Genomic DNA, 53,400 nt, shown 5'->3' on the forward strand with positions numbered 1-53,400 from the left:
ATGTCTTCTCTGTTTTTCTGTCTTTGAGTATCCCATCTGCTTACCATAGATGAGGGACTTTTCCGTGTGTCATCACCAAAGTTGCAAACCAAATGACAGTGCCTGTCAGTAGCTTATCCCAACTGCCAAACTGTGGACTATACTTGCTATACTAACTGGAGAAAAAATACTGACAAAAAAAAAAAAAAAAAAAAAAAAAAGGCCTGGATTCAGTGACCTAAGCCAAAAATAGTTACAGGCTTAAAAAAAAATCAATTGTTTATGATTCCCTTCTGGCAGCAAAGAACTCTAAAATAGCTGTTCTTCTCCTGAACTTTCTCTGTAAGATTAATTGTCTCATGATTCTGTAGCATCAGTTCCTGATATTCATGTGCTAGAGATACAATTCTTATGTACCTTTCCTAAGAAGTTTTTCTTGTGGCTGTTGATGGCTGGAAACTGTATGTTTTGTAATATAAAAAGAAAATGAGATGGATTTTGACTTCTGGACTTGATGGAGTAATTGGGACCAGCCTAGCTCTCCAACTTTAAGCACCTAGAAAACTGGACAAAATTTATGGAACAACATTTATTTTTTAAACAGTGGATAAGAGACATTCCTGAACTCTGATCCCTGAGAAAGGAAACAAATAAGGTGAATCCTAAAATCACTTTGGTTTTCTGCCAGAGGAACAGGGATGGGGATCCCAGGATGAGCAAAATGATTCTCCTGATTTCAGGAGACAGAGATCACAGTGTGGAGAAGAGATGGGGTAGCTGGAGTTTGCAGGACAGAGTACAGGAGAGGAGAGAGCTGTGCAGAGAAAAAGCTCCAGAAATCTGCTTATGAGTCCTTTCGGTGTGATGCTGAATACAAATCCAGAAATTTATAGGGTAGAAACCAATGAGACTGGGGAAAGATAGTTGGGGAGTTGTTAGCTGAAAATTCCCATAGCTCACACATTTCTGGGAGATGTTAAAATTCTGACCGCTAGATTGGAGGGTGCTCATTCAACACCTATGACATTTCCATAGAGACTCCAGAAAGGTCATACATTAGAAGTGTGGCAAAACTAGCCATAATGTAAAGGCTACTCTAGACTTTTCATAACAAAGCTGAAAAAGAAGTTTTGAAAAGATCAACCTTATTGGCAAGCAGATTAACCACCTGGCAGAAAAATGTCCAGTGCTATTTAAAAGCTGAAACAAAATCTAGCAATCAAGAATGTAAAATTAACAATGGCCAACATCCAATAAAAGACACTAAAGCAGTAAAGAACCTTAAAACATCTATTATGAATACTCTTAAAGATATAATGGAAACCATGACAATAATATTCAACTATAAAAAAGAACCAAATGGAGCTTTTGGAGCAGAATAATACAATGCTTAATATACTTATTGGATGAGATTAATAGCAGATTAGATACTGCAAAATAAAAAGAATCAGTGAACTTTAAGATATATGAATAGGGTCTACCCAAACTGAAAGTCAAAAAGAATAAAGGCTGAAAAAAAATCAACAGAGCCTCAGTAACCTGTGTAAAATATTAATTCATTTGGAGTCCCAGAAAAAGGGATAGAGGGCAAGAAAATACTTGAAGAAATAGTAGCTGAAAAATGTTCATATTTGAACAGTCCCAAGAAGTTCAAGGAACCCCAACCCAAGCAGTTTAGACACAAAGAAAACCACATAGAGGCACATCATAATCAAATTACTAAAATTAAATGATTAAAAGAAATTTCTTAGGAGCAGTTGGGGTGTGTTTGTGAGGAGATATATTCTGTACAGGGGAACAAAGATAAGAAAAACTGGTCTTTTACACACACACACACACACACACAAGTAATGTAGAAGACAATGGAATGATTTCTCTACAGTGCTAAAAGAAAAATTCCACCTTAAGTTCTATACCAGTGAAACTATTCTTCCAAAATAGGGGAAAACGTTTTTTGTTTTTTTTTGTTTTTTTCCCAATCTAAAGCTGAGAAAATTTGTTGCCACAGACCTGTACTATAAAATATAAAAAACACTGAAGAAGGGCTTCCCTGGTGGCGCAGTGGTTGAGAGTCCGCCTGCCAATGCAGGGGACACGGGTTCATGCCCCGGTCCGGGAAGATCCCACATGCCACGGAGCGGCTGGGCCCGTGAGCCACGGCCTCTGGGCCTGCGCATCCAGAGCCTGTGCTCCGCAACGGGAGAGGCCACAGCAGTGAGAGGCCCGTGTACCGCCAAAAAAAAAAACAACAAAAAAACCCAAAACATTGAAGAAAAATGTCACAGATGAAAATTTGTATGTAGATGAAAGGAGTGAAGGGTGCCAGAAGTAGTAAATAAGAGGGTAGAGATCAAAATTGTTTTTTCTAATTGAAATCTTTTTAAAAGATAATTGACTTTTAAAGACAAAAAATATATTGTCATGTTTATGAACTATGTAAAGGTAAAATATATAAAAACAAGGGTGGCAGGGTGGTATGGAAGTATATTGTTGAAAGTTCTTATAAGTAAAACAGTATAATATTATTTGAAGGAAGATTGTGATAAATTAAAGATGTATAAACCCTAGCATGACCACTGAAACAACTACAAACATGTATAGCCAATAACCCAGTAGTGGAAACAAGATGGAAAACTAAAATATACTCAGTAAGTCTAGAAGAATGATGGAAAAGAGAGAGAGAGAAAACCTCAGAAAATAAATTACAAAGGAAATGAGAATGTAACATGAATGGAATGAAAATGAGAACATAGCATTGAAATTTGTGAAATGTAGCTATAATAGTGTTCAGAGGGAAATTTTTAGCTTTACTTGCTTATGTTTGAAAAAAAACAAGGTCTAAATCAATAATCTAGACTTCCAATTTAAGAAGTTAGAAAAGGAAGAACATGTTAAATCCAAGTAAGTAGAGGGATGGAAACAATAAAGATAAAAATAGAAAACAATAAAATATTAAATGGGAAAACAATAGAAAAAAATCACTGGTACCAAAAGCTAGTTTAAAAAAATAGCAAAATTGACAGACATCTAGCTAGCCTCATCAGGAAAGAGAAGACACAAGTTACCAATTACCAGATACTGTAAACATTAAAGGAATAACTAGGTAATATTATGAACAACTTTGAGGCCATAAAAATTAATAAGTGAATGTATTTTGTTGTATGTAAATTGTATCTTAGTAAAGGTGATTGAAAAAAAGAAAATGAGTAATTTTAGTTGCTATGATTGAGTTTCCATCTAGTCACAGCTTATGTCATTTAATCTCACAATAAAATGGTGATATAACTTAGTGGTTTGGAGTATATACTCTACACTGAGACTACTGTCTTTGAATTATGGTTTGGCCAATTAGTAAGTATATGACTAGGTAAGTGATTTAACTACTAGAATGTAAACTGCACATGGACTGGGAATTTCTTTTTTGTTCACTTACATGATTTCTTGGCACGTGGTAGGCAACCAGTAAATATTTGTTCTTAAACCCTAGTTGACAGATGAAATTGGCAAACAAGAGATTTACTGACTTTCAAAGATTACCAGGAAGGGAGAAACTCAGAATTTGACCTAGGTCTGCCAGATTCAAAAATTAGTGTCTTTCTCCTGCTGCTATGTCAGACAAATAAGAAACCTTAAAAAGAGTAAGAGAGCCTGATAGGTAACTATGCATGTGTCTTGGAACTTCCTTATAAAAAAAAGGAAATTATACTTCTTTTGATTACCAAATTAATCCTTGGAACTGTTGCCTCTCTCAGTTTAAATAGAACTGGTATTGCAGAATGGAAAGAAAGCAGGGGTCATTTTTCTCTTTTTAATACTTTCATTTGATGCTGCTGCTTAAATTGTACAGTTGAGATCTCAAATGCAAGTACTCAGTGTGCCAGGATTTTTGTAAGGCAAAACCTTACAAAAACAAGTTAAAAGTTTTGATTCTTGAAGAGCATGCCATTTTGCTTTACGTTAGACTCCTCTAATATAGGCCATCAGAGCAGTATGAGATTAAATCCTATTCAAATTAATTTTAAAATGTGAAGCTCATGCCCAGTATTTGGTAGGCATTGGGATAGGTAACGAAACTGAAGATATCAGACTAACTTTTATGTGCCAGATATCTTGCTCATTTTTATTTGATCTTCACAACTTTAAGTGCAAATCCCATTCTAACCAAATGGTGTAGAGTGTAATTGTGTACAGTTACAGTAAATAATACATCTGGGATTTTATTTTAAGATTGTCAGCCACAATCATAATGTGTTTGGTGTGTTTATGTTATTTTTTCTTCCTTCTAATCAAGTAACTCAAATGAAGTGTGACTTAACCAAGAATAAATATAAAAATATAAGTATCCTCAACTGTCTTTCTCCAGCTTAGTTTCCTCGTATTGCAATTTTTTTTTAAGTTTTATTGTAGAAAACTTCAAACATACAAAAGTGAGAGGCTAGTACAACAAACTTTTAAGTAGCCATCACTCAGCCCCCAAAAACATCAACTGTGGTCAACATTGCTTCAGCTACTATATTTCTGCCTACTCCTTCACACTCCCCGGTAATAATAGCATTTCATCAGTAAGTCTTTCAGTATGTATTTCTAAAAGACAGGGAAATAATTTTTTTAAAAATCAAAATTACAATGCTATTATTGAAACTAGATAAAAATTAATATAGGTATATTGATAAAATAAACAGTTAATGTATGTGGAATACATTTCACATGATATATAAAAATTCATTGGAGTAGATGATAGACATAAATATTAAAGTTAGAACTATAAAATGCTTAGAAGAAACTATTGGAGAAAATATTTGTGATCATGGTCTAGACAGTGATTTCTCAGGGCACAAAAAACACAAACCATGAAAGAAAAAAAAAGATAACATGGCCTTCATCAAAATGAAAAAATTGGGCTTCCCTGGTGGCGTAGTGGTTGAGAGTCTGCCTGCCGATGCAGGGAACACGGGTTCGTGCCCTGGTCCGGGAAGATCCCACATGCCGCGGAGCAGCTGGGCCCGTGAGCCATGGCCGCGGAGCCTGTGCTCCACAACGGGAGAGGCCATAACAGTGAGAGGCCCGCGTACTGCAAAAAAAAAAAAAAAAGAAAAAATTGCTTTTCATTTAAAATGTTTATTTTTTTCCAGCTTTTTTGAGATATAATTGACATAAAACATTGTATAAGTTTAGCGTGTGCAATTTGGTGTATGTATATATTACAGAATGGTTACTACAGTAAAAGTTAACAGATCTATCACCTCACATAGTTATGATCCTGTGTGTGTGTTGAGAACTTTTAAGACCTACTCTTTTAAGCAACAAGGATTTACTGTAGAACAAAGGGAATTATACCCATTATCTTGTAATAACCTATAACGGAATATAATCTGCAAAAGTACTGAATCACTATGCTGTTCTCCTGAAACTAACACTATATTGTAAATCCACTATACTTCCATTAAAAAAAAGGAAAAGGAAGAAAAAATTTTAAAACAAAAAAAACTACTCATTTAGCAACTTCTAAATATACATTACAGTATTGTTAACTATAATTACCATGCTGTGCATTACATCCCCAGAACTTATTCATCTTTTTTCACAATTTTATTGAGATATAATTGACATATAACATTGTATAAGTTTAAGGTGTACAATATAATGATTTGATGTATGTATATATTACGGAATGAGTAGTACAATATGTTTAGTTAACATTCATCACCTCACATAGTTACATTTTTTTTCTTGTGATGAGAAAAGATCTATTCTCTCAGCAACTTTCAAATATATAATACAACATTGTTATCTACAGTCACCATGCTGTACCTTACATCCTTAGAATTTATAGATCTTATAACTGGAAATTTGTGCTTTTTCACTGCCCCTGCCCCCACAATCACCAATCTGTCCTATCTGTTCTCTGTTTCTATGACTTCAGTTTTCTTTTTTTTTAGATTGCACATATAAGTGAGACACAGTATTTGTCTTTGTCTGACTTGTTTCACTTAGCATAATGCCCTCAAGGGCCATCTCATTTTGTTCGTGCATTGTTTTCCTAATTTCCTTTAGGATATATTCTTGTACTTCACTAAACTTCTGTAAGAGGATTATTCTGAATTCTTTGTGTATTCATACTCTCCATTTCTTTAGGTTCAGTTATTGGAACTTTATTAGTTTCCTTTGGTTTTATCATGTTTACCTGATTCTTCATGATCCTGGATTCCTTGCGTTGGTATCTATGTGTTTCCATCTTCTCTTCTAGACTTTACAGGTTCACTTTGGCAGGGAAAGAGCTTCACCAGTCAGCTCAGTTTGGGGTACTGGACACGTCAGCTGGTAGAGCCCATGGTTTGCTATCAGGGTCTCTATGTGGGTGAGGTGCTCTGAGGTGTGTGTGTGGAGGGTGCCCCTGGCTGGGCTGTAGAGTCAGTTGGGTCTGCTGGCTAGGCTGTGCATTCAAGCAGATTCCTGGGTGGTGTCCGTGTTTGGGCAGGGCTGCAGGCTGGGCTCCAAGTCTGCTCAGGGTACTGTTCAGGCTCCCTGGTTATGGAAGACCAGAGGCTATACTTGTTGGGGAGGGCTGCTGGCTTAGCTCTTTGCCAGAGTGAGGCTGTAGGATGGGCTCTGTGGTTGCCGGTGTTCTTGGCCATGCTTGCTGGATGGATGGGACTGGAGCCTATGCTCAACAGTTGGGCAGGGCTGCAAACTTGCTTTCCTATCCTTGCGACACAGTAGAATGGGCTCCACTCCTTGTACAGTCTGTTGACTGGGCACCAAATCAGGTAGAACTGCCTGTTAACCTAAAAAAAGAGGTAAGCTGAGGCAAGCTCATATTACCAGAAATTGAATTTATTTGGGAATAGCAGAGGAATTGCAGTTCGGGAAACATACTGTAGCAAGCTACAGGTGAGTCTGTTGAAGGTTTGGGGCAGGCTGTGTTAATGCAGAAGGGGTGTAAAGAGTCGGGGGAGTCCAGTTAGGGTTCAAGCAGCAAATTCATTGGCTTGAGTGACGATGGGGAGAGATTCTCAGTGGATGTTCATTGGTTAGGATATAAGTTCTAGTTTTCCATAAGTCAGACATTTAGGGGAAACCACTGCTTCATTTCTTAAGTTTCATTTTCCTGTGGGCACATGCGTGAGATTCTCCATTTCATATCTCCATTCCATTTTAGATTGAAATCCCTTTGCATGTTGGATGAGCTCCCTGACCAGACGGGGCCACCAAGTTGACTCTGAAGATGGGCAGAGCTACTGGCTGAGATTTCTACTCTGGTGCCACTGCAAGCAGGAATGTGGTCCACCAAGATCTGATTGATGTAAGTCCTGCCCTCCTTCCCTATCTTTATCTGATCCCCACAGCTGAACCCTGCAGATTACCCCAGTAATTCCTGGGAGGTGAGACCCGAATGGCCCTCCTGGGAAGTGTCCTGCAGTGCTGGGGGAGCTGGGTGTCTAACTTGGTCTCTCATTTTCCCCTGGAGAAACAGTAAGCTGACGGGGGCCCTCTCAGTTTGGTACTGTGCCAGCCTGAGGAGCAGTGATGCGGTCAGAGTGTAGCCTCTCTTCTCACCTTTTTAGTGCTGTCCTTCTTGGTCTCTGTGGTCCAGGCGGTTGCTTCAGCCTCACCCCTGGGTTCTGGGATTTTCACAATGCTGTTTTTGTCTACGCATAATTGCTAGTTCTTCTTGTGGGAGGAACCGAAGTCAGGATCAATCGATAGCACCATCTTGATGATGTCACCAAAACTTGTTTTGAAAAGACACTGTCAAATAAAGGGAAAAATAATCCACAGGCCGAGGGAAAATATTTTTGAAACTGATAGCTGATAAAGAAATTGTATCCAGAATAGAGAAAAAACTTTTACAACCCAGTAATAAGATAACTCAGTTAAAAAAAAATGGGCTAAGGTATGAATAGACGTTTAATCAAGGAACATATACTAGTGGTAAATATGCACATGAAAAGAGGCTCAACATCATTAGTCATCAGGGAAATCCAGTGAAGTGCCACTGCCCACTTAGTGGAATGACTAAAATTAAAAAGTCTATAATAGCAAGAGTTCGTGAGGATGAGAAACAACTGTAACATTCATGCATTGCTGTGGGAATGCAAACTGGTGCAGCCATTTTAGAAAACATTTTGGCAGTTTCTTATAAATTTAAATATACACTTAACATCCTGTCTGGCAGTACTACTTCTACATATTTATCCAAGAGTAAAAACAACCCCCCCCAAAAATAACCCATATTTACACAATGATTTGTACCCAAATGTTAAGAGGAACATAATCTATAATGGCCATAAGTAGAAACACTCCAAATGTCCAAAAATTGGTGAATGGATAAGCAAATTATGATATCCATCCAATAACAATAATAATGTGGGGCAGGACACCATGTACCAGTAATCACTGCCAGGGTAGGACTACAGCTACTTGGAGGACAGCAAAGATCATCACAATGCCAGCTCTCAGGAACAGAAGTCCAAACACTTTTCCCCACTATAACTTGGTATCAGAGTTGCCGAGGAAAACACAGCACAGTCAAACACTGGATGGAACAGTGCTGTAACACTCACATAGAGAAGAGACAGCAAGATCAGCTCCAATGTGTGTCCATCTCTAATGGCTAGCAGATGCTCCTGGCAGCTGACCAGGGAAATTGGCCTATGTGCACCCCTCTTGTACTGCAGCAGCAGGACACTGACCTCTCCCGTGTGGAGTCTGAAATACTGAAACCTGGGGCCATGCTTGAGAGCCATTGACATACATGCTTAAGCAGAACAAAGGAACACTCATTCAGCATGAGACAGGGAAAGCAGTCAGCCTGGCACAGGCTGTGTGGGCTCCTTATCTCTTGGTAAGGAAGTTTTTCAGGCCTAAGGCCCATTTTTGTTTGACCGAGCAGAGGTTGAAAGACTGCATGTGTGAGACTGACTTTCCTAACAAATAAAAAGGAACAGATGAATATCAAAGCTCAGTAAAATAAGCCAAGACCCAAAGACTCTATTCTGCATAATTTCCTTTATAGGGGATTGGGGAAGGAGATTGACTGTGAAGGAGCATGAGGGGACATTTTGAGGTGGTGAAAACATTCTATATCTGTATGTGATAGTTTTATAAGATTATGTATTTTTCAAAATTCATCGAATATACGCTTACACTATGGATACAGCAATCAGTAATATAGGTAAGGGTCTTGCCCTCATGAAGCTTATATCCTCTCTGTACTTACCTATGCATCACCTCAAACTAATAGAGAATTTTATTAATTTATGCTGATCATTGGCCAAAAACTACTTGTTAGGAGGCTTCTTTTAGACTGTAGGACCCGTGTCCATAGCAGCTGTTCCAAATCCCATGGTAGTGCCCGTGGTGGCTACCATAAGTGTATTAGTTTGCTGCGGCTGCCATAACAAAATACTATAGGCTGGGCTGAAACAACAGAAATTGATTTTCTCACAGTTCTGGAGGTTAGAACTCTAAGATCAAGGTGTTGTCAGGTTTGGTTTCTTCTGAGGCCTCTCTTCTCAGCTTGCAGATGGCCGCCTTCTCACTGTGTTTTCACATGATCTTTCCTCTGTGTGCATATACCTGTGGTGCCTCTGTGTGTGTCCACATTTTCTCATAAGGACACCAGTCAAGTTGAAGAAGTCCCATCCATATGACCTCATTTTAACCTAATTACGCCGTTAAAGGTCTTATCTCCAAATACAGTCTCATTCTTGGGGGTTACGGGTTCCATGTAAAGATCTTGGAAGAACACAATGTAGCCCATAACACATGGTGTCATGCTTTTCCAGGTACCCCTGCCATGCATCTGCTGAGCATCCAAAGCACTACTTGTTAAGTTTTTGAGAAATGAATCACAAAATGATTCTGGGAAAAAATCTCATGTACTTTACATCATTTAGAATGTTGCAAGGACAATAAACAGGGATTACAAAGAAGCGCCAGCCTCCAAAGCACCAGGCACCAAAACCCAACTTGAGGAGTCCCCTTTTATAGGTCTCATGGGCTCCCTCCTGGGGATTCCACATATTTTCCTTTGAGCTTTCTTCAAGCAGGGGATATACACAGCAGGTAAGCTCTGGGGGTATATCCTGATTTTCACCTGTTATTCCTTTTTCTATAAGTAACTTTTAGTATCTTAAAAGCATGGCTTTTGAATAGCACTAAAAGGAATGTGGGCCCCCCTATATCTTGAGTGTCTAGCTCAATATCCATCCAATTATGGTTCCTGGAGGTATCTTCTCTTCGAATTGGCTGTAAGCTTCTTAAGGGCAGTGGTTACTCCTGTTATGTTTCTTGGTACCTGTTGTAGTAGTACCAAGCTTAGTACCATGACTGTAGTAGAGACTAAATAACTATCTGTTTAATAGATATTTTACAGATGAAGTTGAGAGACTCTCAAAGGCATGAAATATGTTTCTCAGTATCCCCCTTACTATATGTTCCTCAGTGAGAGTTTGAGGTGGAAGAGAAGGAGAAGCACCAGAGGCAGTTGAGGGTAGATATGAAGGCAGACAGAGGTTCCAGCTGCTTCTAGATGACCTTGAGAATTATCACATTGGTCCTGCATACTGTGTGTGGGCTTCTCATTGAGGTGGCTTCTCTTGTTGCAGAGCATAGGCTCTAGGTGCATGGGCTTCAGTAGTTGTGACACCTGGGCTCAGTAGTTGTGGCTCGCGGGCTCTAGAGTGCAGGCTCAGTAGTTGTGGCACACGGGCTTAGTTGCTCTGTGGCATGTGGGATCTTCCCAGACCAGGGCTCGAACCCTTGTCCCCTGAATTGACAGGCGGATTCCAGACCAGGGCTCAAACCCTTGCCCCCTGCATTGATAGGCAGATTCTTAACCACTGCACCACCAGTGAAGTCCCCAAAGTGAACTCTTGAGACTCACCTGTTGACTGTGAGCAGACTGGGTGAGTTTGTGTGAGGAGCTTCCCAGAGGCTCACCAGATTGTTAGCAGCTTTTGGTTCATCTCTTGAAAACCATCCACGTTAGTACTTCAGGCTGGGGTAGTTGGTGGCAACTTTCCTGACTTCTGCACCCAAGTCTTCCAACTTTGGTAAAGCTCTAATTCTCGTGCAGCCCTGTCCTATCTGGAATATGAGGAGGGGCTTCGGCTTTCCCCTTTGAAGTCCGGTTGGTACACAAGATCACTCAACTGAGCAGAATTATAAACTGTTCCAGTCAGAGAACGACAGAATTAGGAGAAAACTTAGAGATCTCTAAGTACATTTCTTATTTTACAAATGAGGAAACAGGGCTCAAGTAATTTAGTGACATGTAAGAGAGAAGTAGAATTGTATTAAGAATCTGATTTCAATCCAATGCTTTTCTATTTTTATCATACTATATTTGCCTTTAGAAATTCATAAAAATAAAGAGGGATTTTTAAAATTTAGGCAATTAAGCATTTATTTATTTTATGAATGTGAGATATTCTCTCTTTATAGATATCTCTATCTTTGTCTATCTACCTATCTATCTACCTACCTACCTACCTATCGGGAGAGAAATCAGCAAGAGCACCAGAAAGCATTTGCTGGAATCCAAGGTTGAAGGATGTCTGTGAAGAGAAGATTGTTCAAGTTTCTTAGGACAATTTAGAGAAGAAGCAGCTAAATGGAGAAACAGGGCAGCCTGGAAATGAAAGGGCCATATTAAATAATCTGCCAAAGCTCAGGATAGAGCAAAATAATAATGAAAAAGAACATGGAATAAAGTTGAACTAACTCAGATACCTTATGATGATGAAAGTGAGGAAATTACCAGCATGTCCTATGTTGGGGGACTGATTAAGTAAGTAACAGTACATGTTATGATAGGATTTTGTACATCTATTAAAATGAGCTTAATAATGATTTTTAAATAATATTAGAAAATATTATTGACATAGTGATGACTGGAACACAAAAAGGGTTCAGAATTATCAATAAACTGTCACCTTGACTCTATTTGATATGTGCAAAGGACAAAGGAAATTTGCCAAAATTATACTAGTCTCTGCTTGGGGAGTGGGATTGTAGGAAAACATTTTTTTGCATTTATTTTCTCTTGCCTAAACTTTCCAAATTTTCTACAATGACCATATTATGTTTATCATCAGAGTTAAAATTAGAGGGGAAGAAACTCATGGTTTCAAGAAGTAAAAAGTTAATAGAATAGTTAATCAAGGACAAGGTGAAGTTTTTTTCCTGAAGAAAATATCAGCTACATCTTTTTCTCTTCGTGAACTGTTATCATAGTAGAATATTTGCAGTAAAGCCTTAATGCCTGAATGACTGGGTAACTGGCAGTTTTTAAGAGGTTCTGTCGTGCAGTCAGAGAAGTGCATAGATTCTTTCGTTTGGTTTGACGTGTAGCAAATGAGGATGGAGGGCTATTTTCTTAAATGATTCTGGAATGGCTCCTAAGTTTTCTTTCTTTCTTTTTTTTTTAATCAAATTTTGAATTTTTTACATATACCATGGGAAATCTTTCAGGTTCTTAGAATGTTCACAAAAAACCATGCTGAGTAAAACAATCTCTTTGTTAGGAAAAAACATGCTGCTTACCTTCACAAATTCCCTTTTAACTCCCCAAATATTCATGACCACCAGTGAAGCATCTCTTTACAGAATTCCCAAACATCTTTTTGTAGGTCAATAAATCTCTAGGGTTGATATTTGATTTTGATTCATTTTGTAGAAATGTTCAAAAGGATGGAGCCACTGCCTCCCATTTCTCTTATTATGTGGCTTGTTGACATTTGAATTTTCAAAATATCAAGGGTTTCTCCAATGTGACTCATTTGAATCAGTTACTTTTTTCCCCCTCTGAATGATGGGCTGCTGATTCAGAACTATATGATAAAATTAGAAGTACGAATATTTCATTCAGTCTACTTTTAAAAATCTGTTCTTTCATTTTTGGTATCAATTGACAAACTAATTTGATTATTCAATTTGGTACAGAACTTTTATTTATATTTTAATTTCATTCTTATGAACAAATAGCCTGAAGCACATTGAGAAAATCTGTATTGGAAATGGCACCATTCTGGGACTCTGGCTATCTAGGTCATAGTATTATCTCTATCACTCACTTCCTAGGTAGGCTGGGCTCTAAGCTGTTGGCTCTTGGTTTTAGTACTTGTAATATGAGAGGTGTTGGACTATATATCAGTCAGGATAGGCTAAGTTATGTTGCAGTAATAAAGAACACCCATATTACAAGGCTTGAAACAATCAGAATTTATATCTTGCTTCTCCTATTGGTAACCATCATGAGTCATCTGGGATCTCTGCTTCCAAGTCATCATCATCCTCAGGCTGACAGAGTGGCCATTACCTGAAACATTGATGAGGCCATGGCAGAAGAAAAAGAGAAGATGGCAGAGCATGCATTGGCTTTTAAAGCCTTTGCCCAGAAATGACACATGTCACTTTCTTACATGTTATATTGGCCAAAGCTAGTCTTATGGCCAAGCCTGACTTCAAAGAAGGGAAATTCGATATTGGTAAAACAATGCAGTCTATTGGTAATCTATAAAGGTCCTTTAGTTTCTAGTAGCCTGTTTCTAAAGTGCATTGAGGGACTTCCCTGGCGGTACAGTGGTTAGGACTTCACCTTCCAGTGTGTGGGGTGGGGGGATGGGTTCAATCTCTGGTCGGAGAGCTAAGATCCCACATGCCTTGCAATCAAAAAGCCAAAACATAGGGCTTCCCTGGTGGCGCAGTGGTTGAGAGTCCGCCTGCCGATGCAGGGGACACGGGTTCGTGCCCCGGTCCAGGGGGATCCCACATGGTGAGGAGCGGCTGGGCCCGTGAGCCATGGCCGCTGAGCCTGCACGTCTGGAGCCTGTGCTCTGCAACGGGAGAGGCCACAACAGTGAGAGGCCCACGTACTGCAAAAAACGCCAAAACATAAAACAGAAACAGTATTGTAACAAATTCAATAAAGACTTTAAAAATGGTCCACATCAAAAAAAAAATCTTAAAAAAAAAAGTACATTGAGAGTGGTTATGACAAACATTTGCCTTGAGAACAAATATGTGCTTTGCAGCAAAGATGGATGATATTTTGAGGGAAATTTTTATTGAGATAATTGTAGATTCACATGTAAGTATGAGAAATAATACAGAGAGATCTGTGTACACGTTACCAGTTTCCCCTAATATTAACATTTTGCAAAACTGTACTATGCTGTCACAACCAGGATACTGACATTGCCACAATCCATCTATTTTATTCAGATTTTCTGGTTTCACTTGAACTCATGTTTGTGAATGTGTATTTAGTTCTCTGCAGTTTTATCAGATGCATAGGTTCAGGTATCCTCCACCACAGTCAGAATACTGATCAGTTTCAACATCACAAGAAACCTTCATGTTGACTTTTTATAACCACACCCATCTCTTCCTACCATTAATACCGTCACTACTTGTGTTCTCCATTTCAAAAATTTTGTGATTTCAAAAATGCTATATAGGGTTTCCCTGGTGGCGCAGTTGTTGAGAGTCTGCCTGCCGATGCAAGGGACGTGGGTTCGTGCCCCGGTCCGGGAAGATTCCACATGCCGCGGAGCGGCTGGGCCCGTGAGCCATGGCCGCTGAGCCTGTGTGTCCGGAGCCTGTGCTCTGCAATGGGAGAGACCATAACAGTGAGAGGCCTGCGTACCAAAAAAAAAAAAAAAAAAAAAGCTATATAAATGGAATTATACAGTATGTAACCTTTGGGGATTGGCTTTTTTCATTTAACATTTCCTGGAGATTCATCCACATTGTATGTATCGATAGTTCCCTTTTATTGCTGTGTAGTGTTCACAGTATGTCTCTATCTCAGTTTAACAACTGTCTGTTGAAGGATATCTGGGCTATTTCCAGTTTTTGGCTAATATGAATAAAGCTCCTTTGAGTATTTGTGTATAGGTTTTGTGGGAAAATAAGTTTTCATTTCTCTGAGATAAATACTCGAGTGAAGTTTCTGTGTAAAATGATAATTTCATGTTTAGTTTCATAAGAAACTGCCGAACTGTTTTCTAGGATAGCTATACCGTTTTACATTCCCACCAGCAATATATAAAAGATACACCAAATGCTTGCCCGCATCTGGTATTGTCATTATTCTTTATTTATCAGCCATTCTGATAAATGTGTAGTGATTATCTCATTGTGGTTTTATTAACATTTCTTTGATAGCTGATGATTTTAAAAATCTTTCCAAGTCCTTATTTACCATTTGCATATCTACATTTGTGAAGTGTCTAAGTCTTTTGCCTATTCTTTTTTAAAAAATATTTATTTATTTATTATTTATTTATTTATTTTGGTGTGTCAGGTCTTAATTGCAGCATGCAGGATCTTCATTGCTGCATGTGGACTTCTTAGTTGCAGCATGTGGACGTCTTAGTTGAGGCATGTGAACTCTTAGTTGTGGCATGCATGTGGGATCTAGTTCCCTGACCAGGGATTGAACCTGGGTTTCCTGCATTGGGAGCACAGAGTCCTGTCCACTGGACAACCAGAGAAGTCCATTTTGCTCATTCTTTATTGGATTTTTTCTGACTACTGAGTTTTGAAAGTTCTTTGAATATTCTAGATACAAGTTTTTTGTCAGATATATGATTCACAAATATGTTTTCCCAATCTATTGCTTGTCTTTTAATTCTCATTACAGTCTTCTGCAGAACAAAAATTTTAATTTTGATGACACCCAGTTTATCATTTTTTCCCTTTTGTGGATTATGCTCTTGGTGTCATTTAAGAAACCTTTGCCTGTCCCTACATCTTGAAGATTATCTCCTCTTTTCTAAGGAGTCTGACTCAAGGACAAAATCCTATGTGTGGTCTTTCAGGCCCAACCATAGACGGTTACAGGGTTGTGACTGGAAGCCTGCATGAGGGCGGGGAAGTTGCCCACCCCACACCAGCTGGCACACAGCCAGTGCACTGTAGTTTTCTTGAAGGAGGTGCTGTCAAGGCCCCCACTAGTAAGCCATGTTTGTGTGCATATCTGCATTCCTAGCCCAGTCACCTCGAGTCAGAGACCTCTTTATTGGGAAGCTTGGCTGAGACACTTCCCAAGCACCTCTGCTGAGACCTCTTTATTGAGGTCCTTGGCTGAATTACATTTCTCCACTTTGCCTCAGTGCCTTTCCGCTCCTAGCCTTTCCCCTCTCTCTTTCCCCAGTCCATGAACCCATAAAGAGGCAGGAACCTTTTGTTGAGGGCTCCTGAGCAGTGACACAATGTTCTCAGGCTGTGCTGGATCCACCTGACCCTCACCTTAGGCCATTTTGGGGGGGAAATATATAACACTAGGGAGCCAGCACCTCTTGATTACACTGTCACATTAAGTGAATAAAAGTTTGATTTCTACTTTTGGTTTGGCTCATTGTCCTAATTGAGCACCTCAATGCCTGATTGCTTGACATTTTTTTTTTTTAAAGATCACACTATTAGTATTTACATCTAATTGCGTGATTCTTGAGTTGTTTTGTATAAGGTGTGACATTTAGGTGGAGTTTCTTTTGTGTGTGTGTGTGTGTGTATGTGTGTGTGTGTGTGTGCGCACCTATGAATATCCAGTTGCCCCAGCACCACATTTTATAAAGTCTGTTCTTCCTCCATTGAATTGCTTTTGTACCTATGTGAAAAATCAGTTGAGCATATTTGTTATTTGTGTGGGTCTATTTCTGGTTTTTCTATTTTGTTTAGTTGATCTGTGTGTATATCCTTCTGCCAATACCACACTCTCTTGATAACTTGTAGCTATATACTTGTAGCCTTAATATCAGGTAAAGTGATTCCTTTCACTTTGTTCTTTGTCAAGAGTATTTTAACTATACTAGTACCTGTGTTCTTTTTGCATATTAGAATAAGCTTGTCTCTGTTTACCAAAAAAACCTTACTAGAGTTTTGATATGAATTGTATTAAACATACAGATCACTTTGGTGGAGAACTGATAGCTTTATGTTGAATCTTCCAATTCATGAATATAGTATGTCTCTCCATTTATTTAGGTCTTCTTTGATTTCTTTCATAAGCATTTTGTAATTTTCTGCAAACAGATCCTATACATGTTTTGTTAACTCTGTACCTAGAGATACCATTTTCTTCAGAGTGACTGTAAATTGTATTGTTTTAAAATTTTGTATTCCATACGTTCATTGTTAGTGTTTAAAAATGCAATTGGGGCTTCCCTGGTGGTGCAGTGGTTGAGAGTCCACCTGCCGATGCAGGGGACACGGGTTCGTGCCCCGGCCCGGGAAGATCCCACATGCCACGGAGCGGCTAGGCCCATGAGCCATGGTCGCTGAGCCTGCACGTCCAGAGCCTGCGCTCCGCAACGGGAGAGGCCACAACAGTGAGAGGCCTGCGTACTGCAAAAAAAAAAAACAAAAAAACAAACAATTGATTTTTTGTGTGTTGATCTTGTATCATTCAACCTTGATAATTTTAGAAGGTTTTTTTAATCGATTTCTTGAGATTTTCTATGTAGACAATCATGTCATCTGTCAAAAGAGAATGTTTATGTTTTATTCCTTCCTTTCCACTCTGCATGCCATTTATTTCTTTTTCTTACTGCACTGGCTGAAACTTCTAGTATTATGTTGAAAAAGAGTGGTGAGAATGAACCTTCTTGCCTTATTCCTGATTTTGGGGAGAAAGATACAAATTTTACCATTAAGTCTGACATTAGTGTAGGTTTTTGAAGATGCTCTTTATCAAATTAAGATAATTGCCCTCTATTCCTAAATTGCTGAGTCTTGTTTTTCCTGTGAATGGTTGTTGGATTTTGTCAAATGATTTTTTTTGTATCCGTATGTGTTAATGTGATTTTTCTTATTTAGTCTGTTGATGCAGTAGATTACATTGATTTTGTTTTTTTTTAAATTAATTAATTAATTTATTTTTGGCTACCTTGGGTCTTTGTTGCTGCGTGAGGGCTTTCTCTAGTTGCGGCGAGTGGAGGCTACTCTTTGTTGTGGTGCGCAGGCTTCTTATTGCGGTGGCTTCTCTTGTTGTGGAGCATGGGCTCTGGGCGTGTGGGCTTCAATAGTTGTGGCACGTGGGCTCAGTAGTTGTGGCTCACGGGCTCTAGAGTACAGGCTCAGTAGTTGTGGCACACGGGCTTAGTTGCTCCGCAGCATGTGGGATCTTCCCGGATCAGGGATCGAAACTGTGTACCTTGCATTGGCAGGTGGATTAACCACTGTGCCACCAGGGACAATTCAAAAACATTGATTTTGAATGTTGAGCCAACCTTACATAGCAATAAATCCTACTTGGTTGTGGTGTATAAATATTGCTGTATATTGTTTGGAATTGATTTACTGATATTTATTGAAGATTTTTGCTTCTAAGTTGATGAGAACCATTGGTCTATAGTTTTCTTTTTCCTTTTTTTTTCTTTTTTGTTGTCTTTCTTTTTTATTTAAACTATCTTGGTTTGGTATACTGGCCTAATAAAGTGAGTTTGTAAGTGTTCCCTACTCTTCTATTTTCTGGAATAGGTTGTGTAAAATTGATGTTAATTCTTTAAATGTTTGGTAGAATTCTCCAGTGAAATCATCTGGGCCTGGAGATTTTTTTGTTGGGAGCTTTTAAATTACAAATTTAATTTTTTTAATGATAATAGAGCTATTCATAATAGATAATTCATCTTGATTGAGTTTTGGTAGTTTGTGGGTTTCAAGGAATTGATCAATATCTTTTAATTTGTAGAATGTATGAGCATAAAGTTGTTTGTTGTATTTCCTTATCTTTTTAACGTCTGTTGGATCTGTAGTGATATCCTCAGTGTAATTTCTGATATTGGTTATTTGTGTCTTCTCTCTTTTTTTCAGTCTTTCTAGAAGTTTACCAACTTACTGATTTTTTTCAGAGAACCAGCTTTTTGTTTCATTGATTTTCTCAATTTTCCTATTTTCAATTTCATTGATTTTTACTCTGATATTATTATCTTTATTGTTCTTTGGGATTATTTACTCTTCTTTTTCTATTTTTTTGAGGTAAGAACTTAGGTTATAGATTTGAGACTCTCCCCATTTCAAATGTAAGCATTTAGTGATAAAAATATTCCTCTCAGCACTACTTTAGTTGTATCCCATAAATTTTGATATGTCATACTTTGATTTTCATTCAGTCCAATGTATTTTTCATTTTTCTTGAGATTTCCTCTGACTCATCAATTATTTAGGAGTTTACTGTTTAATTTCCATGTGTTAAGAGATTTTCCTATTGTCTTTTATTATTATTTCTTTTTGATAATTGATTTCTTGTTTGATTCCACTTACATTGAAAAACACATTCTGAATGATTTTAGTTCTTGTAAATTTGCTGAAGTTTGTGTTATAGCCCAGGATATAGTGTATCTTGGTGAATGTTCCATAGGGACTTGAAAGAAAAAGATTTATTCAGCTGATACTGGTGGAATGTTCTATGTAAGTCAATTAGAACCTCTTAGTTGATTGTGTTGTATAGATCTTTTAAATTCTTTCTGCTTCTCTCTCTTGTAGTTCTATCACTTGCTGAGAAGAGGGTGTAATTGTAGATTTGTCATTATGTCACTGCCTTCTTTGTCTCTAAGTAATTTTCTTTTCTCTGAAGCCTACTTTATCACATTTTAACATAGCTATTCCTGCTTAACATTTTTTTATTAATGTTTCCATGGCATACCATTTAACTTCCTTTTACTTTCTAACTACCTACGTTATTGAATTTAAAATGAGTTTCTTGTAAATAGCATATGGTTGGGTCATTTCTTTTTTTTTTTTAAGGGGTTCTGCATGGCATGTGGGATCTTAGTTTCCCAACCAGGGATTGAACCCACGCCCCCTGCATTTGAAGCACGGAGTCTTAACCACTGGACAACCAGGGAAGTCCCTGGGTCATTTCTTAGCACTTTCTTGAGAGAGGTGTGAAGGGACGGTAGAGGGGACTGGCCACTTTTTGCTGTCAGGGCTCCTGATCATGCCAGCGGTGTTGGGCTTGCAGGATGTTGTCACAGGGCCAATCATGGGGATGAATAAGCCTTACTAGGTTGGGAGTTGGTAAACACAGGTCTGGGTTGCCTTCTTCTCTTGGGTGGATGTCCAGCTGCTGTGTTTTTCCTCCAGTTAGGATCCACATAAGTTACTTTCTCCTCACCACCTTTTAGAATTCTCCTTTGGTTGCCTTTTATGTTATTTCCAGGATTCATATCTCAGCAGGGAGAAGCAGGGAGAAATGAGTCAATACCATCTTATACAGACTGAAAGTCAATATACTTTCTATGTCAAATTACTAGATTATAAATTCATTGAATGTAAGATCTGCCTTATACTTCTCAGTATCTTTCACAGTTCATAGTACAGTTTTTTTGTATATTACAGCTTTTCAATAAATATTTGCAATTTTAAGTTGGAATGTTTACAGTTGTGAACTTTAGGTTATTTCTAGACCCATAACTGTGGGTTTAAATGTCCATTTGTAATTGTTTTTATACTGAATAACAATCTTCCTTATTGATTATTAAGTGAATGCTTCTGTGTCATTTTGGCAAAACTTATAGTGCTGTCACCATCATTGGGACATTGCTCATCCTACATTTCTTTCAGGATTTCAGTATGTTGGATCTAGTGACTACAACTTAAGGACTTTTCAAATTATTTGTAGATCCTGTAAACAAAGATCGTAATGGTAAACTGTTAATATGGAAACAGGATCCCGTTAAACTAAATTTACATTCTGAAATAGATGAAATATTTATTTCAAAGTCAGCTATAGGAAGACAGAGGAAATGATCTAGAGATTTTGAAAGTAAGACATAAGAACTTGTTTTTTAAAAGCATTGTTTTCCACTAAAAGGAGATTAGCACGTGGCTTGGTTTAACATCATTGAATGCACTTGGCTTGATCCCTGCTGGAGTTGAGTGACATACACTGGTTTGCTTTTCCGACTTTACCTCACAAATTATAACTTGTCACATATAATTACCTTTTCTATAGCAATTTCAGTAGTTCATTTGCCTGTCACGTTTCAGAGAACTCTAAACCTTTCTTTTTCTTTTTATTTTTTTTTATTTTTATTTTTTTGCGGTATGCGGGCCTCTCACTGTTGTGGCCTCCCCCGTCGCGGAGCACAGGTTCCGGACGCGCAGGCTCCGGACGCGCAGGCTCAGCGGCCATGGCTCACGGGCCCAGCCGCTCCGCGGCATATGGGATCCTCCCAGACCGGGGCACGAACCCGTATCCCCTGGCATCGGCAGGCGGACTCTCAACCACTTGCGCCACCAGGGAGGCCCTAAACCTTTCTTAATGTATCTTTTGAGTGGGCCGAAATGCTCCTCCCCCACTCCATCCTGGGCAGCTGGTATATAGTAAAATACTCGCTTATTATGATCAGTGGCTATATATTCCAGTTACCACATTTCTTTCATAAGTACATTTCCTTTAAATGATGTAACTTTTGGATCTGCCATAGTCATTTTGAATGTGGCACTGTTCCAAGTGAGTAGGATGAAAAGTCATTTAGAAAAAGGAACCTAGGGGGTCAGATTTTTGCTTAACAAGAATGCCAGTTACTGAGATGACCAGAATGCTTAGATGAATGGATGTGAAAAGAGAAAATATATAAAATCACTCAGAACTCAAATGGAAGTTAACATGAAATATTTGAAGTGGACATGTATTTCTCCTTTGTTCTGTAGCTTTCATCATCTGTACTGTGCAACCTAGCACTTGATTGTATTTTGTGTTCTAGTGTTTATTATTTCCTCTGGTTAAGTATTATTTTACTTGACATTATATACAAACTGCTTATAAATCAGAATTAAGTCTCATAATTTATCTGCTTTCTCCTTTATCCCTTCAACTCTTCCTTTTGATAAGATCTTGTATTTCAGACTTTCTGGCCAGCAATAATTTTAAAGGTTCTACCATGATGTCCCACAAACCATCAACATGTCTCAAAATTCCAACACCCCAGTGTTTAAACTAGATCCAACAAACTGGATCTCATAATTGAAGTAAAACTGCAATTCTTTGGCAAAATGAACTGTATTAATATTTGCAAGAATAGTTTTCTGCTCTGCTTATGGAGCTAACAATAGATAATCATGCTGATATTGAAGGCAATGGCCAGAGTGATGTATTTTATTTATTTTATTATTTATTTATTTATTTATTTTTTTGTGGTACACGGGCCTCTCACTGTTGTGGCCTCTCCCGTTGCGGAGCACAGGCTCCGGATGCGCAGGCTCAGCGGCCATGGCTCACGGGCCCAGCCGCTCCGTGGCATGTGGGTTCTTCCCGGACCGGGGCATGAACCCGTGTCCCCTGCATTGGCAGGTGGACTCTCAACCACTGCGCCACCAGGGAAGCCCTATTTTAGATCAATTTTTGATTCAGAAAATATATTCATCTAGCCACAGTTCCTAGTTCAGTACCTGAACAGTACATTATAGGATGTTAGGAGATAAAATATCATATTTATCATGGTTTCCATTGTTGCTAAAACCTAGGGGAGAGGAAAGAAGGAGATAATTTCACAATAGTATATTCAAATTTATATTATAATCTTAAAAACAATTTTCTGTATCTGTTGACTTTAAGTGTGGGAAATTAATATCTTTAAGAGTGGGTATGATAAATTCTGTTTTGTTGGTGTGTCTTTGGAGAGATCTCTTAGGTAAATGGAAATACATTTTAATGTTGTTTTCCCTGGGTGAGTAAGTGACATTCTCTCATGAAACAATAATCTATTAGAACAGAAAGGAATCATCAGGACTATCTAGTTTAATGATCTATATTTAAAATTTTCAATTTTAGTAATGGAACCATTTTTCAAACAAGGGAGAGGATCCTGAGGACATAGTGTGAGAACTCTCCTGGACATAGGCGTACTTGAAGCTGGTACCATGCTAGCCCTTCTTAATTAGTGTATTACAGATCCCCTCATTTGCTTGAGTTTCTGGCTCTTGTAAACAAACAAAACAAAAAAAAAACAAAAAAAAATCTTGACAAATATAATAAGTTTATTTATAGTAAAATTGAGAGTGAAAAATTATAAAGTATCTTAAGACTTATTCTATCAAATTTCATCCAGAGTCTGCGATAGTTACTTTATTTAATATTCAGCGAGTAACTTTTGAGTGCCTACCATAAGTCAAGCCCTGAAATTTTAGGCTCTGAAGACAAAAGTGCAAACAAGTAGTTCCTATCCTCAAGGAGTGCTTAGAGTCTAGAAGATTTAGCCTCAAAAACAGACCTTAAATTATCTCCTGAAAACATCCTGAATTTTTTATCATGGAACTGTGTAGACAGCCCATAAACTGTCCTGATTCAGGTACCATGTATCTTGAGTCTAGCCAGTCATGCTTTACATTTCACAAAAGCATTCATATTTGAGATATGAATCTTGACTGGAGGAGTTGGACCCACTTTTGGGGAAGGAGGATGCGAGCCTTTGACAGGTGTGTTAGTTTTCTATTGCTGCCATAACAAATAATCACAGACTTAGTGGCTTAAAACAACACAAATGTATTGTTTTACAGTTGTGTAGATGTTCAGCACAGGCCTCACTCAGCTAAAATCAAGGTGTCAGCCAGGCTGTTTTTTGTTGTTGTTGTTGAAGTTTTAGAGGAGAATCGATTGCCTTGCCTTTTCTAGCTTCTAGAGGCCACCACCTGCCTTAGTTCATGGTCTCCTTCTTCCCATCTTCAAAGTCAGCAAAGGAAGGTCAGGTCATTCTCACATTGCATCACTCTGACTTTCCATAGTCACATCTCTCTCTGACTCTACTCTTCTGCCTCCTTCTTCCACTTTTTTTTCTTTTTCTTTTTTTTAAGACACACCATGTTGTTGCAGGATCTTAGTTCCCCTGACCAGGGATTGAACCTGGGCCCCCAGAAGTGGAAGCACGGAGTGCTAACAACTGGACCCCTAGGGAATTACACCTCTTCCACTTTTAAGAATCCTTGTAGTTACATTGAGGTCATCTAAGTAATCCAGGGTAATCTCCCCATTTTAAGATCCTTAACATGAATCACATCTGCAAAGTCCCTTTTGCCATGTAACATAATATATTCACAGGTTCCAATGTTTAGGGCATGGATATCTTTGGGGGCCATTATTCTGCCTACCACAGTAGGTTATATAAGCTTAAAGATAAAGGGTCCTGCTATGGCTTGTGATTCACTATTAGAAATTCAGGACCATGTCACCTTCACATTTAGCCATTCCAGCTATAGAGGCTGCTAGTCTTATCAGAACATGGAGTAAAATAATGTTAAGTTGGCTGGTGTTATAATCATTTCTATTATGGACTAAATGTTTTTGTCCCTGCTCACCCTCCCTCCCTCCAAATTTATATGTTGAAGTCTCAACCCCCAATGTAACTATATTTGGAGATGGTGCCTTTCTGGAGGTAATTAATTAAAGTAGGTCATAAGGGTGAGGTGCTGATCTAATAAGATTAGTGTCCTTATAGAAAGAGACATGAGATAGTCCTTTATCTCTTTCTCTTTATCTTTCTCTCTCTCTCTTCTCCCTGCTTCTCTCTCTCCCTCCCTCCCTCATTCTCTGTCCTATGAGGACACTGTGAGAAGGTGGCCATCTACAAGCCAGGAAGAGAGCTCTCACCAGGAACTGAATTCGTTGGCACCTTGATCTGGGACTTCTAGCCTCCAGAACTGGGAGAAAATAGATTTCTGTAGTTTAACCCACCTACTCTGTGGTATTTTGTTATGGCAGCCCAAGTGACTAAGACAGACTATGGGCCAAGCAAGATGATTGGCCAGAGACAACCCAGAAACTAACCCCATTACCATAAAACCTGAGACTGCGAGCCACGTTGGCAGAGCAGTTCTCCTGGTTCCCTTACCCTGCTGCTCTCCACCTGGGCACCCCTTCCCAGTAAAGTCTTTTGCTTTTTCAGCACGTGTGTCTCCTCAGACAATTCATTTCTGAGCGTTAGACAAGAGCCTGCTCTCAGGCCCTGGAAGGGGTCCCCCTTCCTGCAACAAAATCACCCAGTCTGTGGTATTTTGTTATGGCAGCCTGAACTAAGACAGTTTCCCAAACTGCTTTATTTCCTTCTTCCTTTTTCGCTCACTGGCCTGTCTCCTTGCAGCTTCTGCCCATTTGTCTTTGTCCCAACTTTTACTTAAGAAAATAAACAAGGACATAAAACATGTTCAAGGCTGGATGAGAATGTAACATTTTGCCCAGAGGAAAATTAAATTGGGAAGCAGCATTCTGCAGGTGCATATTAAGTGAACTGGTGGGGAAGGTATAATTTAGGAGATGGTGAAATTGCATTTGAGTGGAGATGTAGTCATCTCACAGTGCCTGTGTTGATCTAGAGATAATTTTCATTTAAGTTGCTTGCATGTGTCATGTACCAGCACTCCCCACTACATTTCTTTTGGGATCATCAGGAATAGATTACTCAAGAATGATTTGCAGATCAGTGTACAGCTAGGAGAAGGTTCCTGCATTGAACTAGACAGGGCAAAAATAAAAATCATGAGCATAATGTTTTTCTTTCATTTTTAATCAGTTGATTTCTCACAAAGTATTAGGCAGTAAAACGGGATGTTTAAAATTGGGGTTTCAAGACCTCAAAATGTAATAGATTTCAGATATCAAAATGAGCCCTGAGATAGACCATCCTCTTGGAATATCAGAGCAGATGGCCAAAAACTTCATAGAGAACCTCTAACCCTCATTAAGGATTAAAAAAATATAGACGGTTGTTTTGTCAAACCCAGGTCTGTGTGCCTGATGCACAATGAGGCCAAATAAACTAAAATTTTGGAGTGTGGAGCAGAGAAAGGTTTATTGAAGGGTCAAGCAAGGAGAACAGGCAGCCCAGGCTCAAAAGATCCAAACTCCCTAGTGGTTTTCAGGGAAGAGTTTTAAAAGGCAACATAACAAGTGGTGAGGGCCGCAGGGCACATGACTTTCTTCAGAGTGGTTGGTGGTGAGGTAACAGGGTGGTGTTCCAGAAATCCCAATCACCAGCCCTTTGGTTCCAACAAGTCTGGAGTCTCAGACTGGGTGGGGGCCTTAGTTCCTGCAGAACAGCCCAAGGATTTGCATCAGATTGTTAAGCACATCCCTTGAGGAGGAACTGAGACTCTGTCTTATGGCAGAACAGTTGTTTCTTGACTGCTTTTCCTTTGTTTCTGCACTCCTTCACTTCCCTAATTAGCAACTACTTGAATCTGCTCTTTGGAACTCAGGGAAGACCTAGGAAACTAAAGGTTTTTTCTACAAATGGGAAGCAGGGGGACATGGAGGGGCTTTTGTACCTGGGAGGGCCCCTCTGAGCCCTGCTCGGTTTCAGTTGGAAATGAGAAGATTTTACAAAGAGGAATACTTTGGAGAAATTCCCACTCTATCCCCTCTTTCTGAGGAGGCAAGACAGAGAGGTACCCTCTCATTTCAAGTTCAAGGGTGGGAGGCTTCAATGTAACCATTCAGAGAGCTTGATACACATTCCCTAGAGTTGGTGAATGCAGTGACTGATTTCTGACTTGTGCCTGAGAAAGCCAGAAGTCGAGAAGCTGGCTAAAGCTTCCTGTGACCTCAAGGTAGAGGGCTGGATCTGATCTTGGGTGGCCTCGGCCTGCAGTGGCTTGAAGGAAGATTTCAGTTCCCCGGCCAGAGATTGAAGTCAGGCCATGGCAGTGAGAGCACTGAATCCTGGCCACAAGACTACCAGGGACAGTGGCCAGTGACAAGACCCTGACCTGTCAGCTTTGTAGAAATGAATTCCCACAAAGAGATGGAAAGTAGTGAAACAAGTAACGTGTTTATTAGGAGGAAAAAGGGTATGTGTGGATAGATACCCAGGCGGGCTCAGAGAAAGAGTCATGCCCTCGTGGTAGTTTGAATCACATATGGGACATTTCTTCCAGGTTTCTTTTGGCCAGTCATCTTGCTTTGCCTGGTTCTGAGTCTGAATTTGGTTTATCTCAGGGTCCTCCCACGTGTGCGCACGCATCCCTTAGCCAAGATGGATTCTAGTGAAGAGGCCTATGGTTAGGTTGATATCACCTACTATAGGGTGACACCACCCCGCCCCTTCCATTTTGACCTTCAAGGAGGCTTTCTGTGCATGTGAGGTCGGGAAGGTCTCCTTGACTTGGAGAATGAGGAATATGTGGTCTGTTTGTCTCTTATCTGAGCAGTGCTCAGCTTCTCTTCCCTCCTGTTATTGTGTTCATCTTGGACTATCTGTTTACAGGGGACAAACTCCAGCTGCTCAGCCTGGGGCCCATCTATCTCCTGCCTCAAATCTGGAAAGCAACTGCTCTCCTCTCCAGTATTGGGCCAATGATTCAAGAATTCTGGGATCTGAATAGGAAACCCACTTCAGGAGTATCTATAAGGGATCCTGCTTAAGAGGGTTTTTGCCAGAGGCTGGAGGTGTAATGTTGGGTGAAGGAGCTGAGGGAGGTCAGGAGGGGCCTGCTTATGGAGATGCATTACCCACGTCAAGGGAATTGTGGTGTTGGAGGGTCCGAGCAGAGGAGCCTCTGAAGAACACAGACACATTCTCAGGAGAGAGTTAGCTTCAAATGATTGTCAGGTCCTAAGAGCAGACAATCATCTTTTTTGTCCTTTCTTTTTTCCCTATTATTCTGCATCCTAATCCAGAGGGGTCAGCAACCTTTGGGTGCAAATCCCAGATGGAGAGAGAGTTAAGAATCATGCCCCCACTCCTTCTAGGACTGGAAAAGTTTAATATCACCTCCTGTTGAAGTTTTTGTTATTAGCTGGAACTGCAGCTTTGGGGTTACCGTCATGTTTGTGGAGTAATAATGAAGATTTTATTACTCATGAGTGACCAGTGATACTCTGTAGCCTGATACATTTTCATGCAGTGGGTGAGGAACGACAGCTACTTCTGAGCAAATTCAAAGGGACAGGGGGGAACAAAATAAAGTTGCTTTTAGGATTATACTCTGTGAATCCTGCTTGTTTGGTGTACCGATGACAGAAGCATGTGATATTCATCTTTCCTTTTTTTTTAATTTTAATTTTTTATTTTTTGGCCATGCCGCATGGCATGTGGGATCTTAGTTCCCTGACCAGGGGTCGAACCTGCGCCCCCTAAGTTGGGAACATGGAGCCTTAACCACTGGACCACCAGGGAAGTCCAGTAGCATGTAATATTCATCCCTTGGGGCCAATGTACAGAAAGTAGACTGAATTCAGATCAATATGCATATCTTCAAAAGGATGAATCAACTTTTTTTTCAAATGCAGAACAACAACTTAGAGCTTTTCAATGCCATTAAAATCGTTGGGTCTGACTTCAGATAAATATTTATTTTAGATATAGCAATCGATCTGCCTGCCATGTTCGACTTGCCCTTCTAAACTGCCTTTTCACTTCCTCCTTGCTCAAGAAGACAGCATCAGGCTGTTCTTTGCTGGTAAGAGACCACTGTAGGAACAAAGGTTGTATCCTTTGTTGTATCCTGCTTCCAGAGGCAGCCTGATACTAGGGTACTCAGAAGCCTACTGTTGGGGTACCTAGTGGCCTTCATCATAGCTTTGTGTGAAGAGCTCTACCAAACAGAGATGGTAACATTTGAGTCCATCACATCCTTTCTCTTGGAAATTTAAGCTGAGAGACTCAAAAAGAAATTCTGATGGATATTGGGTGCTGTGTTGAAAGGAGATTAACAACCACATCCATACTGAGGATATTGGAACTGCTATGCAGAGAGAAAGGCATGCTAGAAATGAACCTTGGGGGCCTCTGACTGCCTTGATCCCTTTGGGTATTCTCATTTTTTTTTTTTAAGAAGATGTTGCGGGTAGGAGTTTATTAATTTTTTTTATTTATTTTTGCTGTGTTGGGTCTTCATTTCTGTGCGAGGGCTTTCTCTAGTTGTGGCAAGCGGGGACCACTCTTCATCGCGGTGCGCCGGCCTCTCACTATCGCGGCCTTTCTTGTTGCGGAGCACAGGCTCCAGACGCGCAGGCTCAGTAGTTGTGGCTTATGGGCCCAGTCGCTCCGCAGCATGTGGGATCCTCCCAGACCAGGGCTCGAACCGGTGTCCCCTGCATTAGCAGGCAGATTCTCAACCACTACGCTATGAGGGAAGCCCGGGTATTCTCATTCTAGTTCCAATTCCACGAACATCCTTACAATAAAAGCTTCCTTTCCTGTAAAAGAAACTTGATGAGTGTCTGTCCTTAGCCAATATAAAAGCTCTGGCTGGAAGAATGTGGTAAACTTCACCCAGCAGCACTGAGTTCACTGCACACTCATTGCAGCCACATCTTCAGTATTTACTTATATCTCAGCTCCTGTGTGAGGGGCCCTTGTCTTTCTGCTTATTTTAAGGACAACTGACTTCCTAGATGCAACATCTATTATTTCAGTTGGTTCTGAATGTTTATTATTTTCATCATTTAATGTGAGCTGATTGTCTAAATACCTGTGTCTTCACATGGGCCAGCAGACCATATTCTATATACAGGCTTTACATGTGACCATTACATATATTGCTTCAAAGTGGCTCAGATTTTTTTTTTATTATTGATCTTATTTGATGATCTTTTCAGCATCTATATTGAAGATTGAGAAAGAAATGCTAATGGGGTAAAGAGATTGTGCTCTAGATTTTGAAAAATTATATTAAGATGGAAATAGATATGTTCCACATATAGGAGCCTTTGACGACTTATTGCTTAATAACCCCAATTCTTTTCCTATCTCCTCTGTGCTTCACCAGTCTCCCTGGTACTAATCTTTAATGTTTGATCTAATCAATATTACCTCTCCCCCAGGATCAACCACTGTTTCCCCAAAGTGGGTTGAGGCTTTGAAGTAATCTCATTTGAAAGGCAGCATTTAATCCTAGTGCCATGTGAGTTCCTGGATTCATTAAAACCTTTTCAGTGAACTGAGGGTGAACAACATGTTAAGTTCTAGCCAAAGGTTGCCCAGAGGTCTACCTCTACATGGACCCCACCCCCTAAAATACCCTTGCAGTGAAGCTTGTGGAGAGACAGTGGAGCACAGTAGATAGCACGCAGGCCTTGAAGTCATGAGAACTTCCTGAATTCTGTATTCCCCGGTTAGTAGCTCTGTGATCATACTGCCTCAGGGAAAGGGACTTTACCCGGGGAACAGGCAGGAGGCACTAGCTTGACTTTTTTTTTTTTTTTTTTCTTTTTGCGGTATGCGGGCCTCTCACTGTTGTGGCCTCTCCCGTTGCGGAGCACAGGCTCCGGACGCGCAGGCCCAGCGGCCATGGCTCACGGGCCCAGCCGCTCCGCGGCATATGGGATCCTCCCAGACCGGGGCACGAACCCGTATCCCCTGCATCGGCAGGCGGACTCTTAACCACTGCGCCACCAGGGAGGCCCTAGCTTGACTTTTTATGTAGAGTTTTTCACTATACAGCAGGGCTCTTCAGTGTCATACCCTGAATCCATTTTCAGACTGAAAGACGAAGGAAGTTCCATTTAGGGAAATTACACACACAGGCACATATATCTGGGATCAAAGTTAAAGTACTAATTAACAAGTCTTTTTCTTTTTTGACCAGAAGCTGGTGATCTAGGGTGTGTATGGGAGCAATAGTAGATAACTTGTTTTGTGCTTGGTTCATGTGGCTTGGTGTGAAACATTGTATTTAAGTTCCTGAGACACTGTGGATCCCTGTTAAGGTAGCATTACCTGCTGTAACATAAACCCTCAAGTCTCAGTGACTTAACACAAGAGAAGTTTATTTCTTGCTGACATTAAGCCCTCTCAGAGGGAGCAGGTGTGTGGGTGTATGTGGGTCCTCTGGTCATTCAGGGATACAGGCTCATGGATGCTCAGCCATCTTCTATACAGGGCTTCCATGCTTGCTTTAAGCATGAACACTCAGCCATTCAAGAGGGGAAGAGAGTAGATTCACCTGTGGGAAGGGTTTATGAGCCAGATCTAGACATAGTGCATATCATTTCTGATAACCTCCATTGCTAGAACTCAGTTACATAATCAAACCTTTCTACAGGTGAGGCTGGGAAAAGTACATTATGTATGTCCCCAGGAAGACTAGAGAAAGGGTTTTGGTGAACATGTAACAATCTCTGTCACAGTTCAAATCTCTGAGAACAAATACAGTTTCATCTTTCTCCCTCAGATGGAACCACCTCCTTCCCTCTCCAAAGATTTCATCCATCTCTAAATCCAATTCCCCATTTTCCAGATGAGCCTTCTTATGGGCTGGCAACCCATGAACTAAAAAGGCAAGTTATCTTTTTTGTCTCCCTCCATTCAGTATTCAGTGATGAAGTTGGGACACTTCCACACAATAACACTGTTCACAGTAACACTTCCATTCATTAAAAGGAAGACTGGAAAACGTAGCTCACTGGATTAAGCAATGATCAAACCCTTCTTGGCAAGCTCTATGGAATCCTGCTTCTTGGCAGTGGAGGAAGTTCCTTAATTAGATGATGATTCTTCTGGAGGAACATTCTTTCCTTGTCCATTGTTCTGCATATCTCCTGGCTCCATCATCTAGAAGGTTCTTCCATATCCATTATCTTCTACAGCCACATTTGAAGTAGGTATTGGAGAGATGCCATCCTTGGGGTTGTATAGATTTAGTAGCCTACTTCCTGCTTGTCAAGTTAGGGGACCCAAAGGTTGTGCAAACAATCAGGCAATTTTAGTCTGGTCTTGGTTTTGTTGGCAATAAACTCCCTTAAAAACAACTTCCATTTGGTTCCTTGTGCCTATAAACACATCTAATGTTCTCTTCTTAAACATAATTATCAATCTTAATATATATATTTTTTTGCTTCCTCACAATTTAATGGTTCTACCACAGAATAAAAGACCTCGGTGGGAAGGCCACACCCTAAATCTGTCGTTACCTCAGGGCTGAATCTTAATGGCTCTTTTTCCTCAAATTTATCTTGTCTCTTATTTGGGATCAGAAGCAATAGGCTTTGATATACCACCAAGGCTCCAAATTCCTGAACTTTCTCCATTTCCTTTTATGTCCGTTTGAAAACAAGCCATCTCTTTAATAACTAGGAAGTAAAAATCCAATCCCATTAACATTCAGACTCTTTGTAAACCTTTCGCTTACAGCATGAGTTGTCAAACTTTTTCTGTTAAAGGTCTAGATGTAAATATTTCATTTTATTTATTTATTTATTTTTTTGCGGTACGCGGGCCTCTCACTGTTGTGGCCTCTCCCGTTGCGGAGCACAGGCTCCGGACGCGCAGGCTCAGCGGCCATGGCTCACGGGCCCAGCCGCTCCGCGGCATATGGGATCCTCCTGGACCGGGGCACAAACCCGTATCCCCTGCATTGGCAGGCGGACTCTCAACCACTGCGCCACCAGGGAGGCCCTAGATGTAAATATTTTAGACTCTGTGGACCATATAGTCTTGTCACAACTACTGAATCCTGCTGTTGTAGTACAAAAAAAGCCTTAGACAGCATGTAAACAAGTGGGTATGGCCGTGTTCCAGTAAATTTATTTTAAGAATAGGGTCAGATTTTGCCTCTGGGGCATAATTTGCTGACCACCAAGCTAAAGGTTCAGTAGGCATGTGGTTGTTCTTCGTGTTTTCACAGGGGAAATTTTTACTCTGATTATCACTCTTATTCTGTTGCAGGACCACTAAGCCAGTGCCATATACATTAAGTTTTTTGTTAATGCAGCCCTCCACATCCAGTACCAATTAATGTATTATTAAAATAATGCAATTTTTTCCTAGCATATAAACCCACAAGAATCAGCAACTTAACTGATAGAAGTCAAGTCCATCTGGTTTGCTATAAAGGGTTGTTGATGTTGGGACACACCATTCCATGTAGACATTCAGGAATCCAGGCTGATGATGGTTCTGTTATCACCAACACAAAGCTTTCAAGGCCACTGAGGGTGTTGACATTCAGCCAATAGAGGAAGAGAAGGAAAATCCTTATGAGAAGATTTTGTGGGCCAGGTATGGAAATATCTCATTGTACTTCTGCTCACATTTCATTGGCTGGAATATGGATATACCTGATTATGAAGAAAGCTGGGAAATGTAGTCCAGCTTTACAGCCAGGAAGAAATAGGCACAAATCTTGGTGCACACTGAATTCTCTGCCACAGTCCCTAAGTGAATATTAATGACTGAGCCTTCCCTCACTAGCTGTGTGACTTTAGGCTTAGAGCCCATTTCATTCTTCTTACTGTAGACATAAAATCAGAATTAAAAATATAAGGCACATAAAGATGCCTTGTTAGTTTCAACTCGCAAGCACTTTACATGCCTGCAAGAATATAGTAAACACCTGCATAGCCCTCTCCCAGATTTATGTATATTAACGTTATACCATATTTGTGACTCGGATTTATTTTAAGATGTAAACTTTACAGATATAGTTTGAGGCTCCCTAAGTACTTCCATTCCTCTTTCTCTTTCCTCACTGTAATGAACCCAGTGTTTATTTATCTTATGTACTGGCATCACTTTTTTTTATCACTTGGAATTCAGTGCCGCTGACTTACTGACTAGTTTAAAATCATAGCCACATCTCTTGTGGGATGAAAGGCATGGTATTATGGCTAAATCATTTCAGGAGTGGAAGGCACAAAATCCTCCCTCAACCCTCACAGCTGGTCTCCAAGTCTAGCAGCCTCTTGGGGAAGAGGGAGATACGAAGTTAGAGGTAATCACAGGTCAGGCCATGACGGGCTTTATGTGCTAGCTAAAGATTAGATGGGACTTCCCTGGTGGTCTAGTGGTTAAAAAAAGATTAGAATTTTATCCTCTTGAAAACAATGGGAAATCCCATTCATTATTAAGCATGGTCAAGGTTGTGGTTTAGAAGGATAGTTCTTGTTGCTGTGTGAGGACTGTCCAGAGCTAAGAGAGACCCTTGCCACAGTGCTGGGGAGAGGTAGTATGGGCTTCAACTCAAATGGTGGCCTGTGGAGGAGTGCCTTTTCTTCGCATGGCCCTGGAGGGCTCACAAATTTTCTTTCTTGCTTCTTCAGGAAGGGTTGCACTTCAGTGTGGCATGGAGGGGCCTCAAGCAGAAGCTGCTGCTGCTTCCTAGCATTTTGACCTTGACCTTTTTTAGCTAAGTGGTGAAAAAGTCTCTCTTTATCAGGTTTACAGCTCTTCTGTTGGACTCCCAAGCACCTTACATGCATTATCTTTTTTAACCTTCACAGCAACCTAGTGGGATAGTATTCCACTTAAAAAGGTAAGAAAAGTGAGACCCAGAGTGGTTAAATAGTTTACCTAAGATTACTAGAAAGAGTCTAAGCTGGGTTGTTTTTAAATCTGATTTACCAACTTGCTACATTGTCTCAAGGCATAACAGCTAATATTTACTGAGGAATTGCTATGTGCCAGACACTATTCTAAGCTTTCTATATGTGTTATTCTGTTTAATTATCAGTATAATCCTCTGAGGCAGATAATATTAGTATCTTCATTTTATAGTTAAGAATCTGAGGTCCAGAAAATTCAAGTAATTTGTTCAAGATGACACACATCTGGTCAAGATGCTTAAGACAAATGAACTCTGGAGCCATTGTCTTCTAGTACCTCTAACACGAAAGCAATTATTTTGATTTTCAAAAGTATAGGGAGAAGGAAAAGGCTGTGTTATAATTTAAAGCATCTTATTAAACATTGTAAGTATAGCTCCAATTTCAATGTATCAAAATGTTGTAGAGAATATAGCTATAAGCCACACCCAATAGCAGATTTGAATGGACATAGCTGATTATCAGTACCTGCAATTTTGCTTCAATCCTTGACAAAATGATTTAATATGATAGAGTAGCCATAGGAGAGCTGGGCTAAGAGCTGGGAAGCCAGGATTCTTATCCTGCCTGCCATAAACAGTCTTTGTGATCTTGTCTGGGTCACTTGACATCTTTGGGCTTCAATATCAAAAATCCAAGGAATGAACTAGAGACTCTCCAGTGACCCCATCTACTCTGTGATTCTCTCTTTGCTTTTTCTTTCCCCACTACATCAGAAAGTGACTTCAAATAGTGACAGGAAATTTAAACAAGGGAATACTTTTAGAAATGCAACAAAATTAATTTTAATATCTCCAAAGATGAGGACAAGTAAATATTACAGATGCACTAGAAATTTTTTTGTAAGATTCTTTCTACTAATATTATAAACATATAGACATTTTAGTCATCTGCTTTTATGTGGAAAAAAGAATCCAAATCTATGACTCTGGTGGCGAGTATCTTTATTAAAAAAATAAGATTTAAATAAATTAAACAATCTGAAGATGAAACAAGTACATAACTAAAAGAAGTAACATCTCGAAATCAACTCATGAAATAGTTTCAATATCTACCCTCTTGAAAGAAACAGATTTGGGAGAATATTAATAGACAAAAGACTGATATAGAGAGGATTCTAGCAAACAGCAGTTTTTTTTTTTTTCCTCATGGCTAATTCTTCCTAAAAGAGCTATTTCTTTACACAAATGTATTTGTAGGTAAGATAAATGTACTTATAAAGTTGCCAAAATTGCTTTCAAACCTGCTTTCAAATCCACCTCTCTCCAAAGGTGTGGATCTCAGCCTGGAGGGCAGGGCAATGTACTTTTTTTCCAGCTTCCCAAAGGGAGTTTTGCAGGAGCCTGACAGCATTTGTTCCATTTATTTAAATGATGGAGTAGATGTGGGCTAATTTCCACAAGCCCACATTAACATTTCTTGCTTTTGCCCTTAACTAAAGGGGTTGGCAGTAATAGCTTGTAAATCCTGAGCTCATTAACCATCACCTGCCTGAGCAATTCAGAGAGATGCATCCTGTCTCCATCCACCCTCCATGTGCCAGAGAAGAAGAGGTGAAGCGGAACTGGAACGGATGCCCCGCTTCCGTGGACTGACCCGCATTGTTGAGCACAGCCTCATCAGATAACCTCAGACATCCTCCTTCAGTGTTGTCCAACCCCCTACCTTTCTGCTCTTACTTTCCTTAGGAAGCCATTATTGAGTTTCTTACTAAAGTCTAGTCACGAAGTTAGGCATTGAGGCTACAATCACGAAGAAGAGACTGGGACTGCTCTTGAGGGCTCAGGAGTCTGGCAGGAGAATGCTACATTTAGTACTTTCACCCACTCTTAGCTCATTTCCTTCCTCTGGGCCCGTATCCCTATGTCTAAGAGGAAGGGATTGCCTGAGAGGATCTCTAAGATTATTAAACGGGAAAGCAACCCAATGTCTGTAAGTTAAGTAAGACCGAATAAAACTCATGGAACCAGACCTAGAATACAGGGTTGGGTGGTGACAGGCCCAGGCCCCAGCACTCTCCATTCCTGGAGCTCCCCCTCTGCAGGAGAGCAGGGATCAGTAGGGTCTCCCACAGTGGTTTGCAACCTGGGCACATGTACACACAGACGTCTTGGATGTCTTAGTCTTTCAGGACGAGGGTGGGCAGCTCAAAGTGTCCACTGCTCTTTATTCTTTGACTTCACTGAAGGAGCAGTAGCTGGGTCCCAGGCCTCGCACGGTGCAGTCAGTGCTGTCGCTGTCACACTTGCCACAGTGACATTCAGAGGCTACTGGGTACGTATACAGGGAGTCTGCATGGTGAGCACAGCCAGGCACTTTGACCGTCTTGTACATCAGCTCCTTGAAGGTACATGTTTTCTGGATGTTGGGCCTGGCTGGATCCTTGTACACTAGATCCTGAGTGGTTTAGGAGAGAGAGAGAGTTAAGTTACAGTATTCTGGAACTTTCTGTTTAGCTTAATCAAAATGAGACAGGGATTGAATACCGCTTGCTCTAACGTTTACCCACTAAAGCTCACTTATGGCATTCCTAACCAAGGAAACATGATCTCAGAAGTGACCTATATGCTATACCATGTTTCCTGATTGTTTTGGAAATCTTACAGAAAATATAAGTTATTCCTTTTCCTATTCCTTATGTCTATGTCAAAATGTTAATTATTTATTCAACTATAGAGGAAGTTGAATTTTAATATAGAAAAATGATGAAAAGGGAAATATGACAAATTTTAATGACTTTTTATACTTAGTTGAAAGCTATAATAATGACAACTTGAACCATAAAACACTGGAGTTTAATTTCTCAGAAAATTTTTCCAAATACATTGTCCCTGAGTATTTATAAAATATAAAACACTGAAGTTTAATTTCTTAGAAAAATTTTCCAAATATTGTCCCTGAGAATTTATAAAAAGTCAAAAAATATATAATATGGAATGTTAATGCTTAACTTAGCATGACTATGAAAGCTTTCATGAAAGCTCATGAAAATCATGAAGATTTTAAATATTCCACAGTCCCGTAGACATCTTTCCCCCTTAACTGCTGTGCATTTTGCAGAGCTCTCAGTTTCAAAGGCTACATGTTTTGCATATAAAAACTTTAATCCTGGTAGTATAGGTTTATTCTAACACTTTCTAGTGAAAAAAAAAATTCACTGAGGGAAGAAGTTGGCACTTCTGTTTATTTCAATATCATGTCACCAAGTCCGTATCCCAGGAAGACATGATAAGTGGAGTTTGGTCAAACTCACTTACCACCCCATAAAGTATATTTCATTAAAAATTGCTGTTTTCAATTTCAGTTTATAGAATGAAATGCTGCATAGATAGCCTTGTGCTATAGGGGAAAAAAGAAAAAGGAGAAACATGCTTCTTTACTTGGATTAATTCAGAGAAGCTGTGTGAACACAAACTAGTGGTTTTATGCCTCTGTGCCTTGGTTTTCTCAATGGTATAAAGAAGTGATTGGGTTTGCTGATTCATTTTGGTTCTAATAGTCTGCAAGGACTGATTGTGTTCTCAGGGTGCTTGTTGACATTTGTATTCAAGTGGGCCAATAAGACAGTTTTTATAACGTGGCTGTGTTTTTATATGGCTTGAAAACATATTTTGGTACTATCTCTATTGTAGAGATATGGCTTCAATTACAGAAATTGGCTTTTGGGGAATATTGTAGCTCTTCTATTATTAAATGTGTGTATGTTTATCTCTATGTAAAATCTAGTATAGAACAATTTTTAAAAATTGTTTTAAATTTTAAATTTAAAAAATAGATTTGGCATATTACTAAATTGATCAGATCAAATCTGAGGCTTTCTTACGTTTACCCTAATCAAATATAAGTCAAAATGTTTAACTGATATCATGGTAAATAACCCCAATCATAATATAGACAGTACTGGCTAAGGGACTCAGGGCTATTCCTTGGCAAACTTAGAATATTCATAAAGTGGGAATTAATGAAGCCCGCCTCATCCAGACCCTCAGTACCCTCACTTCCAGCAAAGCAAAGTACCTACCCGGGTGTAGCAGTAGCCTGCACACCATGTGGTGTTTATGCTTATGCAGAAGCCACATTCTTCTTTCTCCACCGTGATGGTGATGTTGGTCAGCTCGCAGCAGTTGCAGCAGATTGCTGTCCAACAACAGAAGAGAAAGCAAAACTGGACCAACTTCATCCTGGGCTGGGAAGCAAACAATTAAGGCCCATGAGAAACCAAGACCAAAGCATTATAATTGTTATGTAAGTTGACCAAACCAAAAGTAATTGGTCTACCCATCCTCTCCAGTCACATTTTGCTCCAGCAATGTTTTCTCCTTTTCTTTACGTCTTTGTTTCTTGAACAACCATTTCTTCTTATTCTCCTCCTCAATTTCTTTTTTGTCAAAGTAGGAACATAGTATAGATCAAAACTCTAATATAATGATTTAAGCAATGTTTAAAGATTAGGGTGGTACTGCTGACTGTCTTAAAGTGAATATGCTGAAGCAAGTAATTTTAATCATCATATTTGTCCCTTGATTATCATTTTAAAGACTATTTTTATTTAAAAAGGAAAAGAAACTTCTATATTACAAAATTAGTTCTTCATTTTTAGCATCTCATAAGTATTATCATTTGCTTTTGCCCCAACCTCCCCGCCCCCCATTGTTTAAAACAAGACTCTTTCAGAGGCCAGGTGAATGGTCTATGTAAAGTCAATTGCTTGCTAGCAGTGATTACAGTGTATTAACCATATTTAAGAAGCCAGGTTGACAAGCACAAATTCTCTACACAACAGAAGTCGGAGAGCTCTAGATTTGTTCTCCAGATCCTGAAAAATCTGTAGATTTCAGAAATAACTGTCACTGCTTGATGACTATAGATTCTGAGACTCACCTGTGGTTGGCTACCTTGTCTGGGGAACGCTGTAGGCTGAGTCTAGTCTCAGTTCACCTTTTATACAAAATTGTCTGAAACTAACACCTTGTGGATTTGTTGGGTATTAGTAAGAGCAATGTTAGCCTGAAGCTTACTGTAAGTGAATCAGTGTTTAGATAGACAGGGAGATCAAGCCTTACTAAAGTAGTCTAAATGCAGTAGATCAAGAAAAATAATGTAACCAGAGATGATTATTTTATACAGATTAAATTTGATATAGTAGAACACCCACTCCTTTACCTTGTCAAATTAAATCTGACTCTGGGTTTTTCTTTTGTATCTTTAACTCAGGGAATTCAGAATCCTTTCCAAGTGTTGCTTTGGCCCTGTTGAGGTTCATCAAAAAGATACGGTTAATAAGTTACTCCCACGGTAGATTGAAAGCTGTAAGGGAAGAAACAAATAGAAAGTCTTTCATGATCTGATTCCTATCTAAAGTATAGACTGTATTTCTGTTTACTTCCCACATCCAGATCCTCTAATCTCAAATGTTATTCTTTGATGCTTTGCTTGTAATTCTTCAAATGTTCTGCTGATTCATTTCTCTAGGTCTTTGCATGTGCAATGTTCATCCTGCCTGAAATGTCCTTGCTTCCTCCCTAGGTCTCCTACACCACTCACCCCTGGCAAATTTCTCAACCTTCAACACTCACTTGCCAGCATTTTGGATGGGAGATAGAGGAGAGCTTTAATTACCACTTTCTTTTTGTAATCCTTTATATATCTCTGTTTCTCCCAGTAGACCAAGAGCTCCATGGAGACTGGGATTGATTTGTTTAACAAATATTTATTAATTAAGCAGTGTGGCTGGAGCAAAGGAACAATGGTGGAAATACTAGGATGTGATGTCAGAGATGTAACGGAAGTCACATCATGTAGGACCTTTTAGGCCTATATAAAGACTTCGGTTTTTACTGTCCGTGACTGGGTACCAATTGCAGGGTTTTGTGTAGAGGAGTAACACAATCGATCTGATTTACGTCTGAAGGGATCCCTCTAGCTGCTGTGTTGCTAATGCAGGGGGAAAAAGGTAGAAACAGAAAGTCCTATTAGATGCTATTGCAGCAATCTGGGTAAGAAATATTTGTTCAGGCTAGTATGGTAGCAATGAAGGTAATGAGACAATTGGATTCTGGATATATTTTGAAAGTAGAACCAACAGAATTTTTTGAGGGATGAATGTTGGATGTGAGAGAAAAAGTCAAGGATTATTCTAAGGATTCTGGTCTGAGCAACTTGAAGGATAATTTTGCTACCACCTGAAATGGATGGCTGTAGACATAGTAAGTTTTGGGAAAAGATAAGGAGTTCAGTATGGACATGTTGAGCTTGAGGTATCTTTAAGACATCTAAGTAGAATGCTGAATCTGGATTTTGGGAGAAATATATTGGCTGAAGGTACACACTTGGGAGTTGTTGACATGAGCCTAGAAGAGAGTACCATGGGAGTGGGTGTGAATAGAGAAGATAAAAGGACCAAGAGTGGAGCCTGGTGTATTCCAACATTAAGAGGTCAAGGACAAGGTTAAGTTTTTTTCTTCCTTTATCCAAAGGAAACAGAAGGGTCATTGAGGAAAGAAGGGAATGGAGAGGATGTGGTGTACCAGAAGTCAAGTAAAGCGAGTGTATCAGGAGGAGTGAGTGACAAGTGTACCAAATGCTGCTGACAGGTTAAATAAGAGGAAATTGCACACTGCGTGTGGCAATGTAAGGTCGCTAGTGTCCTTGGCTAGAGAAGTTCCTTTGGAGTGAGGGGAACAAAATCGTGATTGGTATGTGTTTAAGTGATTGGCAAGAGATGAATTAAAAAAAACAGTTGAATATAGATAACTTTTTTCCCAGGAATTTTGATCCAAAGATGAGGAAAGAGCCAGGTGATTTGGTAAAGCAGAAGTGGGGTAAAGATAATTTTCTTTGATTTTTATGTTTTAAGATGGGAGAAATAACTGTTTGTTTTTATGGTGATGTAGATGATTTAGTGGAGAGTGAAAAATGATGATGTTGGAGGGAGAGAGGAGAAGTCCTGCGGTGTTCTTGAGTAAGTGAGAAGAGATGAATCTTAGAGCACAGGTGGAGGGACTGGCTTTAGACAGGAGGATGGAGAGCTCATCCTGTATCAGGCAGGAGGCTGTCTTGTGGGTGCAGATGCTACTGGATGGGGAGGTATGGTAAGTGCAGAAGATGGTGATTGGTAGGTGTGGTGATAGTCTCTGTGCAAGCTCTCCTGAGATTAATTTCATTTTCTCAGTAAAGTAGGAAGTAATGTCATCATTTCAGAATTAGGATGGTGGATGAATTACTGAGGATTGAGGGATGAAAAGATCTGAATAGTTTTCTGAGACTGGGAGAGGGGTTGAGTTATCAGTGAGTTAGGCAGAGTAAAACTGCCTACCGGCATTAAGGGCCCACTTGAGGTTTATGGTAAAAAAGTTAACATGAGGCCACTAAGCATGGATGTGCATTTTTCTTTTGCCCAGTTTAGTGGCAGGGGTTCAGGCTTATAGGTGACTAATAGTTGGATTTATCCAGGGTTATGATTTTATCAAACATGCATGACAAAGATAAACTTAGCAAAGTAGTGGGCACTGTAAATAGTAATTCAGCATTTATGTATGTGATATCTAGAATGGAGAAATACTTTTGAAATCTGTTAGTAATAGGTAAGTAAGCATATTATCAAAGTTATAGAATGGATAATTAAATTTCATATAATGCATATTAAATGACATATCCTCATGATTCCTGGAAAATTATAAATCCTTTCCATTTCTCTAAAAGAATACTAACAATGTTATGACTATTAGTTACACCTTGTGTTTGAAATTAGCTCTTTTTATGTTATCTATGTGTGTTCACAAAGTATATTTATATGAGTATATGTTAACCTATGTGTTTTAATGACTAATGTATGTTAGTCTAATGACAGTGTTATTAGCTCTTTACATATTCAGTTTGAAATATTAACAACTTCTTTTTATTGAGCACCTACTATGCCCAAGGCACTTAACTAAACACTTTAAATATATGATCACGGGCCTCCCTGGTGGCGCAGTGGTTGAGAGTCCGCCTGCCGATGCAGGGGATACGGGTTCGTGCCCTGGTCTGGGAGGATCCCATATGCCGCGGAGCGGCTGGGCCCGTGAGCCATGGCCGCTGGGCCTGCGCATCCGGAGCCTGTGCTCCGCAGCGGGGGAGGCCACAACAGTGAGAGGCCCGCATACCACAAAAAAAAAAAAAAAAAAAAAAAAAAAAAATATATATATATGATCACATATTATCTTTACAACAACTTTTTAAAGGGGTTACTATTATTGTTCTTTGAAAGATGGGAAAACTGAGGATAAATGACTTGCTCAAGACTATGGAACCTGTAAGTAGCAAGGCTGGAGTTCATATCTAAGTCTGTTTGGCTCCAACACAGAAAGCTACTCTTCAAACCATATTGACCTCAGTAGTTTATAATTCTAACCAATCCCACTAGTGGGAGAGGAGCCAAGACAGAAGCCGTTCAGAATTTGGACAGATATTCCTAATGTCCATGTTTATACATCCATCCACATTTAGGTCAGAGGTCCCCCCAAATAACCCTATTTTCCTTGGCCTGTCAAGAGGTCCCCCAGACCTTTCTCCTAACATCAAGCCTCCTATAGCCTAGTTTATCTGACTGGTGTATTTCCTAATTAGGTGTTATTGTTTTCACAAAGCTTGTCAAAATATTTTATTGGTGAAAATTTAGAGATCTTTTTTATTTACCTTTGTATTCCCAATAGGAAAAGAGTTTCTAGTCCACAGTAGGCACTAATACACTTTTGTTGAACAAATTGAAACACAAATCACTCAGTTTTCCTTATGCTCTGCTGGTCCATATTCTGTTCGCTAGCTGATGCATTCCTTGTTCTTGCTCTGTTCTGCTCTTGGGAGAAAGGACCTCTGCAGGCTACCTTTCCCAAGCTGCAGTGTCAGCAGGCTTTTGCCTCTGGGGAGGAAGACTGGAGAGTGAAAGGAGGGGGAAGTCAGAGCATCTGTCTTCTATTTTTTTTTTTTTTTTTTTTGGCTGCACAGCGTGGCATGCAGGATTTTAGTTCCCCGACCAGGGATTGAACCTGGGCCCTTGCCAGTGAGAGTGCGGAGTCCTAACCACTGGACCACCAGGGAATTTCCACATCTGTCTCCTTTACATTCTTTTTTTCTGGTGAGTAGCTGCATCTTTTCCCTGGGTCCAGGCCACAACAGGTAGCTCTTCTCTTAGTTTTCCCAGCTTTTGTGAGGAAACCCCTTTTGTGGTTTGAGCTTCTGCTGGGTGGTCTCAGGTTTTGTCTCTGGAAACCCCACTTGTATCCCTCCAATCCTGAAGGTGAATGGGGCTTCTGGTGGCTGCTGATCTTTGGGTTACATCCTTTCTCCTGTCTGGCTTCTGAGCGGTTCTAACACTTGCATAATTAATTCCCTGGATTAAATTCCCTGTTTTACTATTTAAAAAAAACACCAGCTGATTTTATAGCTGCTCCACTTGTTCGAAATAGCTAGGGTAGCTTCCTTTGCAAAACAGATTGCTAGAACCTAAAATTTGTCTGAGGGATAATAACTTCTGGTATGAAGATCTAATCCCATATCTAATAATAACAAATAAATATAGGTAGAAGGTTGAGAAACCAGGTTGATGGTGTGAGTCTTCATAAATATTGGCAAATTCTAGAGAATTTCCTTTTCTTTCTCAATATACAAATGACCCTGTCTGAATCAATATCAGACCACACGCCTTTGTTTCTGATGCTTTGCTCTCTTGACATCTATCTGCCACATTTCGCTAAGAAACCTAAAAGGGGAATGGAGATACTTTGAAAGAGAGACATATATGCTTAAAGAAGACAAAAGATAATTTATTGCTTTAATTCTACTTTGCCTCGAGATTATTTATATCACATTTCAAAAATTACTTTCACCTTTATTATCTCAGTTTATTCCCAATCAATCCTCAGAACAATCTTTTAAGGTGGCAGGACAGACATCCCTATTACAATAAGGCAAGGAATTAAACCACTGAGTGACTTGCCAGTGGTTACACTGAGTGGCAGAATTTTGACTTGTAGCTCAACTTTTTATAAAAACAGGGAATTTAAAGCATTCTATTTTAGGTGACTCCAGGGTTTATTTTTAGCACAGGGAAAGAGAGTGATTTCAGGAGCACAATATGACAGAGACTTTTATTTGTCCCCTGATATCCTTTCTCTTTCTATTCTCCCACATGAATAGACTTTGTAGGTGGGTATATGTCTGCCTAGAACAAAGAGTAAAATGCCCCTACCTCCCTTTCAGCCAAGAATGGCCACGTTTTGAACAAAGAGGTACATAAGTAGAACGTTGTATGGCAGCTTTTAGGAACTTCAGGGGACAGGTGGCAAGCAGCTTTTGCCCCTTTTTCTTCTTTCTTGTCCTGTCCTTCCTCCATCCTGCCCCTTGTAAAGTGGGTGTGACATTTTGGACTAAGAGGGCAAGGGCTACACTCTATAGTCGGTGGTACAGTGACCTAGAAGCACATGAGTTGCTGAGGACTTTTCACAGTAGTCTAGCCCTAGACTACTGAACTTCAGAATTTTACAGGAAAGGGAAAACAATCTCTATCTTGTTTAGGCCACTATTATTTTGGGTCTCCATTACTTCAAGCTGAATGACTCTCACTAATACATGTGGTCAAAGTCATTATCTCAGGGCAGAGTTCCCATTCTTAGGTCAAATGCTTAGGATAACTACCTTTATAGAGTCTGCAGAGGTCAGGGGATGCCTCTGGTACCATGAGATGAACCTGAGATTGAGTCTTGGCCATAAGATATTGGAAACCTCAAAACTGCGGAAGTTGCTATTTTAAAACTACAGGTTATCGTCTTCTAAAAAGATGGAGATTTTTTTTAAACATCTTTATTGGAGTATAATTACTTTACAGTGTTAGTTTCTGCTGTATAACAAAGTGAATCAGCTATATGTATACATACATCCCCATATCTTCTCCCTCTTGCGTCTCCCTCCCACCCTCTATCCCACCCCTCTAGCTGGACACAAAGCACTGAGCTGATCTCCCTGTGCTTTGCAGCTGCTTCCCACTAGCTATCTATTTTACACTTGGTAGTGTATATATGTCCATGCCACTCTCTCACTTCGTCCCAGCTTACCCTTCCCCCTCCCCGTGTCCTCAAGTCCATTCTCTACGTCTGCATCTTTATTCCTATCCTGCCCCTAGATTCTTCAGAAGCATTTTTTTTTTTTTTTAGATTCCATATATATATGTTACCATACAGTGTTTGTTTTGCTCTTTCTGACTTACTTCACTCTGTATGACAGTCTCTGGGTCCATCCATCTCACTACAAATAACTCAATTTTGTTTCTTTTTATGCCTCAGTAATATTCCATTGTATATATGTGCCACATCTTCTTTATCCATTCATCTATTGATAGACACTTAGGTTGCTTCCATGTCCTGGCTATTGTAAATAGAGCTGCAATGAACATTGTGGTACATGACTATTTTGAATTACGGTTTTCTCAGGGTAGATGTCCAGTAATGGGATTGCTGGGTCATATGGTAGTTCTGTTTTTAGTTTTTTTAAGGAACCGCCATACTGTTCTCCATAGTGGCTGTATCAATTTACATTCCCACCAACAGTGCAAGAGGATTCCCTTTTCTCCACACCCTCTCCAGCATTTATTGTTTGTAGATTTTTTGATGATGGCCATTCTGACCTGTGTGAGGTGATACCTCATTGTAGTTTTGATTTGCATTTCTCTAATGATTAGTGATGTTGAGCATCCTTTCATGTGTTTGTTGGCAATCTGTATATCTTCTTTGGAGAAATGTCTATTTAGCTCTTCTGCCCATTTTTGGATTGGGTTGTTTGTTTTTTTGTTATTGAGCTGCATGAGCTGCTTGTAAATTTTGGAGATGAATCCTTTGTCAGTTGCTTCGTTTGCAAATATTTTCTCCCATTCTGAGGGTTGTCTTTTCGTCTTGTTTATGTTTTCCTTTGCAGTGCAAAAGCTTTTAAGTTTCATTAGGTCCCATTTGTTTATTTTTGTTTTTACTTCCATTTCTCTAGGAAGTGGGTCAAAAAGGATCTTGCTGTGATTTATGTCATAGAGTGTTCTTCCTGTGGTTTCCTCTAAGAGTTTTATAGTGTCTGGCCTTACATTTAGGTCTTTAATCCATTTTGAGTTTATTTTTGTGTATGGTGTTAGGGAGTGTTCTAATTTCATTCTTTTACATGTAGCTGTCTAGTTTTCGCAGCACCACTTATTGAACAGGCTGCATTTTCTCCATTGAATATTCTTGCCTCCTTTATCAAAGATAAGGTGACCATATGTGCATAGGTTTATCTCTGGGCTTTCTATCCTGTTCCACTAATCTACATTTCTGTTTTGGGGCCAGTACCATACTGTTTTGATTAGTGTAGTTTGGAGTATAATCTGAAGTCAGGGAGCCTGATTCCTCCAGATCCGTTTTCCTTTCTCAAGATCGCATTGGCTATTCAGGGTCTTTTGTGTTTCCATACAAATTGTGAAATTCTTTGTTCTAGTTCTGTGAAAAATGCCATTGGTAGTTTGACAGGGATTGCATTAAATCTGTAGATTGCTTTGGATAGTATAGTCATTTTCACAATATTGATTCTTCCTGTCGAAGAACATGGTATATCTCTCCATCTGTTTGTATCATCTTTAATTTCATTCATCAGTGTCTTATAGTTTTCTGCATACAGGTCTTTTGTCTCCTTAGGTAGGTTTATTCCTAGGTATTTTATTCTTTTTGTTGCAATAGTAAATGGGAGTGTTTCCTTAATTTCTCTTTCAGATTCTTCATCATTAGTGTATAGGGATGCAAGACGTTTCTGAGCATTAAGTTTGTATCCTGCTACTTTACAAAATTCATTGATTAACTCTAGTAGTTTTCTGGTAGCATCTTTAGGATTCTCTGTGTATAGTATCATGTCATCTGCAAACAGTGACAGCTTTACTTCTTCTTTTCTGATTTGGATTACTTTTAGTTCTTTTTCTTCTCTGATCGCTGTGGCTAAAACTTCCAAAACTATGTTGAATAATAGTGGTGAGAGTAGGCAGCCTTGTCTTGTTCCTGATGTTAGTGGAAATGGTATCAGTTTTTCACCATTGAGAATGATGTTGGCTGTGGGTTTGTCATATATGGCCTTTATTATGTTGAGGTAAGTTCCCTCTATGCTGACTTTCTGGAATGTTTTTATCATAAATGCAGGTTGAATTTTGTCGAAAGCTTTTTCTGCATCTATTGAGATGATTATATGGTTTTCCTCCTTCAATTTGTTAATATGGTTTATCACACTGATTTATTTGCATATATTGAAGAATCCTTGCATTCCTGGTATAAACCCCACTTGATCATGGTGTATGATCCTTTTAATGTGCTGTTGGATTCTGTTTGCTAGTATTTTGTTGAGGATTTTTGCATTTGTATTCATCAGTGATATTGGCCTGTAGTTTTCTTTTTTTGTGACATCTTTGTCTGGTTTTGGTATGAGGGTGATGGTGGCCTCATAGAATGAGTTTGGGAGTGTTCCTCCCTTTGCTATATTTTGGAAGGGTTTGAGAAGGATAGGTGTTAGCTCTTCTCTAAATGTTTGATAGAATTCGCCTGTGAAGCCATCTGGTCCTCGGCTTTTGTTTGTTGGAAGATTTTTAATCACAGTTTCAATTTCAATGCTTGTGATTGGTCTGTTTATATTTTCTATTTCTTTCTGGTTCAGTCTCGGAAGGTTGTGCTTTTCTGAGAATTTGTCTGTTTCTTCCAGATTGTCCATTTTATTGGCATAGAGTTGCTTGTAGTAATCTCTCATGATCTTTTGTATTTCTGCAGTGTCAGTTGTTACTTCTCCTTTTTCATTTCTAATTCTGTTGATTTGCGTCTTCTCCCTTTTTTTATTGATGTGTCTGGCTAATGGTTTATCAATTTTGTTTATCTTCTCAATGAACCAGCTTTTGGTTTTATTGATCTTTGGTATTGTTTTCTTCATTTATTTTTCATTTATTTCTGATCTGATCTTTATGATTTCTTTCCTTCTGCTAATTTTGGGGGTTTTTTTGTTCTGCTTTTTCTAATTGCTTTAGGTGTAAGGTTAGATTGTTTGTTTGAGATATTTCTTGTTTCTTGAGGTAGGATTGTATTAGTATAAACTTCCCTCCTAGAACTGCTTTTGCTGCATCCCAGAGGTTTTGGGTCGTCGTGTTTTCATTGTCATTAGTTTCTAGGTATTTTTTGATTTCCTCTTTGATTTCTTCAGTGATCTCTTGGTTATTTAGTAGCGTATTGTTTAGCCTCCATGTGTTTGTAATTTTTATAGTTTTTTTCCTGTAATTGATATCTAGTCTCATAGCATTGTGGTCAGAAAAGATACTTGATACAATTTCAGTTTTCTTAAATTTACCAAGGCCTGATTTGTGACCCACGATATGATATATCCTGGAGAATATTCCATGAGCACTTGAGAAGAAAGTGTATTTTGTTATTTTTGAATGGAATGTCCTACAAATATCAATTAAGTCCATCTTGTTTAATGTATCATTTAAAACTTGTGTTTCCTTATTAATTTTCATTTTGGATGATCTGTCCATTGGTGAAAGTGAGATGTGAAAGTCACCTACCATGATTGTGTTACTGTTGATTTCCCCTTTTATGGCTGTTATCTTTTGCCTTATGTATTGCGGTCCTCCTATTTTGGGTGCATAACTATTTATAATTGTTACATCTTCTTCATGGATTGATCCCTTGATCATTATGTAGTGTCCTTCTTTTTCTCTTGTAACATTCTTTATTTTAAAGTCTATTTTATCTGATATGAGTATTGCTACTCCAGCTTTCTTTTGATTTCCATTTGCATGGAAAATCTTTTTCCATTTCCTCACTTTCAGTCTGTATGTGTCCCTAGGTCTGAAATGGGTGTCTTGTAGACAGCATATATATGGGTCTTGTTTTTGCATCTATTCAGTCAGTCTGTGTCTTTTGGTGGAACGTTTAATCCATTTACCTTTAAGGTAGTTATCGATATGTATGTTCCTATTACCATTTTCTCAATTGTTTTGGGTTTTGAGTTTTATTGTAAGTCTTATCCTTCTCTTGTGTTTCCTGCCTAGAGAAGTTCCTTTAACATTTGTTGTAAAGCTGGTTTGGTGGTGCTGAATGCTCTTAGCTTTTGCTTGTCTGTAGAGGTTTTAATTTTTCTGTCGAATCTGAATGAGATCCTTGCGGGGTAATCTTGGTTGTAGGTTTTTCCCTTTCATCACTTTCAATATGTCCTGACACTCCCTTCTGGCTTGCAGAGTTTATGCTGAAAGATCAGCTGTTAACCTTATGGGGATTCCTTTGTATGTTATTTGCTCCTCTTCCCTTGCTGCTTTTAATATTTTTTTATTCTATTTAATTTTGATAGTTTGATTATTATGTGTCTTGGCATGGTTCTCCTTAGATTTATCCTTTATGGCACTCTCTGTGCTTCCTGGACTTGACTGCCTATTTCCTTTCCCATATTAGGGAATCTTTTAACTATAATCTCTTCAAATATTTTCTCAGACCCTTTTTCTCTTCTTCTTCTGGGACCCCTATAATTCGAATGTCGGTGCATTTAATGTTGTCCCAGAGATATGAGACTGTCCTCAATTCTTTTCATTCTTTTTTCTTTATTCTGCTCTGCAGTAGTTATTTCCACTATTTTATCTTCCACATTACTTATCCATTCTTCTGCCTCAGTTATTCTGCTATTGATTCCTTCTAGAGAATTTTTAATTTCATTTATTGCATTGTTCATCATTGTTTGTTTGTTCTTTATTTATTCTAGGTCCTTGTTAAATGTTTCTTGTATTTTCTCCATTTTATTTCCACGATTTTGGATCATCTTTACTATTACTCTGAATTCTTTTTCAGGTAGACTGCCTCTTTCCTCTTCATTTGTTTGGTCTGGTGGGTCTTTACCTTGCTCCTTCATCTGCTGTGTATTTCTCTATCTTCTCATTTTTTTTTTTTTTTTTTTTTTTTGCGGTATGCAGGCCTCTCACTGCCATGGCCTCTCCCACTGTGGAGCACAGGCTCCAGATGTGCAGGCCCAGCAGCCATGGCTCATGGGCCCAGCTTCTCCATGGCATGTGCGATCCTCCCGGACTGGGGCACAAACCCGTGTCCCCTGCGTCTGCAGGCGGACTCCCAACCACTGCACCACCAGGGAAGCCCTCTCCTCATTTTACTTAACTTACTGTGTTGGGGCCCTCCTTTTTGCAGGCTGCAGATTCATAGTTCCCATTGTTTTTGGTATCTGCCCCCAGTGGGTAGGGTTGGTTCTGTGGGTTGTGTAGGCTTCCTGGTGGAGGGGACTGGTGCCTGTGATCTGGTGGATGAGGCTGGATCTCGTCTTTCTGGTGGGCAGGATCCTGTCTGGTGGTGTGTTTTGGTGTGTCTGTGAACTTATTATAATTTTAGGCAGCCTCTGTGCTAATGGATAGTGTTGTGTTCCTGTCTTGCTAGTTGTTTGGCATAGGGTGTCCAGTACTCTAGGTTGCTGGTTGTTGAGTGGAGCTGGGTCTTAGCATTAAGATGGAGATCTCTGGGAGAGCTTTCGGTATTTGATATTACATAGGGCTCGGGGGTCTCTGGTGGAGCAATGTCCTGAGCTCAGCTCTCCCACCTCAGAGACACAGGCCTGACATCCGGCCCGAGCATGAAGACCCTGACAGCCACACAGCTCGGCAGAAAAGGGAGAAAAAACCAGAAAGAAAGAAAAAATAATAAAATGAAATAAAATAAAATAAAGTTATTAAAAATTATTAAAAATAAAAAATAAAAAAGTAATTAAAAAAGAAAAGAGAAAGAAAGAAGAGAGCAACCAAACCAAAAAACAAATCCACCAATGATAACAAGTGCTAAAAACTGTACAAAAAAAAAAATAGGACAGACAGAACCCTAGGACAAATGGTAACGCCAAGCTATACAGACAAAATCACCCAAAGAAGCTTATACATACACACTCACAAAAAGAGAAAAAGGAAAGAAAAAAATATATATATAAAAGAACAAGGAAGAGAGCAACCAAATCAACAAACAAATCTACCAATGATAATAAGCTCTAAATGCTACAGTAAGATAAACATAAAACCAGAAACACATTAGATGCAGATAGCAAACCCCAAGTCTACAGTTGCTCCCAAAGTCCACTGCCTCAATTTTGGTTTGATCATTGTCTATTCAGGTATTCTACAGATGCAGGGTACATCAAGTTGATTGTGGAGATTTAATTCGCTGCTCCTGAGGCTGCTGGGAAAAATTTCCCTTTCTCTTCTTTGTTCACGCAGCTCCTGCGGTTCAGGTTTGGATTTGGCCCTGCCTGTGAATGTAGGTCACCTGAGGGCATCTGTTCCTGCCCAGACAGGATGGGGTTAAAGTAGCAGCTGATTAGGGGGCTCTGGGTCCCTCAGGCTGGTGGGAGGGAGGGGTACGGAATGCAGGGCGAGCTTGCGGCAGCAGAGGCTGGCATGATGTTGCAACAGCCTGAGGCGTGCCGTGTGTTCTCCCGGGGAAGTTGTCCCTGGCTCACAGGACCCTGACAGTGGTTGGCTGCACAGGCTCCCGGGAGGGGAGGTGTAGATAGTGACCTGTGCTTGCACACAGGCTTCTTGGTGGCTGCAGCAGTAGCCTTAGCGTTTCATGCCCGTCTCTGGGGTCTGTGCTGATTGCCGCGGCTCGCGCCCGTCTCTAGCTCGTTTAGGGTGTGCTCTGAATCTCCTCTCCATTGCACCCAGAAACAATGGTTTCTTGCCTCTTAGGCAGTTGCAGACTTTTTTCCGGACTCCCTCCCGGCTAGTTGTGGTGCACTAGCTCCCTTCAGGCTGTGTTCACACAGGCAACCCCAGTCCTCTCCCTGGCATCTGACCTCTGAAGCCTGAGCCTCAGCTCCCAGCCCCTACCCGCCCCGGCCGGCAGGTGAGCAGACAGGCCTCTCAGGCTGGTGAGTGCTGGTCGGCACCGATCCTCTGTGCGGGAATCTCTCCGCTTTGCCCTCTGCACCCCTGTTGCTGTGCTCTCCTCCACTACTCCGAAGCTTTTCCCCTCCGCCACCCGCAGTCTCCGCCCGCGAAGGGGCTTCTAGTGTGTGGAAACCTTTCCTCCTTCACGGCTCCCTCCCACTGGTGCAGGTCCCATCCCTATCCTTTTGTCTCTGTTTATTCTTTTTTCTTTTGCCCTACCCAGGTTCGTGGGGAGTTTCTTGCCTTTTGGAGGTCTGAGGTCTTCTGTCAGCGTTCAGTAGGTGTTCTGTAGGAGTTGTTCCACGTGTAGATGTATTTCTTGTTTATCTGTGGGGAGGAATGTTGTCTCCGTGTCTTATTCCTCTGCCATCTTGAAGGTCCCTTCCACAGGTGGAGATTTTAATCCATCTTTGGTGCAGAACGTTTTAGTTAGACAAACATACATGTGACACGAGCTTTTTTCTTTTTCCATTTCCCTCGTTTTCCTTCCTGGTACTGGTAGGAAAAAGGTCTTTTGGCATAATGCATCAATGTGATGCTATTAGAGACAAGAAAGGAATGTTTGGCTTATAGATGCTCAGCTGTGAAAAATTTGAAAAACCCAATATACAACTATGGAGGAGCCATGAAAAAAGGATATGTATGGCCTTGATCTGGGAGAGAGTGGGGAAACCAGCAGGCCAGGAACAGAAGGGTAGAAAAGATAAGCTGGAGGGAGATCAGGGAGAAAAGATTCTCAGATACTCTTCTGAGTCTGATTCAGTGTGGATCAGAAACGATCAAGAAAAGTAAAGAGATGTTTGGATGACTCTGTGAGTATTCCTGAGAGATAATCCATCTTTATGGATTTATCTTTATGGAAAGATAATCCATCTTTATGCCTGCCCAATGCTGTGGGTCATAAAAGGGGTTACATAAAGCCAAACCTTTCTTATAAAATGGTCGTGTTTGTGGTGGTGTGACTGGAGGACTAATTGGAAGGAAAATACCATGTCAGTAAAATGAGAACTTGAGGGTATATATTTTTAAGTAACTAGATTTAGACTGTCCTGAGGAGGAAGAACTGTTGCATATTGTTGGAGAAAGATGTGTGAATTCTGGTTAGGGACTTGCCCCAGGAAGATGACAGATGTTTTCTTTGGGGCCCAAGTGACAAAGTGCTGTATAGAGTTAGAGGGAGAGGAACAATTTCCTACCCGGAAGG

At 39.8% G+C, this 53,400-nt stretch overlaps 1 protein-coding gene across 1 annotated transcript; it reads right to left on the reverse strand.

Annotated features, from left to right (window-relative positions):
* Window positions 1-36,415: 36,415 nt before the first annotated feature.
* Window positions 36,416-38,429, reverse strand: FSHB (follicle stimulating hormone subunit beta). Its single transcript, XM_060104037.1, has 2 exons — window positions 38,271-38,429; window positions 36,416-36,646 (listed from the first exon to the last, which is right to left on the reverse strand). Exons 1-2 carry the CDS (start codon window positions 38,427-38,429, stop codon window positions 36,416-36,418), a joined length of 390 nt encoding a protein of 129 aa, XP_059960020.1.
* Window positions 38,430-53,400: the final 14,971 nt, after the last annotated feature.

Source organism: Mesoplodon densirostris, chromosome 7 (genome assembly GCF_025265405.1).
Source record: "Mesoplodon densirostris isolate mMesDen1 chromosome 7, mMesDen1 primary haplotype, whole genome shotgun sequence".
In the NCBI taxonomy this organism is placed as follows: domain Eukaryota; kingdom Metazoa; phylum Chordata; class Mammalia; order Artiodactyla; family Ziphiidae; genus Mesoplodon; species Mesoplodon densirostris.

What these genes read in the sequence shown, in the direction of transcription:
- FSHB (XM_060104037.1), bottom strand. Translation starts at nt 38,429, where the DNA reads ATGAAGTTGGTCCAGTTTTGCTTTCTCTTCTGTTGTTGGACAGCAATC. An exon ending in CAGGCTACTGCTACACCCGG is followed by an intron (nt 36,647 to 38,270) that starts GTAGGTACTTTG and finishes TAAACCACTCAG; the next exon opens with GATCTAGTGTACAAGGATCC.